Below are 72089 nucleotides of genomic sequence, written 5' to 3'. Positions count from 1 at the left end.
TTACGTCTTAACGCAGTAAGGTGATATTAAGGACCACTACCACCATTTAAAAGATACCAGGAGGCGTCTGTACCACCTAAATTGAACTGTTCCTACCTACCAGCGGAGGTTGGCATCCTACACTTGCGCAATGGCGCCCCCGATCACCATGGACTGTCCCTCCTACCCCTATCCAGCCCTATGGGATGAGGAAAGAAATAGGAGGAGAGATAATGAAATGAGTTTGTTTGGACAGTATACCACAATTATAGGGGGATTGATGTATTACTTTTTTATTATTACTGCCAAAATTTTAATGTGGTGTAGTAAACCACGTGAGCGAAAATATATTTAGATTTTCAAGTACCCAAGAAGGGGGTTGTGAAAGATAATATAGACTTGGTGAGGGGCGAAAATGAATTGAAGGGACTTTACCCTTATCTATCTCCTGCCTATCAGCGGAGGTTGGCACCTTATATGATATTTACGATTTTGTTGGTGCCCCCGGTCCAGACGGCTGTCCCTCCTAACCCTAAGACCATAAGGTAATTTCCATATCAGGGGCAGTGAAGGGGTGAAGTCTAACAATGATGGCAATGATATGTTAGGCTCAACAGTTTACTATTAAAAATTAACATACAAGTGAGCTCAAACTAATAAATGATCAATATAGTTCCACTTCCTCTTATAGAGCAAATAGTTATACGGTCTGAGTAGGAACTAAACAGATAGCCATTGTCATATATAAATATCATAGAGCCTGCATAAATATTGCACGATCCCAGAGCATTCACCCCTTAACCCCAAGGGTGGTTTGCATGTTAATGACCGGGCCAATTTTTACAATTGTGACCACTGTCCATTTATGAGGTTATTAGGGCCCCTTTCCACTTGCGAGGAAAACGGACGAGTGCAATCCGATAAAAAATCGGATTGCACTCGGACCAATGTTAATCAATAGGTGACATTCCATTTGCGATTTTTTTTTTTTTTTCTCAGCCGAAATCGGACAGAGAAAAAAATCGCAGCATGCTGCGTATTGCTGCGATTCTCGGACGAGACTCGCCAATGCAAGTCAATGGGTGCGAGAAAAAAAACACACAGCACTCGCACCATGTGAGTGCTGTCCGATTTTTACGCATCGGTGTCCTTAGAAAAGCCAGCAATTCAGCGCAGAGTACAGTAACATCACACTGACAGGTTAGATTAGAGTAGATATATACACATAGAATAGGTATATATACATATATATATGTCAGGGAGACATATATATATATATATATATATATATATATATATATATACAGCGTGAGATAGCTTTAAAGCTGGTAATTCAATTACCGGCTTTTGCTTTCTCCTTCACAAACCCGACATGATATGAGACATGGTTTACATACAGTAAACCATCTCATATCACCATTTTTTTTGCATATTCCACACTACTAATGTTAGTAGTGTGTATATGCAAAATTTGGCCGTTCTAGCTATTATATTTAAGGGTTAAATGGCGGAAAAAAGTGGCGTGGGCTCCCGCGCAATTTTCTCCGCCAGAGTAGTAAAGCCAGTGACTGAGGGCAGATATTAATAGCCTGGAGAGGGTCCATGGTTATTGGACCCCCCCCCCCCCCCGGCTAAAAATATCTGCCCCCAGCCACCCCAGAAAAGGCACATCTGGAAGATGCGCCTATTCTGGCACTTGGCCACTCTCTTCCCATTCCCGTGTAGCGGTGGGATATGGGGTAATGAAGGGTTAATGCCACCTTGCTATTTTAAGGTGACATTAAGCCTAATTAATAATGGAGAGGCGTCAATTATGACACCTATCCATTATTAATCCAATACTAGTAAAGGGTTAAAAAAATACACAAACACATTATTAAAAATTATTTTAATGAAATAAAAACAAAGGTTGTTGTAATATTTTATTTAACGCCCAATCCAATCACTGAAGACCCTTGATCTGTAACTAAAAAAACATAATAAACCAACAATATCCTTACCTTCCGCAGATCTGTAAAGTCCAACGATGTAAATCCTTCTGAAGGGGTTAAAATATTTTGCAGACACGAGCTTTGCTAATGCAACGTTGCTCATGTCTGCAAAACCCCGGGGAATGAAGGTAAAGTAGGGCAATGACCTATATTTACCTGCATTTGCGGTGAGGCGCCCTCTGCTGGCTGTTCCTAGATCGTGGGAACTTTCCTTGAAAGCTCCCTGGCTCGAGTTCATATGAGAACAACCAGCAGAGGGCGCCTCTTATGATCTCGAGCCTGGGAGGTTTCTAGGAAAGTTCCCACGATCTAGGAACAGCCAGCAGAGGGCGCCTCACCGCAAATGCAGGTAAATATAGGTCATTGACCTACTTTACCTACATTCTCCGGGGTTTTGCAGACATGAGCAACGTTGCATTAGCAAAATATTTTAACCCCTTCAGATGGATTTACATCGTTGGACTTTACAGATCTGTGGAAGGTAAGGATATTGTTGGTTTATTATGTCTTTTTAGTTACAGATCGAGGGTCTTCAGTGAGTGGATTGAGAGTAGAATAAATTAATACAACAACCTTTGTGATTTTTTTTTCATTAAATTAATTTTTAATAATGTGTTTTTTGTTTTTTTTAACCCTTTACTAGTATTGGATTAATAATGGATAGGTGTCATAATTGACGCCTCTCCATTATTAAATAGGCTTAATGTCACCTTACAATAGCAAGGTGGCATTAACCCTTCATTACCCCATATCCCACCGCTACACGGGAATGGGAAGAGAGTGGCCAAGTGCCAGAATAGGCGCATCTTCCAGATTTGCCTTTTCTGGGGTGGCTGGGGGCAGGTGTTTTTAGCCGGGGGGGGGGGGGGGCAATAACCGTGGACCCTCTCCAGGCTATTAATATCTGCCCTCAGTCACTGGCTTTACTACTCTGGCGGAGAAAATTGCGCGGGAGCCCACGCCAATTTTTTCCGCCATTTAACCCTTTATTTTAATAGCTAGAACGGCCAAATTTTGCATATACACACTACTAACATTAGTAGTGTGGAATATGAAAAAAAAATGGGGATATGAGATGGTTTACTGTATGTAAACCAGGTCTCATATCATGTTGGGTTTAGGAAGGAGAAAGCAAAAGCCGGTAATTGAATTACCGGCTTTTCAAAGGAGACCCGTGCGTAAAAATCGGACAGCAATACGGATGTCACACGGATGTTGCGATAAAAAAATCGCATGACACTCGCAGACGTTACATCAGTTTTTTCGGTCCGTAAATCGGACCGTTTTTTTTTCTCACAAGTGGAAAGGGGCCCTTACTCTGGAACGCTTCAACAGATCCCGGTGATTCTGACAGTGTTTTCTCGCGACATATTGTACTTCATGTTAGTGGTAAAATTTCCTCAACATTACTTGCGTTTATCTGTGAAAAAAACGGAACATTTTGAAAATTTTGCAATTTTTTTCTTTGAATTTTCATGCCCTTAAATCATAGAGATATCTCTCACACAAAATACTTAATAAGTAACATCTCCCACATGTCTACTTTACATCCGCACAATTTTGGAACCAAAATTTTTTGTTGTTAGGGAGTTATAAGGGTTAAAAGTTGACCAGAAATTTCTCATTTTTACAACACCATTTTTTTTTTTAGGGACCACATTACATTTGAAGTCACTTTGAGGGGTCTATATGATAGAAAATACCCAAGTGTGACACGATTCTAAAAACTACACCCCTCAAGATGTTCAAAACCACATCCAAGAAATTTATTAACCCTTCAAGTGTTTCACAGGAATTTTTGGAATGTTTAAAAAAATAGAATGAACTTGTCACTTTTTTTCACAAAATTTTTTACTTCAGATCCAATTTGTTTTATTTTACCATGGGTAACAGCAGAAATTGGATCCAAAAAGTTGTTGTACAATTTGTCCTGAGTACGCTGATACCCCATGTGTGGGGGTAAACTACTGTTTGGGCGCATGGCAGAGCTCGGAAGGGAAGGAGCGCCGTTTGGAATGCAGACTTTGATGGCATGGTCTGCGGGCGTCGCATTGCGTTTGCAGAGCCCCTGATGTACCTAAACAGTAGAAACCCCCCCACAAGTAACCCCATATTGGAAACTAGACCCCCCAAGGAACTTATCTAGATGTGTTGTGAAAACTTTGAACCCCCAAGTTTTTCACTACAGTTTATAATGCAAAACCGTGAAAATAAAAAATCTTTTTTGCCACAAAAATGATTTTTAGCCCCCAAATATTTATTTTCTTAAGGGTAGCAAGAGAAATTGGACCACAATAGTTATTGTCCAATTTGTCCTGAGTATGCTGCTACCCCATATGTTGGGATAAACCCCTGTTTGGGCGCACCGAAGAGCTCGGAAGGGAAGGAGCATTGTTTTACTTTTTCAATGCAGAATTGGCTGGAATTGAGATCGGATGCCATGTTGCGTTTGGAGAGCCCCCTGATGTCTCTAAACAGAGGAAGCCTCCCAATGCTAACTACAACTCTAACCCGAACACACCCCTAACCCTAATCCCAATCCTAACCACACCCCTAACCCCAACACACCCTTAACCCCAACAAACCCCTAACCCTAATCCCAGCCCTAATTTTAGCCCCAACCCTAATGGAAAATAAATAAATTTTTTCTTAATTTTATTATTTTTCCCTAACTAAGGCGGTGATAAAGGGGGTTTGATTAACTATTTATAGCGGGTTTTTATATTTGGCAGCTGTCACACACTAAAAGACGCTTTTTATTGCAAAAAAAAATAGTTTTTGCGTCACCACATTTTGGAAGCTATAATTTTTCCAAATTTTGATCCACAGAGTCACGTGAGGTCTTGTTTTTTGCTGGACGAGTTGATGTTTTTATTGGTACGGTTTTCAGGCATGTGACATTTTTTGATCGCTTTTTATTCCTATTTTTTGAGTTGGCATGAACAAAAACCAGGAATTCATGAATTTCTTTTTTGGGGGGCGTTTATACCGTTCTGCGTTTGGTAAAATTGATAAAGCAGTTTTATTCTTCAGGTCAGTACGATTACAGCGATGTCTCATTTTAGATCCTTTTTTTATGTTTTGGCGCTTTTATACAATAAAAACTTTTATATAAAAAATAATTTTTGCATTGCTTTATTCTGAGGGCTATAACTTTTTATTTTTTTCGCTAATGACGCTGTATGACTCTTTTTGCGGGACAAGATGACGTTTTCAGCGGTACTATGTTTATTTATATCTGTAATTTTGATTGCGTGTTATTCCACTTTTTGTTCGGCGGTATGATGATAAAGCATTGTGCTTTGCCTCGTGTGTTTTTTTTTTTTTTTTTTTTTACGGTGTTCACAGAAGGGGTTAACTAGTGGGACAGTTTTATAGGTCGGGTTGTTACAAAAGCGGCGATAATAAATGTGTACTTTTTTTTATTTACATAAAGAAATGTATTTATTGGAACAAAGAAAAAAAATATTATTTAGGATTTTTAAAAAAAAAATGTTTTACACAGTGTAATTTTTTTTTTTTTTACTTTTTTTTTTTTACTTTGCTCCAGGGGGGGGACATCACTATATATTATCAGATCACATCACATCGCATTCCGAAGGTCTCAGGGAAGCACCCAGGGAGCCCCCTCCCTGCGCGATGCTTCCCTATGCCACCAGAATGCTGCAATCATGTTTGATCGCAGTGTTTCGGGGGTTAAAGTGTCAGGAGCAGTCACAGTGCCAGATGTCAGCTGTGATAATCGGCTGACACTTAGCTGCGCTTCTCCGGTGAGCGCGGCTGATCGGGTATGACGTACTATCCCGTCCAGGTCGCATGGACGGGACAGGACCTCCGATGGCAGAAAGGGGTTCAGCAATAAGCCCAAAAATATTCAAAACCAGATAAGGCTCAGCTGCATGTTAAAGAACAGGTACACAGGTACATGTCATCAAATCAAGAACTTATAAAAAAAAAAAAAAAACAAACCTAAGAGCTCTGAAACACACTCAACGCATTTCCCCTTTCAAGGTTCATCAGGAGTGAATACAGTATACATAGTATAAAGAGACTACTTAGCTGCTGGAGAAATTGCTATGACCGGCACAATAGCAGGGTTTAGAGTTCAAGCACATAAGGAAACGATGCCCCTTCATAGTGTGCTACATGATACGGTGCATGTTGATCCATGTTGCTATTGTGCCTGTCTTAGCAATTTCTTCAATCACTATAATTGTGGTATACTGTCCAAACAAACTCTCAATATCTCTCCTCCTATTCCTTTCCCCATCCCACAGGGCTGGATAGGGGTAGGAGGGACAGTCGACAGTGATCGGGGGCGCCATTGCGCAGGTGTAGGGTGCCAGCCTCCGCTGGTAGGTATGAACAGTTCAGTTTAGTGATCGGTACAGGCACCTCCTGGTATCTTTTAAATGGTGGTAGTGGTCCTTGTTATCACCTTACTGCGTTAAGACGTAATTAAAGGTAATTGTTTCAGTACAGTTTTTACACGGTGAATTTCTTTGTTCAATTTTTCTTATTCTAGCTGTGATTTCCTCATGGGTTGTGCTCACAGCCCAACACCGTGCAGGACACTTGTCATTTGCCACAGAACACCAGGATTGGCAAATTCGCCACTGGCGCCCTGTGCTCTTCACAGATGAAAGCAGGTTCACACTGAGCACATGTGACAGACGTGACGGAGTCTGGAGATGCCATGGAGAGCGATCTGCTGCCTGCAACATCCTTCAGCATGACCGGTTTGGCAGGGGGTCAGTAATGGTGTGGGGGGGGGCATTTCTTTGGAGGGCCACATAGCCCTCCATGTGCTCGCCAGAGGTAGCCTGACTGTCATTAGGTACCGAGATGAGATCCTCAGACCACTTGTAAGACCATATGCTGGTGCGGTTGGCCCTGGGTTCCTCCTAGTGCAGGACAATGTCAGACCTCATGTGGCTGGAGTGTGTCAGCAGTTCTTGCAAGATGAAGGCATTGAAGCTATGGACTGGCCCACCCATTCCCCAGACCTGAATCCGATTGAACACATCTGAGACATCAAGTCTCGCATGATCCATTAACGTCACGTTGCACCACAGACTGTCCAGGAGTTGGCGGATGCTTTAGTCCAGGTCTAGGAGGAGATCCCTCAGTAGACCATCCGCCGCCTCATCAGGAGCATGCCCAGGCTTGTAGGGAGGTCATACAGGCACATAGAGGCAACACACACACAACTGAACATCATTTCCTTGTCTTGAGGCATTTCCACTGAAGTTGGATCAGCCTGTAATTTGATTTTCCACTTTGATTTTGAGTATCATTCCAAATCCAGACCTCCATGGGATATTCATTTTGATTTACATTGATAATTATGTTTTATTATTCTCAACACATTCCACTATGCAATGAATAAAAATTTGCAACTGAAATATTTCATTCCGTGATATCTAGGATATGGTATTTTAGTGTTCCCTTTATATTTTTGAGCAGTGTATATAGGTTTTATTAATAGATGTAAAGAAGAAAACTAAATACTGTAAAATCATTCATATGTTTCCCTTATTTCCAGTAATTGCATTATTACACGGGATTTTTATGATGTTACATCGGCTCATCTTCTCATTCAGTTCTCTACAATATCAGATCCTCTCAGTGAAGATCTTCTATATAAGAGAATTTTCCTGATTTACCCATCAAAGATGGATATGGACAGAGACAAGATGGCGGAGAGGATGTTACACCTCACCCTAGAGATCCTATTCCAGCTTACTGGAGAGGTGAGAGATTCTGATGTCACATTACATCATTCTTATCTATGGGAATAACAGATGGACAGAAGTGGAGAGGTGAGGACTCTGGAAATGTCTGTAGTGAGATTTATTAATGTCTCTCCGTAACCAGGATTACACAGTAGTGAAGAAGACCTCTAGTGAGGGCTGTCAGGACCCTGTGTCTGAGGAATGGAGAAGACCCCTGAGCCCAATCACGGGGCCTCCACCTCACCTGATACATGAGAACATCTATGACCAGAAGATCCTAGAACTCGCCTACAAGATGATTGAGCTGCTGACTGGAGAGGTGACACTGCTGGGACATTATACAGTAATGCTATGAAGGGATCTGGGGGATGACGGTATCATTGTATGTGCCAGGTTCCTATTAGGTGTCAGGATGTCGCCGTCTATTTCTCCATGGAGGAGTGGGAGTATTTAGCAGGACACAAAGATGTGTACAAGGAGGTCATGATGGAGGTTCCCCAGCCCCTCACATCACCAGGTAATAGACAGGACTAAACACATACGGCCTATAATTATCTGTATGTAAAGAATGAATTCAGTCCCTGTATGTGTTTCCTCCAGTTCTATCCAGTAGGAGGACAACACCAGAGAAGTGTCCCCAGGACTGTAAACAAGAAGATCCCAATGTTCCTCAGGATCATCAGGTAGATGGAGAGAAGGTGTCATGAGATTCCTCTATGATGAGTAGATGGCTGTGAAGGTCTTGTTCTCAGTCTTGTTTTATTCTCCTGTATTATATGTTTTATACTTGTGTAATGAGAACGGTGCAGATGGCAGGCAGGGCTGCCACCAGGAATTTTGGTGTCCTATACTGGCAAAACTTTTGGGCCCCCTTGGGACTCCGCCCAGGCTACTGCCCCAGCTCCGCCTCCAACTCTCGTACCTTCCACAGTCCCACTGCCCACTCATAGAAAAACTCCACATCTGTATCTGTATAATGCAAGCCATAGTCATATATAATGGAATAATGCCCTATATCAGTATAATGCATCCCCTTAGGAGTATAATGCACCTCCATAGTAGTAAAATGTGCCTCCATAGTAGTATAATGCACCTCTATAGTAGGATAATGCACCCCCATAGTAGTATAATGCGTCTCCATAGTAGTATAATGCACCTCGTAGTATAATGCACCCCCATAGAAGTATAATGCACCCCCTAGTATAATGCCCTCCCATAGTGGTATAATGCACCCCCTTAGTAGTATAATGCAGCCCCATAATAGTATAATGCACCCCCTATTATAATGCACCCCCATAGTAGTATAATGCAGCCCCATAATAGTACAATGCACCCCCATAGTAGTATAATTCAGTGTCATTCTGCAGCTTTACAAAAAAAAGGTTTATCCTTATCTGGCTGAGGTCCAGCGGTGTCCTCCACCTGATACATCTGAGGCGTGTACCATCTGTAAGGATTTCACTCACTCAGCTGCGACGGCTGACACTCAGGAGACGTGTTCCTTTAAAGTTCACTGGGTTTATTGCTTCATAAACCATGTGGCAAATAACAGAAAGCAAAATGGGCCTTTGGTTCAGGCAAAGAAAAGCAAGTGTCCAGTTCATCCGGCTCAGTCCTGAAGCCGTAACACACTCAGGAGGGTTTCACCTCCACACATAACTGCTGTGTAAAGGATTAGCCAGTCTTATAAAGAGCTAACCCCACCCAGTAACCCATCACATGATTAGCCATGTGGTCTGACATTACCACAGGTCCTGAAACACATATACAAGATTATGTGCAAGAAAGGAATACTCCGGGCTACATTACAGCAATCAGGCACTTATGTGGCACATACCTCCCATCGACCACAAACCCTTTAGCCATGCTATATACCTCCCCCCTCTGCCTAAAGCCGTGGGGCTTGGCACTTTCCCCCACTAAACAAGGGATTCTCGATAGGGCATCCGCATTACCGTGCAGCTTTCCGGCCCTATGTTCCACATGGAAACTGAAGTCCTGCAGGGCTAAGAACCAACGGGTGACTCTAGCATTTCTTCCTTTCGTTTCTCTCATCCACCTAAGCGGGGCATGGTCAGATACCAGTCTAAATTTACGTCCCAGCAGATAGTACCGCAATGTGTCCACTGCCCATTTTATGGCCAAGCACTCCTTCTCAACGACTGAGTAGTTCTTTTCAGATGAGGACAGCTTCCTACTCAGATAGAGAACAGGATGCTCCTCCCCATGTAGTTCTTGGGAAAGGACTGCTCCCACCCCAACATCTGAGGCATCTGTCTGAAGAATAAACTCTTTCTTGAAGTTTGGGGCCATCAGAACGGGTTGCTTACACAAAGCGTTTTTCATTTCTTGGAAGGCTGACTCTGTTTCTTCGGACCACTTAACCATTACTGATTTTGTCCCTTTTAGCAGGTCAGTCAGAGGCGCAGCCATCGTGGCGAAGTTTGGGATGAACCTCCTGTAATATCCCACGATTCCCAGGAAGGCTTTAACTTGTTTCTTGGAAACTGGTTTTGGCCATGTTTGGATTGCCTCCACTTTATTGATTTGGGGTTTTATTTCTCCATGACCCACTATGTATCCAAGGTACTTAGCTTCTTCTTTACCCAAGGCGCACTTCTTCGGGTTTATAGTAAATCCGGCCTCTCTTATAGCATCCAACACCGCTTGGACTTTCTCCAGATGACTCTCCCAGTCCGGGCTAAAGATGACGATATCATCTAGGTACGCAGCAGCGTAGGCCTTATGGGGTGCAAGGACTCTATCCATAGCCCTCTGGAAGGTCGCCGGAGCTCCCTGTAGGCCAAACGGCATCCGGGCATATTGGAAGCATCCATCAGGTGTCGAAAAGGCCGTCTTCTCCTTGGCTTCCTGTGCCATGGGGATCTGCCAATACCCCTTTGTCAAATCCAAGGTGGATATATATCTGGCGTGCCCAAGCCTTTCGATGAGCTCATCAATACGGGGCATGGGATAAGCGTCGAACTTGGAGACTTCATTCAACTTCCGATAGTCGTTGCAAAACCTCCACTCTCCATCAGGTTTTGGGACCAGGACAATTGGGCTCGACCAACCGCTCTTGGATTCCTCAATGACCCCAAGCCTCAACATACGCTCCACTTCCTTGGAGATAACTTCTCGACGAGCCTCAGGAATACGATAAGGTTTCACATTCACCCGCACATGTGGCTCTGTTAGGACCTCGTGCTCTATGACCTTCGTGTATCCTGGCAATTCTGAAAACAGGTCCCTGTTTTTCTGGAGTAACTCCCGGCACTGCTGTTTCTGGGTCTTTGATAGCGTCTCTGCTATAGTAACCGCTCCAACCTCACCTTCTGGGTTGCTTAACAACGATGGAGTTGCTGTCGGCTCTCTATCTTGCCATGGCTTGATGAGGTTGACATGGTAAACTTGGAATGGTTTCCGTCTTCCTGGTTGGTGAATTTTATAATTTACCTCACCAAGTTTCTCGACAACCTCATATGGCCCTTGCCATTTGGCCAAGAACTTGCTTTCCACCGTTGGAACTAACACAAGAACTCGGTCTCCCGGATTGAACTGCCTCACTCTTGCAGACCGGTTGTAGACCCTGGCTTGAGCTTCTTGTGCTTGGAGAAGGTGTTCTTTCACGATAGGCATCACCTTTGCAATCCTCTGCTGCATCAGGGCCACATGCTCAATGACGCTTCTGTGGGGTGTGACTTCGGCCTCCCAGGTTTCCTTGGCTATATCCAGGAGTCCTCGTGGATGTCGGCCATATAGAAGCTCAAACGGTGAGAACCCTGTGGAGGCCTGTGGAACTTCACGAATGGAAAACATCAGATAGGGTAAGAGACAATCCCAGTCTCTACCGTCTTTCTCTATAGCTTTTCTCAGCATGCTCTTTAGGGTCTTGTTAAACCTCTCAACAAGGCCATCTGACTGGGGATGGTACACCGAGGTCCTCAACTGGGAGATCTTCAGGGCTTTGCATAACTCCCTCATCACCTTGCTCATGAAAGGTGTACCCTGGTCAGTCAGGATCTCCTTTGGCAGACCTGTCCGGGAAAAGACATGGACCAACTCGCGGGCTATGCTTTTTGAGGAAGAATTTCTCAAGGGAATTGCCTCAGGATAGCGTGTGGCATAGTCCAGGATGACTAATTAAACACCAGAGCACCGCATAGGAAAACCACCAGAAGAGCACATCAACCAGGAGAAATTAAAGAATAAAGCCTTTATTATAAACAAAAATGGCAATTGATTACAGCAAAAAATGCTACAAATATTTGATCATACATAAAAATATTAAAATACAAAAATAGCGCAACAACAGGATAAAAATATAATTATTCCCAGCAAAAAAACATATATATAATATAATTAACCCCAGATATAATTTGATCAGAATCTTAGTTTAAGCTGAGCCAAAATATAAATGAAACCAAAATTAGTGCTAAAAAATGTGTAAAATAAATATATATAGGGAAAAATCTATAAAAATGAGAAAAGTGCAGCCGTGCAATGTTACATATAAATAGGAATATAAAGTGCTGGCGTGCTGTGACCACAAGAAGCGGTCAGAACCTGTGTACTTCACAAAAATAAGGTGCAAATGAGTGAAAAAAGCTCCAATGGCACAGCAATAAATTGTACTAAGATACCTGTGGGGGGCTGGGTCCCGTATCAGCGCACACCCGACGCGCGTTTCGGAGCACTGTCCTTCGTCAGGGGGGTGACTTATGTAGGTGATTATGGGGGTTTATATAGCGTGTCCATTCCAAACGCCGTGGCCCGGACAGAGGCGGCGCATGCGCGCTCAGGAGGTCCCGGAAGTCCCGGCCTCCGCGTCACATGACCGGCCGTACGGGGACGGAGTACCCGACGTAACCAAGGAGACATGGACGCGGAGAGCCGGGACTCCAGGACACAGACCGGGCATGCGCACAGCCCGAGACACAGAGTGGGAAAATAAACATTACGCAGCAATTTGTATGTAAGTAAAGAAACAGGTAAAGGTGAAATGGGAGCACAACTATATAGCTACGAAGATGGACATAAACTATATGGACAATGGAAGGATTGTGGGCATTAGAAAAAATATATAAAGATAAAAACATAGAACATGTATATCATTATAATGGACATATGGCCATATATTTAGCAAAATTATACCCGCAAAAGAAAACATACCATATATTTTGAAAGAGAGAATCCTAGTGACATGTGGGGATATATGCGTGCGAATATGAGCAGACTGTGGCCATATAAAATAACATACCAATTACGGCTAAGTTGTGCATACAGAGATATATAAGAAATTGCAGGTAATATAGACCACATATGAAGACGTGCTGATATGCAATAATGTTGCATATACAGTGGGGCAAAAAAGTATTTAGTCAGTCAGCAATAGTGCAAGTTCCACCACTTAAAAAGATGAGAGGCGTCTGTAATTTACATCATAGGTAGACCTCAACTATGGGAGACAAACTGAGAAAAAAAAATCCAGAAAATCACATTGTCTGTTTTTTTTATCATTTTATTTGCATATTATGGTGGAAAATAAGTATTTGGTCAGAAACAAACAATCAAGACTTCTGGCTCTCACAGACCTGTAACTTCTTCTTTAAGAGTCTCCTCTTTCCTCCACTCATTACCTGTAGTAATGGCACCTGTTTAAACTTGTTATCAGTATAAAAAGACACCTGTGCACACCCTCAAACAGTCTGACTCCAAACTCCACTATGGTGAAGACCAAAGAGCTGTCAAAGGACACCAGAAACAAAATTGTAGCCCTGCACCAGGCTGGGAAGACTGAATCTGCAATAGCCAACCAGCTTGGAATGAAGAAATAAACAGTGGGAGCAATAATTAGAAAATGGAAGACATACAAGACCACTGATAATCTCCCTCGATCTGGGGCTCCACGCAAAATCCCACCCCGTGGGGTCAGAATGATCACAAGAACGGTGAGCAAAAATCCCAGAACCACGCGGGGGGACCTAGTGAAAGAACTGCAGAGAGCTGGGACCAATGTAACAAGGCCTACCATAAGTAACACACTACGCCACCATGGACTCAGATCCTGCAGTGCCAGACGTGTCCCACTGCTTAAGCCAGTACATGTCTGGGCCGGTCTGAAGTTTGCTAGAGAGCATTTGGATGATCCAGAGGAGTTTTGGGAGAATGTCCTATGGTCTGATGAAACCAAACTGGAACTGTTTGGTAGAAACACAACTTGTCGTGTTTGGAGGAAAAAGAATACTGAGTTGCATCCATCAAACACCATACCTACTGTAAAGCATGGTGGTGGAAACATCATGCTTTGGGGCTGTTTCTCTGCAAAGGGGCCAGGACGACTGATCCGGGTACATGAAAGAATGAATGGGGCCATGTATCGTGAGATTTTGAGTGCAAACCTCCTTCCATCAGCAAGGGCATTGAAGATGAAACGTGGCTGGGTCTTTCAACATGACAATGATCCAAAGCACACCGCCAGGGCAACGAAGGAGTGGCTTCGTAAGAAGCATTTCAAGGTCCTGGAGTGGCCTAGCCAGTCTCCAGATCTCAACCCTATAGAAAACCTTTGGAGGGAGTTGAAAGTCCGTGTTGCCAAGCGAAAAGCCAAAAACATCACTGCTCTAGAGGAGATCTGCATGGAGGAATGGGCCAACATACCAACAACAGTGTGTGGCAACCTTGTGAAGACTTACAGAAAATGTTTGACCTCTGTCATTGCCAACAAAGGATATATTACAAAGTATTGAGATGAAATTTTGTTTCTGACCAAATACTTATTTTCCACCATAATATGCAAATAAAATGATAAAAAAACAGACAATGTGATTTTCTGGATTTTTTTTTCTCAGTTTGTCTCCCATAGTTGAGGTCTACCTATGATGTAAATTACAGACGCCTCTCATCTTTTTAAGTGGTGGAACTTGCACTATTGCTGACTGACTAAATACTTTTTTGCCCCACTGTATGCCAATGGTACTAACATGTGAAACAAAAATAATAATAAGTGATCGAATAATAAATAAAAAATAAAAAATAAAGAATAGAAAAAATAAAAAAATAAAAAATAAAAATAAAAATAAAAAATAAAAAATAGAAAAAATAATAAAGAAAATAAAAATGAAAATTAAGAAATATGAAATAATGAAATAAAAAACAAAAATATAATTTATTTGCTATATATAGTAATAATGTACATAGAAGATATATTATTCTTGATATTAATCATCATTCATTTGTTCCACAGGGTTTTCCAATTTCTGGTCCACGACGTGTTCCTATCCATCATCAGATGTCCCACACGATTGGCGGAAAAGAGGATATCCAAGAAGATAAAGTCCACATAGGGTAAGATAAAAACTAAAATACACAAATAAAATAAAATCACTTAAAAAGCCTAAAACCAAATAAAATTACAATAAAAAAGGGGGGAATAAAAGCGATGGTTTACAGGAGAAAGTTACAAAAATGGTACAAAACTCAAATTTTCGTTAAGACCTTTTGGCGACACCGTTTCAAGAGTCCATATCCATTTTGTTTCTTTTTTGGCCAAAGCTACACTTATTTCACCACCTCTCTCATTCGCTTTGATCAAGTCAATGCCAGTAACTTTCAGTAAAGATGCGTCACAGTCATGATATAGTTTAAAATGTTTCGGGATTGTTTTTAATAAGGATACATCATTCACCTCTTTTGCAGCTAGAATACCCAAAATATGTTCCCTTGTGCGGACCTTGAGCTGTCTGGTTGTCATACCCACATATATGAGAGAACATGGGCATGTGGCATGATATATCACAGCTTTTGACGTACATGTTATATTTTGTTTAATCTTGTACATAACTGTTCCATCATGGTTGCAGAAAGTATTTGTTCTTACAATATTGGGACATGCAACACATTGTCCGCATGGTTTACAACCAGGGACCACCTTTATATCAGTAAGAAAAGAGGGGATGGTAGAATTGTAAGTATAGTGGCTTTTGACTAGATGATCTTTTAAGTTCCTTGATCTGCGATAGGTAATGTTTGGTGTTTCACCAATATATTGAGACAAAACTGGATCGGATTTCAAGATAGCCCAAGATTTAATTAAATATGACCGCATAAGTTCGGTCTGGCCATGATATTGAGTAATATATCTCACTATCCGATTTGATTTGGATGGTTTATTCTCATATAAGGCTTGATGTCTTGTTGTATGCTTAGCACGATTATAGCCTTTTTTTATTGAGCGCTTGCTGTATCCACGTTCCAAAAATCTCGCTTTAAGTTCAGTAGCTTGCCTTTCAAAATCCATATCATTCGAACAAATCCTACGCAAGCGTAGAAACTGACCTATAGGAATGGATTTAATCATCGCAGGGGGGTGTGATGATGAAGCGTGAAGGAGGGAGTTTACAGCCGTAGATTTTCTAAAAATATCGGTGTACAGACAACCATCCTCATTCTTATGCACACCCACATCCAAAAATTCCATAAATCTAGCATCACATTTATATGTTAGGTGGATGTTCAAATTGTTGGAATTTAATTGTTCCATAAATGCATGGAGAGATTCACCAGATCCTTGCCAGATAAAAAATATGTCATCAATGAACCGCACCCAAATAAGGATGCGGTCCATTGACGACACTGGCTCAGAATGAAAGAGATCCCTCTCCCACAGCCCCAAGAATAAATTTGCATACGATGGCGCAAATGAAGCGCCCATCGCAGTACCTTGGAGCTGTAGGTAGAGGGATCCCTTAAAAAGAAAAAAAATTTTTGTCAAAGAAAATTCTAATAGCTGTAAAACAAATTGTCTCATGGATGTGGGTATATATGATGATTCTAAAAAATACCTGGCTGCCTGCACACCACTACTATGGCGAATATTGGTATATAAGCTCTCGACGTCACACGACACCAACAGCGTATCACCCCCAACATGAAGGCCATCTATTTTTTTCAAAAGGATGACTAATATATACTGATGGCCCCGAGCTGATTTAACTAAGGGACCGACCAAGTCCATGGCAATTCTCTCGAACGGTACCTCAATAATGGGCAGTGGCACAAGGGGGTTCCGGAAATGAGGAGTAGGAGCAGTTAGCTGACATGTAGGGCAGGACCTGCAATAGTTCACTATTTCCCGGTGACACCCAGGCCAATAGAACCTCTGCACAACCCGTTCCTGCGTTTTTTCCACCCCCAGGTGTCCACCCAAGATGTGTGAATGGGCCATGTCCAACACTTTCCGTCTACACGGACCCGGCACTATCAACTGCTCTACCAACTCCTCCCGTATTTTCGTGACACGGTACAACAACTCCCACCTCAACAGAAAATGGGGAAATCTTGTGTCTGCCCCCGGCTCCTGTACCACCCCGTCAATAACTGTGACATTATTAAAGGCTTCCCTCAGAGTGGGGTCCCTATGTTGGGCAGTCCCAAAATTTTCACCGGTAACTTCTAACTCCAGAATGTCAGATGTAGGGGATACTTCCTCCTCATCCCCAACCAGAACACAAAAAGGAAAACTGTCTGCCTCTGGGTGTGGCGATACCCTTCCAGGGTTCACTGGTTCCCTGCCAGGGAGCTCAGAACCATTTCCCCACAAATCCCAAAACAAACAGAAATCCCGGCCTATAATTATAGGGTGCAACAAGTCCTGAACCACGCCGACTATGTGGGACTCAGTGCCACATGCCGTTTCAATGTCCACCCTGGCCATAGGGTAGTCCTTTGCATCACCATGTATGCACCGCACTCCGACCTTCTTTCCTGGGAGCAGGTGGAGAGGAAAAGTGGCCCTCACCAGGGTCACTAGGCTCCCCGAGTCTAACAGTGCCGTTACTGCTCGACCGTTCACCTTTACGGGACACGCTTGAGGTCCCTCGTTGGATGGAGAGTTCACACTACAGGCTGGATACGCATAGTATGAACAACGGCGTCCCATGCTGCAGTCCATCTGCTCAGTGGTTTGGGAACAACGGGCAGCTATATGTCCTGGCTTGTGGCACCTCCAACAAATAATATCACCCGTGGGGACCTTGGGCACCACCTCCCCCGCCCTTTGTGACCTTGGACGCACCACCCCTTTTTGGGACTCAGCTGCCTTCTGGGACCCCCAGTACGGCATGGGCTGCCTCCCGAAGGAGCCTTCCAACCCTTGGTATCTCTCAACCAGTCCGATCAGCTCGTCGGCATTCTGGGGATTACCCTGGGCAACCCAAGACTGTATAGGCCTCGGGAGGGAATGGACAAACCGATCCATCATCACCCGTTCTACCATCTGTGCAGGCGCAGAGGATTCTGGCTGCAGCCATTTCTGGACCAGGTGCAACAGATCGAACATTTGGGAACGAGGTGGTTTGTCCCGGTGATAGCCCCAGGAGTGAACTCGCTGTGCCCTGACAGTCAGTGTCACCCCCAAACGTGCGAGAATCTCGGCTTTCAATTTGTGATACTCTTTGGCATCCTGCAAGGTCAAATCATAGTACGCCTTCTGGGGTTCTCCCGTCAGGTATGGCGCAAGTACCTCTGCCCACTGCTCTGGCGGAAGTTTTTCCCTCTCAGCGACCCTCTCAAACACCGTCAGGAAGGCCTCAACATCATCCCCGGGAGTCATTTTCTGCAATGCGCGTCTTACCGTCTTCCGGACGTGGGTGTCATCAGCCAAACCTGGGGTTGGGGCACTCGCCTTGCCCTGGATGGCGGTTGCCAGAAGCTGCATCTGCTGCTGATGCTCCTGCTGGCTCTGCTGCATCTGCTGCCGTTGCTCCTGCTGACTCTGCCGTTGCTCCTGCTGACTCTGCCGTTGCTCCTGCTGGCTCTGTTGTATCTGCTGCATCAACAGCCTGTTGGTCTCTTGCTGCCTTTTCTCCTGCTGTGACTGCATCTGGACCAAGTGTTTCAGCAGGTCCTCCATTTTCTCCGGCAATGCTTGCTGGCTTGCAACAGCCTTGACCCAGGACATTCAAAAATAAACTCACGTCTCCGCTGGGAACGCTGCCCGCATTCTCCACCAATTGTAAGGATTTCACTCACTCAGCTGCGACGGCTGACACTCAGGAGACGTGTTCCTTTAAAGTTCACTGGGTTTATTGCTTCATAAACCATGTGGCAAATAACAGAAAGCAAAATGGGCCTTTGGTTCAGGCAAAGAAAAGCAAGTGTCCAGTTCATCCGGCTCAGTCCTGAAGCCGTAACACACTCAGGAGGGTTTCACCTCCACACATAACTGCTGTGTAAAGGATTAGCCAGTCTTATAAAGAGCTAACCCCACCCAGTAACCCATCACATGATTAGCCATGTGGTCTGACATTACCACAGGTCCTGAAACACATATACAAGATTATGTGCAAGAAAGGAATACTCCGGGCTACATTACAGCAATCAGGCACTTATGTGGCACATACCTCCCATCGACCACAAACCCTTTAGCCATGCTACACATCATATGTGAGTGTCATTATTCGCCGGCAATGTGCCCTCTGACATCAGCTGCCAGCTTGTGATCTCCCGCAAGGCAACAGATTTTACCTTGCCGTGCGTCTGACGATGCATGATCAGTTAAGTCGCTGGGGCCCGTAGATGAGAGGCGGCCTGCTGCGGGCTCTCTCTGCTCATCAGGCCCTATTCGCCAGTAAGGACTGTAATGCTCTGATGGCGGAACTGATGGCAGGATTAGAGCTGATTATAGATGTGACTATCTTTTCTCTTCATCTGTCTGTGACTATTACAATGTGTTTCAGGGTGAAGATCTGACCCATATTAATACTACAGAGACATATGTGAGGGGTGATGAGCGGTGTAAAGAGGAGATTCCTACATATGGCTACCCAGGTGAGTAGTGACCACTAAATGCAGAGAAGTCACAGATTCTTCTCAGTCATCGGCTGTGGCTGCTTTATTGGTTGTATAGCCCGGTCGTATGACAATCGGGTGTTCACCATTTTGCCTCTAGACCTCAACATTCTCCTCCATCTTACTTTGACACATCAGCGTTAAACTGTTAAAAAATAATGTATTTGAATGTCTAATATTTCTTCTTGAAACTGATCTGACATCTGCCATTGGCCCTTATAATAGTTTAGCTTGAAAGAGCCACTGAGCCCCATACTCTAATTACCCCAGAGAGGTTTCTCCACTAGTTACTCATTTATTACTGATGAAGACTGTTGAGTTTGATTATTTAAGTAGATGTGTTATTGTCTATATTCAGTGTTTTACTACAGTAGTTACTGCTCAAATCCTCTGATTTAACCACTTCCCGCTGTCCTTTTTTGTTCCTAATCAGGACCCAATTTTTTGAACCTGATGTGTGTCACTTTGTGGTGATCACTTTGGAATTCTTCACAAAGGATAATAGGAAACAAATGGACCTTACAAATTATTTTCCAACTTCTCTTGAATCTGACAATACTCTATATACAGTTGTACACTACTGTCTGGGCACATGGCAGGGTTAAGAAGCTATTTAGCTATTTTACTGCAGATCTTGCAGAAATAGTTTGCAGACACGATGCATTGAGGTCACTGTTCGTGGTCACCTGGCAGCTCAAAAGATGGCCACCATGAACAGACTTGGTGCTATCTACTCCATTTTACAGATCCCAGGGATTGCCTTGTTCATCATACTTTAACCCTTCTACATGGGTCTGTACATAGACAGAGACCCCTAGGCTTTGGCCATGGTGTTACCTTCTGTTATGTGATGTGAGATGTAGCAAGAATAGTCAGGTAACCGGGTCAGTACCAGGAGAGCAGAGAAAATACAAAATCAGAAGACCCAAGAGTAGCCAGTAAGCGAGCCGAGGTCACAACAGGAAACAAATAAACAAGCCGGGAGCTGAGCACAGAGGAATTAACCAGAGGAGAAGGCTGTATCTGACAGCTTCCAGCAATATGCTTCGAGCTTTAGTAGGGTGTGGTGCTTTCCAACTGGCTGGAGCAGGGAGCTGGACAACACACACCCATACTGCCAGACTGGATGGTACTACAAATCCCAGGCACCCTAATCTTAGTGGCAGGACAGAGCCTGCATCGCCCAGAGCTTCTGGTTTCTATGTCTCCTCCATTACCAGTGCCGCATGTAGAATAAATAAGGTTGTGCCTGGTAACAGAACCAGACATCACAGGAGCAGATCTCCGATAGGACATACCATATGCAGAAGCCATAATATGAGAAAATGTCAGAAAACCAGAGCAGTAGAAATCCCCATAAATTGGCTTAATTTTGGAAATTATAACCCTCAGGGGATTAATGTATTGGAGTAGTGACTATGTTCTTCCCAGAGCCACTTTCCAGAAATTAGCACGCAGTGGATATTGGAGAGTGAAAATTGCAAATATGCCATTTTATTACCCAACACACAGTGCCCAGATTGTGCTCCAGGAGACACACACATTGAAAATTAAGTGGGTTCTTATCACTATAGTAATGCCAAATACATTATTATTTATCATTATTCATTTTTATAGCGCCATTTATTCCATGGTGCTTTACACGTGCTTTATACATGGATGCTAAATGTGGTTTGGGCACACTGCAAGGCTCAGAAGCGAGGGGAAGGTTTGACTTTGGGAGAGCGGAGATTGCTGGATTGGTGTATGGAAGCCATGGTGCTTTTCAAGAGCCTTTGAGCCACTTGTAATGTAGAAACCTGTTTTTCACTGACAGATGATGGACCTGAGTGGGGATTTGTTTTTTTGTGAGATGAGTAGAAGGTTTATTGGTATAATTTTCCTCAACATAACATTGTTTGGTGACTTTTTACTCTATATTTTGAAGGCAGAATGGACAAACAGTTGAACACCACGCTCTACTGGTTCTTCCTATGAGGTTTTCTATTAGACTGTGAGCTGTCTTGTCTTAGTGAATAATTACGTATTCAACATAACTTGTCATGTTGTGTATAGTTTACATAGAAATGTTAAAATATTTAAAATTCAAGGATTTTTTAATGAAAACTAACTGGTTTTATTTTTAACAGATGACTGCACCAGGCGATCAGAGGGGCAGCTGACATCTTCAGTTTTTAAATCAGATAATCTTGAGATCCAACAGGATACAATTGAAGTGAATGCCATTACTCCAGATATACCATCATCTCTTCACAGCAAAGATCTATCGTCTGATCTTTTGAAACAGGTCCTGTCTTCTGATTCATTACCGACTACTAAGGAAAATCAAAGTCACAAAATAAGCATTAAAAAACAAATTGGTCCTGAAGTAAAGAACCCATTTTTACTTTTAGAATATGGAAATAGTTTTCCCCTCAAAGAATTGTTTCTTAAGCATCAAAAAATTCACACAGCAGAGAATAGATTTTCTTGTTCCAAGTGTGGGAGATGTTTTAACCGGAAGTGGAATCTTGTTGTACACCAAAGAACTCACACGGGGGAGAAGCCTTTTTCATGTTCAGAATGTAGGAAATGTTTTAACCAGAAATCGGCTTTGGTTACGCATCAGAGAACCCACACAGGTGAGCAGCCTTTTTCATGTTCAGAATGTGGGAAATGTTTTAACTGGAAAGCGCATCTTGATCGCCACCAGAGAATCCACACAGGGGAGAAGCCTTTTTCCTGTTCAGAATGTGGGAAATGTTTTAACCAGAAATCAGATTTGGTTAAGCACCAGAGATCTCACACAGGTGAGAAGCCTTTTTCATGTTCAGAATGTGGGAAATGTTTTATCTGGAAAGCGCATCTTGATAGCCACCAGAGAATCCACACAGGGGAGAAGCCTTTTTCATGTTCAGAATGTGGGAAATATTTTAACCACAAATCAAATCTTGTTAGTCATCAGAAAAGTCACACAGGGGAGAAGCCTTTTTCATGTTCAGAATGTGGGAAATATTTTAATCGGAAATCAGATCTTGTTAGACACCAAAGAATTCACACAGGGGAGAAGCCTTTTTCCTGTTCCTAATGTGGGAAATGTTTTAGATGGAATTCAACTCTTTAATAAACATCAGAGAAGTTGCACAGGGGAGAAGCCTTTTTCATGTTCAGAATGTTGTAAATATTTAACCAAAAATTGTAACTTCTTAAAACAGTTGTCTTACTACTACGACAATACCTTGTCAAGCCTTATATTTGGCCTCCTTAAAACAAAAATACTCATACACAGCTCCTTTGCCAGTGCCAATTCAGCGGTGTCAGGATTCATGTGAGGTTGTTACAGTACACAAGCCCTGCGCCCAGTTAGTGCCGGCTTCACTGTCCCCGCCTTTGGAAGTATTGAATATAAACAGGAAACCAGAGCTGCGGCTGCTCTCTACTTCCTCCTATTGTTTGATTTGAAGTTGGGGACAGTGACATCAGCGCTGACTGGCCGCAGGGCTCACATGACGTGACAAACTCACATGATCTTTATGACTGCAAGTGCTGACACTGCTGGAACTGCATCGGCATGGAAGGTTTGAATAATTATTTTTATTTTAACAGGATGAAACATAAGGCGGAAGAAGGGATTGTCCAAGTAGAGAACAACCCTTTTAAACATAAAAAAAAATCCCACACAGCGAGAAGTCATTATCATACCTAGAGTGTAAAGAATGAATTACTTAAATTGTATTTTGTTGACTTTTAAAAATAACTCTGACCTGGAGAAAATTATATACAATGGGGAAAATAACTATTGGATACTATACCGATTTTGCAAGTTTTTCCAGATACAAAGAATGAATAATTTTTATTTGTAGGTACACTTCAACTGTAAGAGACAGAATCTAAAAATAAAAGCTAGGAAATAACATTGTATGATTTTTGCATAATTAAATTTCATTTTATTGCATGAAATACCGTATTTTTTGGACTATACGACGCACCGGACCATAAGACTCACCTAGGTTTTAAAGGTGGAAATTAGGGAAATAAAAGCTGAAGCAAAAAATGTGGTAAAATTGTACTTAATCCTGATACACATTGTCACGATAATGTGAATATGCCATGTTTGAGTCTGCCTAGCTTTACAAGACACAAGCTGTGGGCAATTCTGACCCCCCCCTTCTTTTCCCTGCTGGTTGCCTGTGTGTGTGTGTGTGTGTGTGTGTGAAGAATTTTTATTGCACCCTGCAAATAGCAGTTTCTGCGAAAGCTGCTCACTCCTCCCATCTAGCACTAGTTGAAACTGGTGTAAGACATGAGTTTCTTTGTTCTATTAAAGTTAAATATCACGGCACGGATTTTGGCTGGAACTATACAAATTACATATTCCAGATGTCCATCGGTAGACCTATCGGCCACTGAAAGCGCGAGCAGCTAGGTGCAACGAGTGCAAAGTGCGGATTTCTCCTTAAGCAGATCATGTAATGGCTCCGTATTTCCACTTAACAGAACACCCCTGATGTGGGGAACATCATGAGCATTGTGTCGTACTTATGTGAGGTTCACATAGCAAACTATGCATAAAAAATAGTTTTCATATTGTAAGAAAAGGGGAGGTTTCAGCCCCTAAGTGATGTCACCACAGGGGGAGTGCCTGGGCTTGAGGCAGGGAATATCTGTGTAAAGCAGGATTCTTGCAGTGCCTTTTGCTGGGGATTCGGCTATGACAGGCTGTGCAATCTGACCTGAGAATAAGTGGGAAAGGTCCCCTCCCCCAGCCAGCATACGGCGTACAATTGAATGATATGAAAGAATCGTAAGTCAATTTTCACGTTAATCCCTTTTTATTTGTAATTGCAATACACACATGATTCGTCGTCTTTATAATATCTTTTTAATATTTTTGTAAATACTGCCTATCTTTTATGGAGTGAAATATATAATTTTACTAGCATGTCTCTTCATGCTCTATATGACTGTGCGTCCTCTGAGGTGAATAATGCTACTGATTTGGGTGGGCTCCGGACCCGTTAACCTTTGGTGAAAATCGGAGCTGGATGCAGTGACCTTGTTCTGAGCAATTGGGCGTCTTTGCAGCGACCAGCGGCCTTGATAATTATTGTTCCTGCCAGAGTGGGAGTAGTTATATCGTCCTCGCTGAAGTGTGCCCAATAGCCAGTACATAGCAGGCAGCCTTTCTGGCGACTAATTACCCTAGGTGCAGTACCTGATCTGATCTGAGGGTAAAGGGGGCGCCCGAGAGCTGCAAGTTCCAAACTGGGAAGTGGAATGTAGATAAATCCCCTTCAGAAGGAACCAGGGGAAATCAAGCAGCCCCCTTGTTATCAAGGTATCAGGCATGCCTGACATATTGTTGGGATCCGTGACATATTGTTGGCAGCACGGTGAGAACCGTGACACACATAGTCCCCTCATCCCTACTCTGGTATGCATGGCCCTCTCATCCCTATCTTAGTATGCATGGATCCCTCATCCCTATCCGGGCAGGAATAATCATCCTCATTTCTATCATGGTATGCAGGGCCCCAAACTCATCCTAGTATGCATGGCCTAATCCCTATCCTGATATTCAGGGCCCCTTTCTTGTCCTAGTATGCATGGCCCCACCCCCTATTCTGGTATGCAGGGCCCCCATCTCATCCTAGTATGCATGTCCCCGACCTTATTCTGGTATGATTGGCCCCCTTCCGGTCCTGATATGCATGGTCCCAGTCTATCCTTAATGCAGCAGCCAGGGTTGTCCATCTAGCTAATCGGTATTCAGACGTGTCCGCTCTTCACCAGTCATTACACTGGCTTCCCATTTATTATAGAATCCAACTCAAAGTACTTGTTCTCACCCACAAAGCTCTCCACAGTGCAGCGCTCCCTTACATCTCCCTCATTTCGGTCTATCGGCCTAACCGACCACTGTGCTCTGCAAACGAATTTCGACTAACCTCTGCAGTAATCCGTACCTCCGACTCCAAGACTTCTCCCGTGCTGCGCCAATCCTCTGGAATGCTCTACCTCTAGATATTAGGACCTTCTACAATTTGCATAGTTTTAGGCGCTCCCTCAAAATACATTTGTTGAGAGCAATTTATCACATTCACTAATCAGTCATTTTATGTGTGTGTGTGTGTGTGTGTGTGTGTAGCCCATTCACTACTTCCATCTATCACCCACCCCCTGAAGATTGCTGGACCATCATTGTAAGTACACACCTGTACTTTGTATCTCCCCCACCTCATTGTAGATTGTAAGCTCTCAAGAGCAGGGTTGTCTTATTTTGCTTTAATTATTGTATCGTTAACATTGTTACTTATGACTGTTGTGTTTGAAACTGTTAAACTGTAAAGCGCTGCGGAATATGTTGGAGCTATATAAATAAAGATTATTATGATTGGCCCCACCCCCATCCTGGTATGAATGGCCCCATCAGAAAACATAAAAAAAATAAATCATTTCACTTACCTTTCCTGCGCCCCCACGCAGCATCTTGTTCCGGTGCCATCAGCTGCATTATGCTTGTAAGCAGCGCATGGCAGGGAGGTCATAAACAGAGCACAGCTGCCAGAATACTCAATGCTCTGCACGCCGAGACTGTGTGCGCAAAGAGCAGTGAGTATTTATTGTTCTTCAGTAGCGCAGTGTCAGCCAGAGCCTTCCTGCTGCTGCCCGTGGTCACGTGTGCAGCTGCTTAAGATAAATGAACATTCATTTCTCTGGGCGTGGAGAGGTGAATATTCATTTAAGAAGTGGCACATGTGGCTGCCCGGCAGCAGCAGGAAGCCAGCAGCTAACACTGTGCGCGCTACTAAAGAGCAATGAATACTCACTGACCAACACACACACAGTCCCGGTGTGCAGAGCAATGAGTATTACGGCAGCTGCCCTTCGGCTTGCAAGCAGCGCATGATGTCCCTGCCATGCGCTGCTTACAAGCATAAAGCAACCTGGGGTTGGGGGCCAATCCATACCAAGACGCTATCATAGAGAAATATTCATTGCTCTCCATGGGCGTGGAATGCAGTGAATATTTATTTCTCTTTAGCAACCCGCACAGGAGTTAGCCACAGCAGCCGGCTCCAGCCTCCTGTGACCCGCTGCTCCCCGATGCCACTCACCTACCTCCCCAACACAACCAGAGCTGGTACATCCAGACTATAATACGCACTCCCCGTTTTCCTCCACGTTTTTGGAGGAAAAAGTGCATCTTATAGTCTGAAAAATATGGTAAGTATTTGATCACTTACCAATCAGCAAGAATTCTGTTTCACAGACCTATTAGTTTTTCATTAAGAAGCTCTCCTACTCGGCACTCATTACCTGTATTAATTGCACCTGTTTGATATCATTACCTGTATAGAAGACCATTGTCCCCACACTCAATCACACTCCAAGCTCTCCACCGTGGCTAAGAACAAAAAACTGTCTAAGGACACCAGGGACAAAATTGTAGACCTGCACAAGACTGGGATGGGTTCCAGGGTAGACTTGCACAAGACTTGCATGGGTTCCAGGACAATAGGCAAGCTGCTTGGTGAGAAGGCAACAACCCTTGGTGCAATTATTAGAGAATAGAATCTTCCTCGATTTGGGGCTCCCTGCAAGATCTCGTCTCAAGGGGTAAGTATGATTCTAAGAAAAGTCAGGAATCAGCCCAGAACTAAATGGCAGGACCTGGTCAAACACCTGAAAACAGCTGGGACCACAGTCTCAAACTTACTGTCAGTAACATACTACACTGTCATAGATTAAAATCCTGCAGGGCACCCAAGTTCCCCCTGCTCACTCCGGCACAAGTCCAGGCCCACTGGAAATCTGTCAGTGACCATGTGGATGATCCAGAGGAAGCATGGGAGAACGTCATGTGGTCAGATGAGAAACAAAATATAACTTTTTGGTATAAACTCCACTCCGTGTTTTGAGTAAGAAGGATGAGTACATCCCAACCATGAAGCATGATAGGGGACACCTCATAATTGGTGCTTTTCTGCGAAAGAAATCAGATGACTGCACCATATTGAAGGGAAGATGAATGGGGTCATGTATGATAAGATTATGGCCAACAACCTCTTTTCCTCAGTAAGAGTATTGTAGGTGGGTCATTGGTGGGTCTTTCAGAACGACATTAACCCCAAACACACAGCCTTGGCAACTAAAAAGTGGCTCCGTAAGAAGCATTTCAAAGTCCTAGAGTGGCCTGGCCAGTCTCCAGAAAAACTTTGAAGGTAGCTGAAACTTAATGTTGCCCAGCGACAGCCCTAAAACCTGAACTAACTGGAGATCTGTATGGAGGAGTGGGCCAAAATCCCTGCTGCAGTGTGTGTAAACTTGGTCAATAACTATGGGAAACGTCTGACCTCTGTAATTGCAAACCAAGGTTTCTGTACTAAATATTAAGTTCTGTTTGACATGAAATCTACTATTGATATGAAATCCTCACCAGAATGTCACACAAAAAAAAAATCTCATGATGGGTAAAACCAGTGAGCTGTCTCAAGACCTTTGCAATGTTATTGTTGCAAAATATACTCATGGGATTGGTTACAGAAACATTTATAAACTACTGAAGGTTCTAGTGAGTACTGTTGTGGCAGTAGTCTGGTAATTGAAAGAACATTATTTTACCATAAACCGGTCATGACCAGGTTTTAGACAAAAAATTTTCCAAGAGCCAAGGATTACCTGAGGAGAGCTACAGAAAGACCTGGAATCAGCAGCTACAATTGTTATAAAGAAAACTGTAAGGCATGCACTCAACCTCCATGGTCTGTATGCAGGCTCGCCACTCAAGGTTCTATTGCTGAACAAAAAGCAATTTTTTTTTTACAATTGCTTTTTATTCATTTTTAACATCTATAATTAAATAATAAAATTATAGAAACTTAGTTTACAAACTCTCAGATGTAATTTCCTTCCATTTTCAAAATGAAAAGCTCCCAAACGGAGTAATTGAAAAATAAAATAAACAAACATATAATTCCCTAACTTCCTCCCTCCACCCAGACATACAGGCTATACTATTTATATTTCCAGTGGTGGCTTCTATCCTATCGTTCTCTTGACCACAGTAACCCCTCGGATGTTGCACTTCCTTATTTAATCTCTATGTAATGTTCTGTTAGCCGGTATCTCTCCCCCCTTGTCCCTCCACATTTGGAACAATTATATTTAAGTTCCCCAATGTGCCACAAAAGTCTTTCAGTAAATACGAACTGGTCTGGTCAATGGGCCTCATGATTTTATGAAGTTCCTCCTTTTTATAATAATGGAGTACAAAGTATTTCCAATTTTATCATAAGTAATTTTCCATATCTCTCCTTATCACGTTCTGCTTTCATCCTTTCCAGATGGAATATGGCCGTCACTTGGCCGATTGTCTCTTTCCAATTTGGAATAGATTCAGAAAACCAATATTGTAAGAAGCCTCTTTTGGCAATTACACAGATTGTATGGAATATTGGGGTTAGTTTTTCCTTCTCCAGTAATGGAAAAGAAATGGTAACAGATATTATTATTATTATTATACATTTTTATAGCGCCATTTATTCCATGGCACTTTACATGTGAATACGAGGCAAATATAGACAAATACATTAAACATGAGCAGATAACAAGGCACACGGGTACATAAGGAGGGAGGACCCTGCCCGCGAGGACTCACAGTCTGCAGGGGATGGGTGATGAAACACTAGGAGAGGGTAGGGCAGGTTGCGCGGCGGTTCAGTAACAGATATAGAGGAACACTCGTATTTTCCAATATACGCTTTGTCTTTCCAGAGTTCTTGTACTTAAGGGCAACTCCACAATCCATGTAGTAAGTCGGAATCTTTAAGTTTGCATTTTGGACAATGTGTCAGAAGATTTCTCATATTTTTGGATATTGGTATATTAAAGGCCAAGATTGCTCTATGCATGATCCTAAACTATGCGTCCCTCCAAGCCTCACTGAAAATGTTCTTCTGTGCTACCTTCCACCCTACTAGGATTTTTTTCCCCAATTTCCTCTCCCTCTATTTGCCTATCATATGACCTAAATGCAGTAGTGTTGAAAATAATAGCAGTGTGTTCAAAAACATGAGTTAATCACAAAATCTTCATACTAGTTTTGATTTCCAGCATTGGGAACTTTGCTCACAGTTTTCTAATTCAAAACCTGAAGAGAAATGTATATAATTATTAACTACTTTACAGAAAATAACAAAAATGAACATTGCGAAAGATCGCTCATGTGATCGCTCATGTGATCTTACTATACTTGTGCTTTCCCTCTGGTCTCTCACTAGTATGATACCTAAGGGCGATACTCACCATTGTTTAGGTCACCATTGATGATATAGACACGCTAATAATATGTGAACAAACAGATATAACAGCAGGAAGTGTTACTTGTTCCTCACCAATATGGCGCCCAGTGGCGACATCTGTCATCATTCACGTCACTTCCAGTGACATACACATGACGGCATCATGTGACTGGACAAAGCCGGAACACTCAGCGCCCTTTCACAAGCATGGCTGTGCTTCTTCCTCAGCGCGGTTTGCTCTCTGCACAGGACTATATTGGTGAATGGCTGTTTGATTCCACCTGTTTACCGAGCATTGAGCTTTGGTTTGGACAGATTCGACCTGGGCTGTGTGACCCATAGCAATCATTATTATCTTTCAGCTTTTTCAGCAACTGTACAGCATTGACCCACTATCTGGTAAAGTTTTGTTCTCACCGTCTTTAATTCTTTTGACTCTTTATGCCCTTCTTTAGTTTTGGCTAAATCCTCTATGTATTTACAATGTTGACGATCGATCTGGAGTTGCACTCATGATCTATTTTGCCTGCTACTTTCTGCTATGTACTATATAATTATCTCCTAGGCTCTCCGATTTTTCTACCTCATTAGTATATCGCATATGAGATCAGTTTCCATGTATTATCAACTATTGTAGGCACCCTTATGACTATATATATATATATATATATATATATATATATAAATATTATCCAAAACAATAGCCTAAAAATAAGGCACTTCCAAATTTCAACAAATCTCATAGAGACTATCCCCCTGGACGAAGCTTAAACGCAAAACACGTGTCGGGGTCCATCTACTGGTCTGCTGCTATAGGTAAATACATTCCTACCTCCATTTATGCCTTTGCACTTTAGCACAGCATGCATTTTTTGGCTACTATGTGAATAGATATAGCTGTATCATTCAGGGATCCTTTAGGTTCATATACCTTATGTGTTAGGCTAGCTTTGTCTGCCAACATACACTTGATTTAACCCTTGGTATCTGTGACACTCTTCAGTAGCCATTGCTCTCTTAGGCATATTAATTCAGCCCATATCCCCTTAGACATTTCTTTTTCTTTTTCTATGGCACACTTATGGTCCTTATAATATAGATGTACTGTGTAACACTCATGCCTTATTGACCCCTGTGGATATATATTTGCACTTTAGCACAGCATGCACTTTTTGGCTACTATGTGAATAGATACAGCCGTATCATTCAGGGATCTTTTAGGTTCATATACCTTATGTGTTAGGCTAGCTTTGTCTGCCAACATACATTTGATTTAACCCTTGGTATCCGTGACATTTGTTAGCAGCCATTGCTCTCGTAGGCATATTAATCCAGCTCATATTCCTTAGGCATTTCTCCTTTTATGGCACACTTATGGCCTTTATATATAGATGTACTGTGTAACACTCATGCCTTATTGATTCTTGTGGGTTTTATATGTATTTATTTGGGATCATATGATTTATATTAGGTATTATATGTATTTTCCTCAGCAGACAGTATAATTCTGTCTCATGTATTTCCACTGACTGTAATTGGACTCTAATAGAATTTTTAATTGTACTATTAATAAAATTTAGTTTTTTATTGGCATCTAAGCTTCCGCTGTGGTTCTATTGTTTGATATATATATAAATAATTGTATCTGTTGTATTTTAGTTCTGAAGAAGGCCAGTATAGGGCGAAACATAAATGGATTATTTTTTACGTGCAATAAATTTATATGATTTCAGCATCTCATGCCGGAGTGCCAAATTCCCTTTTTTCTATTAATGAAGTTGAACCCTATTTGAGCAGCCTACAAGAGTGCCACACAGCCTTCTAGCACTCATTTCTATTTTTTTCAGACAATTGTAGAACTTTCTAAATTTTCTTTTATTGAAGGTGAAGCCTGAAAATCGAACAAAAATTTCTAAGAGATCTAATACTTCTGACAAATCTCTCCACATCTGCCATGTAAAGTATAATGTCATCCGCAAAATATGAGGCTTTGATCCTCCTGACCCCTACTTTTATCCCTTTAAATTCCCTCTGTTGTGCCAAGTAGTTTGCCAAGGGTTCAAGTGCTAAATCAAATATAAACGTTCACAAAGGACACTCCGAGAGGTTCAGAGGTTTTAATTTTTACCGTGGGATTTGTATACAAGACTCTTACAAAGTTTCTGAAATTACTCGTCATACCTACTTTGTCTAGTACCCGTCTTATCCAGTTCCACTTTACCTTATCAAACTGCTTCTCTGCGTCTAATGCAACTATCACTCTTATTCTCTCCACTTTTTATTACATCTAAGGGTAAGTTCACACAGGGCGTTTTTGCTGCATTTTTTTCTGCAGCAAAACCTGATCATCTTGGCAGGAAAGAAGCTGCCCCAAAAACGCAGGTTTAGGTACATTTTTTTCATGTTTTTTTTTTCTCTTTGCGCATGCCAATAAAGTTGAGTGCACACAAAGAAAAAAAAACAACTTCCTGTAGATAGAATGAATAGATAAATTGATTGAATAGATAGAATGAAAAAATAGATTGATAGAATAGATAGAATGAGTAGATAGAATAGATAGATTGATAGAACAGAATAGATAAATTACCTGCGGCTTCCTCTTCCCCGGCATTTTCCCAAGGTGCAGAGATTACCTCCGGTCAGGCAATGAGGGAGCGCAGGCTCGGTGACGTCACCGCTAGTTACTGAGCCTGCGCCCGCTCTGTCTCATTCATTCCCCAGTCGCTTACACCCGGGAGTGGTCACATTAGAAGTGCTCCTGGTTGTAAGCTTTATCACCCCCAGATTCTGGGTGGGACACTCGTTGTATCGGTCTACGATGGATCAGGGAGTATACTTTTGCTTTTTTATTTTATTTTTATTACAGAAGATCGAGGGCTTCGCTTTGGAATAGCAGAACAATAAAAATATGGTCAAAACTGTGTGTTGTTTTATTTCATTAAAATACTTCTACTACATAATTGTCTAAGGGTCACTTCCATCTTTCTGTCTGTCTTTCTTTCTGTAACGGATATTCATTGGTCGTGGCCTCTGTCTGTCATGGAATCCAAGTCGCTGATTGATCGTTGCAAGACACCCACGACCATTGCCACGACCAATCAGCGACGGGCGCAGTCCAGCGGCAACAAGGCTGCTCCTTCCTCCCCGCAATCAGTACCTGCTCCGTACTCCCCTCCAGTCAGCGCTCACACAGGGTTAATGGCATGAATACCCTCCCCCCAATCCCTAGTTTAAACACTCCTCCAACCTTCTAGTCATTTTCCTCCCCATTGAGGTGCAGCCCATCCAGAGGCGTAGCTAGGGTTTTGGTTTGGGGGGGGGGGGGGGGAAAGGTGCGAAAATGCTGAGCGGGCCCCTAACCAGGTAACCTTGATTACAACTGGGTGACGCGCCCTAATAGTAGAGGAGAACCTCAGCAGATGACCGCGCTAGTACTGAAGATAATCTCTATATAAAGGCCAACATGGATATTACCGCCATATGGTCAGTGGTAGATACCAGCCCTACAGAACATATAAGAGATCACAGCACAGGCACAGATAATGACTTACCGCTGACGTTCTTTCTGATGGAATTGTTCATTTTTCCCATCTTTTCTATCTGGCCCAGATTGACATGACAACTTCTTCCAGCCACGAGTCGGCTGCAGAGAATACAACAAAGACACATTTCACTTCTCATATTCCAGCCTCATCACCATCTATCTCCAACCTGCACAAACTCCTCATCCTGCTGATACCCCAATTCTGAGCCGCTGCTGCCATATGTGACCCTATTACTGCATCTGCTGTGTGGTTCTCTGTGCCTTCTAAATAATAAAGCACCCCTCCATAATAGAGTAATGCCAGGTGCAAGTGCCCTAGAAAACAGTGCCCACATTTTGCCCCCTAGAAAGAAATAATGCCCTGTATGCCCCTTTGCTAGTCACAGTAACCTGAGTTCCCCTATAAAAATAAGTACCCACTTTACATTTAATAATGTCTTGAGACTCCTCCCTGTACAGCTTCCTTATACACAGTATGATGCTCTCTTATACACCGTATAATACCCCCTCACTGTATAGTACCAACTACACAGTATACTGACCCCTTAGTTACCCCCAAACTGTTTGATGGCTCCAACACTGTATGATGGCCCTTTCACTGTAATCCCCACACTGTACAATGGCCCCCTAGATAGCCTCCATATAGTATAATGAACCAGATTGTCCTATAGTATAATGCACTCCGCATAAGCAGACTATATTGTATAATGCACCCCCATAGGCAGACTCTATAGCACAAGGCAGCCCCTATAAGCAGACTCTATAGCACAAGGCAGCACCCATAGGCAGATTATGTAGTATAAGGCTGCACCCCATAGGCAGACCCTGTAGTAAAAGGCAGCACCCCATAGGCAGACCCTGTAGTATAAGGCAGCACTCCCATAGGCAGACCCTGTAGTATAAGGCATCACCCCATAGGCAGACCCTGTAGTATAAGGCAGTACCCCATAGACAGACCCTGTAGCACAAGGTAGCACCTCATATGCAAACCCTGTAGTATAAAGTAGCACCCCATAGGCAGACGCTGTAGTAAAAGGCAGCACCCCATAGGCAGACCCTGTATTATAAGGCAGCACCCCCATAGGCAGACCCTGTAGTATAAAGCAGCACCCACATAGGCAGACCCTGTAGAATAAGGCAGCACCCCATAGGCAGACCCTGTAGTATAAGGCAGACTCCCATAGGCAGACCCTGTAGTATAAGGCAGCCCCCATAAAAAAAAACTGTAAATACTAACCTCTCTTCCTCCTTGTTCCTGCGGTGCTCCGATCTCCCACGCATCTGACAGTGGGCGCCGGGTAGTGACATCATCGCGCCCGCTGTTAGTGTCGGCAATGTCAGACACTGACAGGGAGATGATGGGACAAGGAGCGCAGCTCTCCTTCCCTCATCAATGCGGTCAGTTGTATTGGCTAAATGCCGAAACAACTGAGCTTGCGGTGATGGGCAGGGGGCCCACTGCTGGCAACGGACTCCTCCCTGCCTGCTCAGGGGCCCCATAGTGGCAGAGCAGGGAGATTGATTCTGCCTGCTCGCCGCAGAACGTAATTGTTTCGATGCATGGTGACAGTAGCGTAGCTCCAGGTGGGCCCCCTCTGAGCACCGGGCCCGGGGCGATGGTCCCCTCTGCCCCCTGGTAGCTACGCCACTGAGCCCATCCCTAGCATAGAACCTGTAGTAAACTGAGAAATTGGCCCAGTTCACATGGAACCCAAACCCCTCCTTCCTACACTAATTCCTGAGTCACTTATTTATCTCCTTAATTTCCCTTTGCCTCTGGCGTGGCACGTGGTACAGTCAGTATTTCCAAGAATACCACCTTGGAGGTCCTTGCTTTAAGGACCTTCCACCTACCTCTAACTTTGCCATTTGTGTCAATGTGCACTGTGACCACTGGGTCCTCACCAGCCCCTCCCAGTAATCGGTCAACCCGATCAGCGATGTGTCAGACTCGAGCGCCAGGTAGGCAGCACACCGTTCGCCAATCCCTGTCTTTGTGACAGATTGCCCTATATGTTCCCCTTATAATTGAGTCCCCCACTACCAGCACCTGTCTGGCCTGCCCTGCTCTCCTATTTCCCTCCTTACTGGAGCAGTCACTCCTCCGGCTTTCAGAGGACATGCCTGGCTGCAGCAGTGCTACCCCTGTACTGGCACCACCCTCATCTGCCAACGTAGCAAACATATTGGGGTGTGCCAGATCAGGACTAGCCTCCCTGGCACTCTTCCCTCTACCCGGCCTTCTAACGGTCACCCAGCTTGCTACCTCACTATCCTGCAGCTCCATCCTACCATCCCCCCTCATCTATCCCATTGAGCTTAGTGAGCAGAAGACTCCTTTCCATAGTGTCTATGGATCTCAGTGTTGCCAGCTGCTCATTTAGATTCAGAATCTGGGCTTCCAAATGCACAACGTGCTCACATCTCGCACAGCAGTATGCACCCTCGATCGGCTGATCAAGGACTGCATACATGTGGCAAGACGTGCACTGGATGGCATTAACAATAGTGGAGCACATTTCCTAATGGGGATTGCACCAGACAGAAACGTTAAATAAAAAATATGTGCAAAGTATTAATAAAATACAGACAGCAATTCAGTAATTCCTCCCTTGGAAACTCCCTGAATCCAAAGTCACTAAATCACAAGTCACACACTTAGCTCAGTTCGCACTTATGCTCCGGACACACTCGCTAAGAAAGAAGATTTAAAGAGATTTTTTCCCCTTTAGCAGCAATCCAACCTCCAGCTCAATGACTTCTGTACACCTTGTACACACACAGCTCCGCTCCATACACCTTGTACACACGCGGCTCCACTCCATACACCTTGTACACACACGGCTCCGCTCCATACACCTTGTACACACACGGCTCCGCTCCATACACCTTGTACACACGCGGCTCCACTCCATACACCTTGTACACACGCGGCTCCGCTCCATACACCTTGTACACACACGGCTCCGCTCCATCCACCTTGTACACACACGGCTCCGCTCCATCCACCTTGTACACACACAGCTCCGCTCCATACACCTTGTACACACGCGGCTCCACTCCATACACCTTGTACACACACGGCTCCGCTCCATACACCTTGTACACACACGGCTCCGCTCCATACACCTTGTACACACGCGGCTCCACTCCATACACCTTGTACACACGCGGCTCCGCTCCATACACCTTGTACACACACGGCTCCGCTCCATCCACCTTGTACACACACGGCTCCGCTCCATCCACCTTGTACACACAAGGCTCCGCTCCGTACACCTCGTACACAAACGGCTCCGCTCCATACACCTTATACACACAAGGCTCCGCTCCATACACCTTGTACACACACGGCTCCGCTCCATACACCTTGTACACACGCGGCTCCGCTCCATACACCTTGTACACACGCGGCTCCGCTCCATACACCTCGTACACACGCGGCTTTGCTCCATACACCTCGTACACACGGCTCCGCTCCATACACCTCGTACACACGGCTCCGCTCAGTACACCTCGTACACACACGGCTCCACTCCGTACACCTCGCACACACACGGCTTTGCTACATCACTGTAAACCCCTCCTGACCCAAACACAAATATCCCCTCATCCAGCACCATGACAACCAGCACAGCAGAGTCCTGCATACACTGAGGCCCCTGATCATGTGACCCTGACTCCTCCCCTCCTGTGACCTCATCACAGGTCCTGTGCGCACAGAACAGCCATATATGTGGAGTGCGGCTCTGCGGGTGGAGGTCGGTGCTGGAGGCTCCATTATTCTCTATGTGGAGTGCGGCTCTGCGGGTGGAGGTCGGTGCTGGAGGCTCCATTATTCTCTATGTGGAGTGCGGCTCTTCGGGTGGAGGTCGGTGCTGGAGGCTCCATTATTCTCTATGTGGAGTGCGGCTCTGCGGGTGGAGGTCGGTGCTGGAGGCTCCATTATTCTCTATGTGGAGTGCGGCTCTGCGGGTGGAGGTCGGTACTGGAGGCTCCATTATTCTCTATGTGGAGTGCGGCTCTTCGGGTGGAGGTCGGTGCTGGAGGCTCCATTATTCTCTATGTGGAGTGCGGCTCTTCGGGTCGAGGTCGGTGCTGGAGGCTCCATTATTCTCTATGTGGAGTGCGGCTCTTCGGGTCGAGGTCGGTGCTGGAGGCTCCATTATTCTCTATGTAGAGTGCGGCTCTGCGGGTGGAGGTCGGTGCTGGAGGCTCCATTATTCTCTATGTGGAGTGCGGCTCTTCGGGTGGAGGTCGGTGCTGGAGGCTCCATTATTCTCTATGTAGAGTGCGGCTCTGCGGGTGGAGGTCAGTGCTGGAGGCTCCATTATTCTCTATGTGGAGTGCGGCTCTGCGGGTGAAGGTCGTTGCTGGAGGCTCCATTATTCTCTATGTGGAGTGCGGCTCTGCGGGTGGAGGTCGGTGCTGGAGGCCCCATTATTCTCTATGTGGAGTGCGGCTCTTCGGGTCGAGGTCGGTGCTGGAGGCTCCATTATTCTCTATGTGGAGTGCGGCTCTTCGGGTCGAGGTCGGTGCTGGAGGCTCCATTATTCTCTATGTGGAGTGCGGCTCTGCGGGTGGAGGTCAGTGCTGGAGGCTCCATTATTCTCTATGTGGAGTGCGGCTCTGCGGGTGAAGGTCGGTGCTGGAGGCTCCATTATTCTCTATGTGGAGTGCGGCTCTGCGGTGGAGGTAGGTGCTGGAGGCTCCATTATTCTCTATGTGGAGTGCGGCTCTGCGGGTGGAGGGCGGTGCTGGAGGCTCCATTATTCTCTATGTGGAGTGCGGCTCTGTGGGTGGAGGTCGGTGCTGGAGGCTCCATTATTCTCTATGTGGAGTGCGGCTCTGCGGGTGGAGGTCGGTGCTGGAGGCTCCATTATTCTCTATGTGGAGTGCGGCTCTGCAGGTGGAGGTCGGTGCTGGAGGCTCCATTATTCTCTATGTGGAGTGCGGGTGAAGGTCGGTGCTGGAGGCTCCATTATTCTCTATGTGGAGTGCGGCTCTGCGGGTGGAGGTCGGTGCTGGAGGCTCCATTATTCTCTATGTGGAGTGTGGCTCTGTGGGTGGAGGTCGGTGCTGGAGGCTCCATTATTCTCTATGTGGAGTGCGGCTCTGCGGGTGGAGGTCGGTGCTGGAGGCTCCATTATTCTCTATGTGGAGTGCGGCTCTGCGGGTGGAGGTCGGTGCTGGAGGCTCCATTATTCTCTATGTGGAGTGCGGCTCTGTGGGTGGAGGTCGGTGCTGGAGGCTCCATTATTCTCTATGTGGAGTGCGGCTCTGTGGGTGGAGGTCGGTGCTGGAGGCTCCATTATTCTCTATGTGGAGTGCGGCTCTGTGGGTGGAGGTCGGTGCTGGAGGCTCCATTATTCTCTATGTGGAGTGCGGCTCTTCGGGTGGAGGTCGGTGCTGGAGGCTCCATTATTCTCTGAGAGCTCGGAAGGGAAGGAGCACTGTTTAACTTTTTCAACGTAGAATTGGCTGGAATTGAGATCGGACGCCATGTTGCGTTTGGAGAGCCCCTGATGTGTCTAAACAGAGGAAACCTCCCAATTCTAACTCCAACCCTAACCCGAACACACCCCTAACCCTAATCCCATAATCCTAAGCACACCTAACCCTGACACAAACCTAACCCTAATCCCAACCCTAATTTTAGCCCCAACCCTAATGAAAAATAAATACATTTTTTTTATTCTATTATTTTTCCCTAACTAAGGCGGTGATAAAGGGGGTTTGACTTCCTATGTATAGCGGGTTTTTATATTTGGCAGCTGTCACACACTAAAAGACGCTTTTTATTGCAAAAAATAGTTTTTGCGTCACCACATTTTGGAAGCTATAATTTTTCCAAATTTTGGTCCACAGGGTCACGTGAGGTCTTGTTTTTTGCTGGACGAGTTGATGTTTATATTGGTAACATTTTCGGGCACGTGACATATTTTGATCGCTTTTTATTCCGTTTTTTGTGAGGCAGCATGAGCAAAAACCAGCAATTCATTAATTTCTTTTTTGGGGGGGGGGGCGTTTATACCGTTCTGCGTTTGGTAAAATTGATAAAGCAGTTTTATTCTTCGGGTCAGTATGATTACAGCGATGTCTCATATCATTTTTTTTTTTTTATGTTTTGGCGCTTTTATGCAATAAAAACTATTTTATATAAAAAATAATTTTTGCATCGCTTTATTTTGAGGGTTTTTACTTTTTATTTTTTCACTAATGACACTATGGCAGATCTCTTTTTGCGGGACAAGATGATGTTTTCAGCGGTACCATGGTTATTTATATCCGTCTTTTTGATCGCGTGTTATTCCACTTTTTGTTCAGCGGTATGATGATAAAGCATTGTGCTTTGCCTCGTGTTTTTTGTTTTTTTTACGGTGTTCACAGAAGGGGTTAACTAGTGGGACGGTTTTATAGGTCGGGTCGTTACAAAAGCGGCGATACTAGATATGTTTTTTTTTTTTTTTGTTTTTTTTTTTATTTACATAAAGAAATGTATTTATTGGAACAATATTTTTTTTTCCTTTATTTAGGATTTAAAATATATATATATATATATATTTATCAGATAGCTGATCTGACACTTTGCTCGCAAGCCAACCTCCCTGCAGGACCCGGAAGGGCCCCCGTGGCCATCTTGGATCCAGGGTCTGCAGGGAGGAGAACGAAGGAGACCCTTGGAACAACGCGATCACATCGCATTCCGAGGGTCTTAGGGAAGCACGCAGGGAGCCCCCTCCTTGCGCGATGCTTCCCTATGCCACCGGAACGCTGCAATCATGTTTGATCGCAGTGTTTCCGGGGTTGAAGTGTCAGGATCGGTCACAGTGTCGGATGTCAGCTGTGATAATCGGCTGACACTCGGCTGCGATCGTATGACGTACTATCCCGTCCATGTGAATTAAGTCCCAGGTCACATGGACAGGACAGTACGTCCGATGGCAAAAGGGGTTCAGCAATAAGCCCAAATATATTCAAAACCAGATAAGGCTCAGCTGCATGTTAAAGAACAGGTACATGTCATCAAATCAAGAACTTATAAAAAAAAAAAAAAAAAAACCTAAGAGCTCTGAAACACACTCAATGCATTTCCCCTTTCAAGGTTCATCAGGAGTGAATACAGTATACATAGTATAAAGAGACTACTTAGCTGCTGAAGAAATTGCTATGACCTGACAATAGCAGGGTTTAGAGTTCAAGCACATAAGGAAACGATGCCCCTTCATAGTGTGCTACATGATACGGTGCATGTTGATCCATGTTGCTATTGTGCCGGTCTTAGCAATTTATTCAGTCACTATAATTGTGGTATACTGTCCAAACAAACTCTCATTTCAATATCTCTCCTCCTATTCCTTTCCCCATCCCACAGAGCTGGATAGGGGTAGGAGGGACAGTCGCAGGCGTAGGGTGCCAACCTGCACTGATAGGTAGCAACAGTTCAGTTTAGTGATAGGTACAGGCACCTCCTGCTATCTTTTAAATGGTGGTAGTGGTCCTTGTTATCACCTTACTGCGTTAAGACGTAATTAAAGGTAATTTTTTAAGTACAGTATTTACACAGTGAATTTCTTTGCTCAAATTTTTCTGTACAGGAACAATCTTATTCTTGCTGTGATTTCCTCATGGGTTGTGCTCACAGCCCAACACCGTGCAGGACGATTGGCATTTGCCACAGAACATCGGGATTGGCAAATTCGCCACTGGCGCCCTGTGCTCTTCACAGATGAAAGCAGGTTCACACTCAGCACATGTGACAGACGTGACAGAGTCTGGAGACGCCGTGGAGAGCGATCTGCTGCCTGCAACATCCTTCAGCATGACCGGTTTGGCAGGGCGTCAGTAATGGTGTGGGGTGGCATTTCTTTAGAGGGCCACATAGCCCTCCATGTGCTCGCCAGAGGTAGCCTGACTGCCATTAGGTACCGAGATGAAATCCTCAGACCCCTTGTGAGACCATATGCTGGTGCGGTTGGCCCTGGGTTCCTCCTAATGCAGGACCATGCCAGACCTCATGTGGCTGGAGTGTGTCAGCAGTTCTTGCAAGATGAAGGCATTGAAGCTATGGACTGGCCCGCCCATTCCTCAGACCTGAATCCGATTGAACACATCTGGGACATCATGTCTCGCACGATTCACCAACGTCACGTTGCACCACAGACTGTTCAGGAGTTGGCGGATGCTTTAGTCCAGGTCTGGGAGGAGATCCCTCAGGAGACCATCCGACGTCTCATCAGGAGCCTGCCCAAGCTTGTAGGGAGATCATACAGGCACATGAAGGCAACACACACACAACTGAACATCATTTCCTTGTCTTGAGGCATTTCCACTGAAGTTGGATAAGCCTGCCATTTGATTTTCCATTTTGATTTTGAGTATCATTCCAAATCCAGACCTCCGTGGGATATTTATTCTGATTTACATTGATCATTTTTATGTTTTATTGTTTTCAACACATTCCACTATGTAATGAATAAAGATTTGCAACTGAAATATTTCATTCCGTGAAATCTAGGATATGGTATTTTAGTGTTTCCTTTATTTTTTTTTGAGCAGTGTATATAGGTTTTATTAGTAGATGTAAAGAAGAAAACTAAATACTGTAAAATAATAAATCTCATATGTTTCCCCTTATTATGTCCAGTAATTGTATTATTACACGGGATTTTTATGATGTTACATCGGCTCATCTTCTCATTCAGGTCTCTACAATATCGGATGCTCTCAGTGAAGATCTTCTGTATAAGAGAATTTTCCTGATTTACCCATCAAAGATTGATATGGACAGAGACAAGATGGCGGAGAGGATATTACACCTCACCCTAGAGATACTCTTCCGGCTTACTGGAGAGGTGAGAGATTCTGATGACGTCACATTACATCATTCTTATCTATGGGAATAACAGATGGACAGAACTGGAGAGGTGAGGAGTCTTGGAAATGTCTGTAGTGAGACTTATTAATGTGTCTCTCCATAACCAGGATTACACAGTAGTGAAGAAGACCTCTAGTGAGCGCTGTCAGGACCCTGTGTCTGAGGGATGGGGAAGACCCCTGAGCCCAGTCACGGGGCCTCCACCTTACCCCCTGATACATGAGGACATCAATGACCAGAAGATCCTAGAACTCGCCTACAAAATTATTGAGCTGCTGACTGGAGAGGTGACACTGCTGGGAATGCTGGGACATTATACAGTAACGCTATGAAGGGATCAGGGGATGACGGTATCATTGTATGTGTCAGGTTCCTATAAGGTGTCAGGATGTCGCCGTCTATTTCTCCATGGAGGAGTGGGAGTATTTAGATGGACACAGAGATCTGTACAAGGAGGTCATGATGGAAGTTCCCCAGCCCCTCACATCACCAGGTAATAGACAGGACTAAATACACACGGCCCATAATTATCTGTATGTAAAGAATGAGTTCAGTCCCTGTATGTGTCTCCTCCAGTTCTATCCAGTAAGAGGACAACACCAGAGAGATGTCCCCGTCCTCTTCTTCCACAGGACTGTAAACAAGAAGATCCCAATGTTCCTCAGGATCATCAGGTAGATGGAGAGAAGGTGTCATGAGATCTCCCCTATGAAGTGTAGACGGCTATGAAGATCTAGTGCTCAGTCTTGTTTTATTCTCCAGTATGATATGTTTTATGCTTGTGTAATGAGAACGGTGCAGATGGCAGGCAGGGCTGCGACCAGGAATTTCGGTGTCCTATACTGGCAAAACTTTTGGGCCCCCTTGGGACTTCGCCCAGACTACCGCCACAGCTCCGCCTCCAACTCTCATACATTCCACAGTCTCACTGCCCACTATATATAATTGAGTAATGCAGCCCCATAGCAGTATAATGCATCCCCTTAGGAGTATAATGCACCTCTATAGTAGGATAATGCACCCCCTTAGTAGTATAATGCACCCCCATAGTAGTAAAATGTACCTCCATAGTAGAATAATGCACCTCATAGTATATTGCACCCCCATAGTAGTATAATGCACCCCCTAGTATAATGCCCTTCCATAGTGGTATAATGCACCCCATAGTAGTATAATGCAGCCCCATAGTAGTATAATTCAGTGTCATTCTGCAGCTTTACAAAAAAAAGGTTTATCCTTACGTGGCTGAGGTCCAGCGGTGTAGTCCACCTGATACATCTGAGGCGTGTACCATCATATGTGAGTGTCATTATACGCCGGCAATGTGCCCACTGACATCAGCTGCCAGCTTGTGATGTCCCGCAAGGCAACAGATTTTAACTTGCCGTGTGTCTGACGATGCATGATCAGTTGAGCCGCTGGGGCCCGTAGAGAAGAAGCGGCCTGCTGCGGGCCCCCTCTGCTCGTCAGGCCCTGTTAGCCAGTAAGGACTGTAATGCTCTGATGGTGGAACTGATGGCAGGATTAGAGCTGATTATAGATGTGACTATCTTTTCTCTTCATCTGTCTGTGACTATTACGATGTGTTTCAGGGTGAAGATCTGACCCATATTAATACTACAGAGACATATGTGAGGGGTGATGAGCGGTGTAAAGAGGAGATTCCTACATATGACTACCCAGGTGAGTAGTGACCACTAAATGCAGAGAAGACACAGATTCTTCTCAGTCACCGGCTGTGGCTGCTTTATTGGTTGTATAGCCCGGTCGTATCACAATCGGGTGTTCACCATTTTGCCTCTAGACCTCAACATTCTCCTCCATCTTACTTTGACACATCAGCTGTAAACTGTTATAAAATAATGTATTTGAATGTCTAATATTTCTTCTTGAAACTGATCTGACATCTACCATTGGCCCTTATAATCGTTTAGCTTGAAAGAGCCACTGAGCCCCATACTCTAATTACCCCAGATAGGTTTCTCCACTAACTCCATTTATTACTGATGGAGACTGTTGAGTTTGATAATTTCAGTAGATATGTTTTTGTCTTTAGTCACAGTTTTTTACTACAGTAGTTACTGCTCAAATCCTCTGATTTAACCACTTCCCGCAGTCCTTTTTTGTTCCTAATCAGGACCCAATTTTTCGAACCTGATGTGTGTCACTTTGTGGTGATCACTTTGGAATTCTTCACAAAGGATAATAGGAAACAAATGGACCTTGCAAATTATTTTCCAACTTCTCTTGAATCTGACAATACTCTATATACAGTTGTGCACTACTGTCTGGGCACATGGCAGGGTTAAGAAGCTATTTAGCTATTTGACTGCAGATCTTGCAGAAATAGTTTGCAGACACGATGCATTGATGGCACTGTTCGTGGTCACCTTGCAGCTCAAAAGATGGCCACCATGAACAGACTTGGCGCTATCTACTCCATTTTACAGATCCCAGGGATTGCCTTGTTCATCATACTTTAACCCTTCTACATGGGTCTGTACATAGACAGAGACCCCTAGGCTTTGGCCATGGTGTTACCCTCTGTTATGTGATGCGAGCTGTAGCAAGAATAGTCAGGTAACCGGGTCAGTACCAGGAGAGCAGAGAAAATACAAAATCAGGAGACACAAGAGTAGTCAGTAAGCGAGCCGAGGTCACAACAGGAAACAAATAAACAAGCCGGGAGCTGAGCACAGAGGAATTAACCAGAGGAGAAGGCTGTATCTGACAGATTTCAGCAATATGCTTCGAGCTTTAGTAGGGTGTGGTGCTTTCCAACTGGCTGGAGCAGGGAGCTGGACAACACAAACCCATACTGCCAGACTGGATGGTACTACAAATCCCAGGCACCCTAAACTTAGTGGCAGGACAGAGCCTGCATCGCTCAGAGCTTCTGGTTTTGATGTCTCCTCCATTACCAATGCCGCCTGTAGAATAAATAAGGTTGTGCCTGGTAACAGAACCAGACATCACCGGAGCAGATCTCAGATAGGACATACCATATGCAGAAGCCCTAATATGAGAAAATGGCAGAAAACCAGAGCAGTAGAAATCCCTATAAATTGGCTTAATTTTGGAAATTATAACCCTCAGGGGATTAATGTATTGGAGTAGTGACTATGTTCTTCCCAGAGCCACTTTCCAGAAATTAGCACGCAGTGGATATTGGAGAGTGAAAATTGCAAATATGCCATTTTATTACCCAACACACAGTGCCCAGATTGTGCTCCAGGAGACACACACATTGAAAATTAAGTGGGTTCTTATCACTATAGTAATGCCAAATTCATTATTATTTTTCATTATTCATTTTTATAGCGCCATTTATTCCATGGTGCTTTACACGTGCTTTATACATGGATGCTAAATGTGGTTTGGGCACACTGCAAGGCTCAGAAGCGAGGGGAAGATTTGACTTTGGGAGAACGGATATTGCTGAAAATTGGTGTATGGAAGCCATGGTGCTTTTTAAGAGCCTTTGAGCCACTTCCAATGTAGAAACCTGAGTGGGGATTTGTTTTTTTGTGAGATGAATAGAAGGTTTATTGGTATAATTTTCCTCAACATAACATTGTTTGGTGACTTTTTACTCTATATTTCAAAGGCAGAATGGACAAACAGTTGAACACCATGGTCTACTGGTTCTTCCTATGAGGTTTTCTATTAGACTGTGAGCTGTCTTGTCTTGGTGAATAATTACGTATTCAACATAACTTGTCATGTTGTGGACAGTTTACGTACAAATGTTAAAATATGTAAAATTCAAGGATTTTTTTTTTTTTTTAATTTAAATAGATTTTTATTAAGAATAAACATTACATTTTATCCATCTTCCAGTTTGTTACATACAAAGTTTCCCCATTTTCGAATCCCCCAACGATCCCAACAAATCCCCCTCCCCCCTCCCCCCCCCCCCCCATGACAGCTCCTCTCCAATGGAACTTCTATAACCAGTATTGATGACTCTATGAACCACTTAACTCCCTTATGGCCGCTTAAAGGATTTTTTTTTTAATGAAAACTAATTGGTTTTATTTTTAACAGATGACTGCACCAGGCGATCAGAGGGGCAGCTGACATCTTCAGTTTTTAAATCAGATAATCTTATGATCCCACAGGATACAATTGAAGTGAATGCCATTACTCCAGATATACCATCATCTCTTCACAGCAAAGATCTATCGTCTGATCTTTTGAAACAGGCCCTGTCTTCTGATTCATTACCGACTACTAAGGAAAATCAAAGTCACAAAATAAGCATTAAAAAACAAATTGGTCCTGAAGTAAAGAAGCCATTTTTACTTTTAGAATATGGAAATAGTTTTCCCCTCAAAGAATCGTTTCTTAAGCATCAAAAAATTCACACAGCAGAGAATAGATTTTCTTGTTCCAAGTGTGGGAGATGTTTTAACCGGAAGTGGAATCTTGTTCTACACCAAAGAACTCACACAGGGGAGAAGCCTTTTTCATGTTCAGAATGTGGGAAATGTTTTAACCAGAAATCGGCTTTGGTTACGCATCAGAGAACCCACACAGGGGAGAAGCCTTTTTCATGTTCAGAATGTGAAAAATGTTTTAGCCAGAAATCAAGTTTGTTTGAGCACCAGACAACTCACACAGGGGAGAAGCCTTTTTCCTGTTCAGAATGTGGGAAATGTTTTAACCAGAAATCGGCTTTGGTTACGCATCAGAGAACCCACACAGGGGAGAAGCCTTTTTCATGTTCAGAATGTGAGAAATGTTTTAATCAGAAAGCGAATCTTGATAGCCACCAGAGAATCCACACAGGGGAGAAGCCTTTTTCCTGTTCAGAATGTGGGAAATGTTTTAACCAGAAATCAGGTTTGGTTGAGCACCAGACAACTCACACAGGTGAGAAGCCTTTTTCATGTTCAGAATGTGAGAAATGTTTTAACCAGAAATCGGCTTTGGTTACGCATCAGAGAACCCACACAGGGGAGAAGCCTTTTTCATGTTCAGAATGTGAAAAATGTTTTAGCCACAAATCAAGTTTGGTTGAGCACCAGACAACTCACACAGGGGAGAAGCCTTTTTCATGTTCAGAATGTGGGAAATATTTTAGCCACAAATCAAATCTTGTTAGACACCAAAGAATTCACACAGGGGAGAAGCCTTTTTCCTGCTCCTAATGTGGGAAATGTTTTAGATGGAATTCAACTCTTTAATAAACATCAGAGAAGTTGCACAGGGGAGAAGCCTTTTTCATGTTCAGAATGTTGGAAATATTTAACCAAAAATTTTAACTTCTTAAAACAGTTGTCTTACTACTAGGACAACACCTTGTCATTCCTTATATTTGACCTCCTTAAAACAAAAAAACTCATACACCGCTCCCTTGCCAGTGCCAATTCAGCGGTGTCAGAATTCATGTGAGGTTGTTACAGTACACAAGCCCTGCGCCCAATCGTGCCGGCTTCACTGTCCCCGCCTTCGGAATATTTAACATAAACAGGAAACCAGAGCTGCGGCTGCTCTCTACTTCCTCCTATTGTTTGATTTGAAGTTGGGGACAGTGACATCAGCGCTGACTGGCCGCAGGGCTCACATGACGTGACAAACTCACATGATCTTTATGACTGCAAGTGCTGACACTGCTGGAGCTGCATCGGCATGGAAGGTTTGAATAATTATTTTTATTTTAACAGGATCAAACATAAGGCTGGAGAAGGGATTGTCCAAGTAGAGAACAACCCTTTTAAACATAAAAAAATCCCACACAGCGAGAAGTCATTATCATACCTAGAGTGTAAAGAATGAATTACTTAAATTGTATTTTGTTGACTTTTAAAAATAGCTCTGACCTGGAGAAAATTATATACAATGGGTAAAATAAATATTGGATACTATACCGATTTTGCAAGTTTTTCCAGATACAAAGAATGAATAATTTTTTTTTTTTGTAGGTTCACTTCAACTGTAAGAAACAGAATCTAAAAATAAAAGCCAGGAAATAACATTGTATGATTTTTGCATAATTAAATTGCATTTTATTGCATGAAATACCGTATTTTTCGGACTATAAGACGCACCAGACCATAAAACTCACCTAGGTTTTAAAGGTGGAAATTAGGGAAATAAAAGCTGAAGCAAAAAATGTGGTAAAATTGTATTTAATATCGCCTACATCCTGATACATTGTCACGATAATGTGAATATGCCATGTTTGAGTCTGCCTAGCATTACAAGACACAACCTGTGGGCAATTCCGACCCCCCCCCCCCCCCTCTTTTCTCTGCTGGTTGTGTGTGTGAGAAGAATTTTTATTGCCCCCTGCATATAGCAGTTTCTGTGAAGGCTGCTCACTCCTCCCATCTAGCACTAGTTGAAACTGGTGTAAGACATGAGTTTCTTTGTTCTATTAAAGTTAAATATCATGGCACGAATTTGGGCTGGAACTATACGAATTACATATTCGGTAGACCTATCGGCCACTGAAAGCACGAGTAGCTAGGTGCAACAAGTGCAAAGTGCGGATTTCTCCTTAAGCAGATCATGTAATGGCTCCGTATTTACACTTAACAGAACACCCCTGATGTGGGGAACATCATGAGCATCGTGTCGTACTTATGTGAGGTTCACATAGCAAACTATGCATAAAAAATAGTTTTCATATTGTAAGTAAAGGGGAGGTTTCAGCCCTCAAGTGATGTCACCACAGTGGGAGTGCCTGGGCTTTAGGCAGGGAATTGTTGTGAATTCTGCTTTTGGGCTCCCTCCGGTGGTTGTTGGTGGTAATGCAGTTGTCCCTGTGTTGCAGTCTTCGACCGGTGTATCTGCTAATTGCAGTTCTGACTGGGGTATTTAGGTTTGCAGGACTCTTTAGTCCTTGCCAGTTGTCAATGTTTCTTGGGAGGTGTTGGATCTCTGTCTGGCTTCTCCTGCTTAGCTGCCAATTCAGCAAAGATAAGTGTCTGTTTCTTTTTTTCTATGGCACACAAGCTGTGTGCTTGTTTTTTGATTGTATTCCTGCTCTGAATTTAGGATTCTCTGGAGTTGCAGATATACATTCCACGTCTTTAGTTAGATGGAGGAACTTTTTGTACAATCTGCTGTGGATATTTTTGGAAGGGTTTTAATACTGACCGCACAGAACTCTGTCCTATCCGTTCCTATTTTAGTTAGTGTGGCCTCTTGTGCTAAATCCTGTTTTTCTGCCTGTGTATGTTTTTCCTCTCCTACTCACAGCCAATATTTATGGGGGGCTGCCTATCCTTTAGGGTTCTGCTCTGAGGCAAGATAGTATTTCTATCTATAGGAGTATTTAGTCCTCCGGCTGTGACGGTGTCTAAGATTTGTTGGGTACATCCCACGGCTACTTCTAGTTGCGGTGTTAAGATCAGGATTTGCGGTCAGTATAGTTACCACCTACTCCAGTGAAAGTGTTCATGCTGCTCCAAGGTCACCGGATCATAACGGGGAATATCTGTGTAAAGCAGGATTCTTGCAGTGCCTTTTGCTAGGGATTCGGCTACGACAGGCTGTGCAATCTGACCTGAGAATAAGTGGGGAAGGTCCCCTCCCCCAGCCAGCATACGGCGTACAATTGAATGATATGAAAGAATCGTAAGTCAATTTTCACGTTAATCCCTTTTTATTTGTAATTGCAATATACACATGATTCGTTTTCTTTATAATATCTTTTTAATATTTTTGTAAATACTGCTGTTAGAGAAGGGATTTCCAACCTACTCAGGTGTTCTGTCTTTAGGTACCTACGCAATGAAGCAATAATCAGAGAGACACACGCTTGTTGTCTGTCAGAATAGTCTCTGCCCCTTTATTTTTAGGGCTGGGCTTATAAAGGCCCAAGATCAAAAGAAAATGTAGAGTTACATAATAAATTGGCATAAATGAATGTCTTATACAATAAGTTGAAAAAACATCCTGGGATATAAGATGGATGAGGTGAAAGGATGCAGGGAGTTGTTGTGCATATTTGCGGTTTTATTGGATTTTGGCTGAACATTCTGGATTTTGAGAAACTCTGGCCGCTACTATGTGGAATGTTCCGGGAAACTGTTCACAAGGAGAGACAGAGGATAACATCTTATGCAAGACATTGTGCAAGACTTTGTTTTTCGGCTATTTTCTGATATTTAAAAAAATGAAGATTAACCATTTCTTTAACACTGCCTATCTTTTATGGAGTGAAATATATAATTTTACTAGCTTGTCTCTTCATGCTCTATATGACTGTGCATCCTCTGAGGTGAATAACGCTACTGATTTGGGTTGGCTCAAGGCCCGTTACCTTTGGTGAAAATCGGAGCTGGATGCAGCGACCTTGTTCTGTGCAATTGGGTGTCTTTGCAGCGACCGGTGGCCTTGATAATTATTGTTCCTGCCAGAGTGGGAGTAGTTATATCGTCCTCGCTGAAGTGTGCCCAATAGCCAGTACATAGCAGGCAGCCTTTCTGGCGACTAATTACCCTAGGTGCAGTACCTGATCTGACCTGAGGGTAAAGGGGGCGCCCGAGAGCTGCAAGTTCCAAACTGGGAAGTGGAATGTAGATAAATCCCCTTCAGAAGGAACCAGGGGAAATCAAGCAACCCCCCTTGTTATCAAAGTATCAGGGATGTCTGACATATTGTTGGGATCCATGACATATTGTTGGCAGCACGGTGGGAACCGTAACACACATGGTCCCCTCATCCCTACTCTGGTATGCATGGCCCTCTCATCCCTATCTTGGTATGCATGGATACCTCATCCCTATCCAGGCAGGAATAATCATCCTCATTTCTATCATGGTATGCAGGGCCCCAAACTCATCCTAGTATGCATGGCCTAATCCCTATCCTGATATTCAGGGCCCCTATCTTGTCCTAGTATGCATGGCACCAATCCCTATCCAGGTATGCAGAGCCCCAATCTCGTCCTATTATGTATGGCCCCACCCCTATTCTGGTATGCAGGGCCCTCATCTCATCCTAGTATGCATGTCCCCGACCTTATTCTGGTATGATTGGCCCCCTTCCGGTCCTGGTATGCATGGTCCCAGTCTATCCTTAATGCAGCAGCCAGGGTTGTCCATCTAGCTAATCGGTATTCAGACGTGTCCGCACTTCACCAGTCATTACACTGGCTTCCCATTTATTATAGTATCCAACTCAAAGTACTTGTTCTCACCCACAAAGCTCTCCACAGTGCAGCGCCCCCTTACATCTCCCTCCTTTCGGTCTATCGGCCTAACCGACCACTGTGCTCTGCAAACAAATTTCGACTAACCTCTGCAGTAATCCGTACCTCCCACTCCGACTCAAAGACTTCTCCCATGCTGCGCCAATCCTCTGGAATGCCAATGAAATTTAAAGAGGCGGAGGGCACCACTGGGTTTATAAATAAATATTGGGGCTCACCATGGACTCGAAAAACTACGATAAGACCAAGGAAAAGAAAAGATCATGTCCACAAAAATGGGAGCACCTCAAACAAATGTCAAAAAATACAAAGTTTTTATTGATAAACATAACAACAATATACCACACAAAAAACAAGGCTAAAAACATTTAAAAGTGCAAAATATAACACAGAAGAACACAGCAGTCATATCCTAATATAGGGAAAATGACGACCCACAACCCTATCCCCTCCCAAAAGACAGAGATATATATAAAGCGTAGTGACCTAAAACACGGTCATGTACCCATATATAATGTAAACAATACAGAAAAACATTGTCCATGTAATACTCTCAAACCTCAGCTGAAAAAGTGCAGTGCATACATACGCATAGATCTACTGATATCACAGTACCATATAGTCCTAAAAAAATTATTTTATAAATCAAGAAAAAATGCTAACCGGCATGTAACAATCCATGCCCAGGCGGCTGCTGAAAAAGGCTTATTACACACATTGAAAACATGCTAGACATGGTAATCTCATGCATGTCAGAATTGAGCATATACCTACGCCTAAAGAGATCCATATACGCATGAAAAACCAGGGTCATTGCAGGCTAATGAGGGAGAGCAATAAGAGAGAGGGCTGTGGGGTGCAACCCACGCGTATCGCCGCAGCTGTGGCGGCTTCCTCAGGGAAAAAAATCCTCTGGAATGCTCTACCCCTAGATATTAGGACCATCTACAATTTGCATAGTTTTAGATGCTCCCTCAAAACACATTTGTTGAGAGCGGCCTATCACGTTTACTGATCAGTCATTGTGTGTGTGTGTGTGTGTGTGTGTGTGTAGCCCATTTACTACTTCCATCTATCACCCACCCCCTGAAGATGGCTGGACCATCATTGTAAGTACAGACCTGTACTTTGTATCTCCCCCACCTTATTGTAGATTGTAAGCTCTCAAGAGCAGGGTTGACTTATTTTGCTTTAATTATTGTATCGTTAACATTGTTACTTACGACTGTTGTGTTTGAAACTGTTAAACTGTAAAGCGCTGCGGAATATGTTGGAGCTATATAAATAAAGATTATTATGATTGGCCCCATCAGAAAACATGAAAAAAATAAATCTTTTCACTTACCTTCCCTGCGCACCCACGCAGCATCTTGTTCCGCTGCCATCAGCTGCATTATGCTTGTAAGCAGCGCATGGCAGGGAGGTCATAAACAGAGCACAGCTGCCAGAATACGCAATGCTCTGCACGCCGAGACTGTGTGCGCAAAGAGCAGTGAGTATTTATTGTTCTTCAGTAGCGCAGTGTCAGCCAGACAAAGGAGGGACAAAAAGTCCTGCCACCCTCTATGCTGTCCTGCAGAGAGTGGTCACGGCCAGGGCCATTCTTAAATAGAAACCAAAGTGTGAAAAAAAAAAAAAAAAAACTTTGGTTCCTATTTAAGAATGGTCCTTTACCAGCACATAGCAACATCTCCTTATACAAGCAAGTCCCCTGATGACTTGAGCTTGGAAGAAATGCGTCGGGCCGACAAGAAAGGGAGCGTGCAGGGCATGTGTATACAGGGATAGCTGTGGACTGCCCTAGTAAGGGCAGGAGTCTTGGGGATAGCTTAGGCTACGTTCACACTAGCGTTCTGCTAGTGTGCGTCGCCTTAGCGTCGGGCGACGCAGCGGCGACGCACGCGTCATGCGCCCCTATGTTTAACATGGGGGGACGCATGCGTTTTTGTGTGTTGCGTTTTGCAACACTTGCGTCTTTTTTGCCGCTAGCGTCGGACCAAGAAAACGCAACAAGTTGCATTTTTCTTGCGTCCGATTTTCGGCAAAAAACGACGCACGCGTCGCAAAACGCACACGTTTTTGCGTGCGTTTTGCCGCATTTTTGTGTGCGTCGTGCGTTGCGCCGACGCAGCGGCGCGCAACGCTAGTCTGAACGTAGCCTTACTGTTAGCCTCATAGCGATTGACATAGGGATTGTCATCTCTGCTTTACCCGGTTGTTCATCGAACATGGGAACATCTGGTGCTCCTATACCTGCCTGATGGAATTGGTGAGACCGTTCCTTTTATTCTGTTTAAAAGTTACAATAAGCATCTCTTACAGTACATGCTAAGCAATTGTTTGTTGTCTATATATGCGCCTGAGTATATAGGGATTGTTGCTGTCTCTTATTTATCTGGGTACGGCCTCTTTGAACCCTGTCTCAGTAATAGTAGTTCCGTAATTACGATTGGAATTTTATTAATCCTATTTTGGGCTCATCTGCCTCTTAAATCCATTATATATGATTGAGACTTGGCCCTTCTGTTTTTTATATTCACTTGGGTGACTTGGTTTTAATGACTTTAGTGTATTAAAAGTTATGTTTTATTTTCCACTTTTTTGCTTTATGTCCTACCTTCCACCTGTTGAGTCCTTTTCCGTCCCTGGCTTCCTGGATGTAGGGATCCAAGTAAATGACACGCAGCACAAAGGTTGTGTGGTCATAAACAGGGGTAGCCCCGGAGCACGCCTGCCTCACTGGGCGCTGCCCCTTCTTTATATAGTAAGAAGTTAGGCATTTACAGACATGCGCACAAGCGCTCATATTTCATAATCACTTACAAAGCAAATCTATACTAGTGAAAAGTTACAATATCTGGTATGTGGGTGAAAGGCTACAATATCAAGGAGAAATGCGCGCGTGATTACTTCTATAAAAGGAAATGTCAAGTTTGCTGTGCAGAAGCAGATTTCATCTGGGAGACAAAATGGATCCTTTGGTTCAGTCTGGTCTCCACAATTCCCCCCTTTGACATATTCTTTTATAATTTGTCATAAATTTTTGCATGAAGCTTGTGCATTTTCTTCTTTATGCGGCAGTATACTAAAATATAAAAGAAAATTAGTACGGCAATAATAAACTTTATACTCTTGCATCTATTACACAAAATGTATTTGTGCATACTGAGATACCCTTGAGTACAATCTTGAATAACACATATATGATTACAATAATCATAACTATATGTATTATGCTCTGCATAATTCCGGTAACCCACCCACCGATCCCTCTGAACCAATTGGCCGGGTTAAGAAAAGAAAAGGTATCTGACCACCAGCTATCCTTATTTTGGTCATTGTCTTTGTCATACTGATCCCTGAGTCGTTGTACGTCCTTTAATTTGAATGTCATACTCATAGTACTATTCGGGTCTATATAATGACAGCAGGTGGGTCCAATGATTTGACACATACCCCCTTGTGAGGCAGTTAGGTAATCCAATACCAGGGTATGTTGGTTGACGACTATTATAAGCTGATTCTGTACAGCTACACTAGTGTTTAGTATATCCAATATATCCCAGATCTGATCATCTAGATAATCCGTGGCTCTAACTAATTTATCCCACATTTGTGTTAACATAGGATAAATAAAAATGGTACTACCAATTTTGTTGGGAATTCCCATTTGTACTATATGCGGCCTCCCCGAGGGACGTGGTGAGTTATCTGCAGCTCTTTTATACAGTGTGTGCTTGGGCACGGCTTGCATATTTACTTGTGTATTTGAAATTATGAAAGTAGCTGGGGTTAGGCGTCCTAATGTACAAGTACCCTTTATACCTACGGGAAGCCATTTATATGCTCCTTCTCCGCATATCCAAAATGTACCTTCAGGCAGATCCCATAGAGCTGAGTGCTGCAATACCAATCTGTGAGCCAAATCCACAAAACTAGATACATTTTGAAGCATACACCAAGAGGGTTTTTGTCCCAAGGGGCTACAGTACCCGGCTGCGGGATTCCCACACACATGCATTCCGTTGACATACTCATCAGATTCATTACAAACCAGGTTCCCCGGCTTACTTGTACAACTGTTATCATCACCTTGGGGGAACAACTCAGAATGTTCCCATTTTCTATTATGTATGTATCTTTCCAATACTACAGGTTTGAAAGCATCAGAGGGAGGGGCGGTTGTACTGAAACTGAGCTGTAGATTTTCTGTGGGGACCTGTCCTAAATTAGTTAATCCAGTCTTATTCCTAGGGACCCAGGCTCCACCCTTATAGGCCAAATATTGTAGATGTGTACTATTCCCTGAGAGATTACCCTGCCACCAAGGAAATTCTACCCATCCCACAATCGGTATGGCGATTGTAGTATTCCATAGCCTAGTATTACCAGTTTGGTTGTTGGCCAGGTTGTCTGAACAATTAGGCCAAGCGAATATTTCTTCTGCTGATACGGGAACTGCTAGAAAAGGTATACTTGTGGCTGATACCGGCGAATGGGTACAGATCCAACAATCTGTCAGGGTTTGTGTATTGTTTAACAAGTCGTGCACTAATTTTCTATGATGTTGTACGAATCTATTGTTCAAAGGGGCTAAAGAATTTAGTCTTTCCCATGCCTTCGTTGTGGTTAACATTATTAACATCAATATCATGAGTTTTATACTGTTTTTTTTGCAATGGCTTGCATGTATCCATGATGCCTTTCCTTCAAGCTTGACTGATGTAGGTGTTGTCAACAGGACTTGGAAGGGTCCGTCAAATCTTGGTTCAAGAGCCTTTCTGGTGTGTCTTTTTACATAGACTTGATCACCTGGTTCCAACTTGTGACTTCCTTCAGTGTTGTCAGGATCTGGAAGGGAAGCAAAAACTTGTGCATGCACCTTAGTTAAATGTTTCTGAAGATTTTGCACATAAGAAGTCAATGACTCAATATTTAACACAAGTTGCTGTGGAAAATAACATCCTAAATTGGCAGTCCTGCCAAACAAAATTTCATATGGAGACAGTTTAGTCTTACCCCTTGGGGTATTGCGTATTGAGTAAAGGGCCAGTGGAAGGCATTCTGTCCAAGGCTTTCCTGTTTCAGCCATGGCTTTCTGTATTTTTAATTTTAAAGTTCCATTCATGCGTTCCACCTTACCAGAACTTTGAGGATGATACGGAGTGTGTAACTGACTTTCAACACCCAACATTTTCAGTACATTTTGAAATATTTCTCCAGTGAAATGAGTACCCCTATCTGACTCGATCAATTCAGGGAGACCATAACGGGGCACCAGTTCGGCAACTAGCTTTACAGCAGTGTTTTTAGCTGAAGCCTTCCGAACTGGATAGGCCTCTGGCCACCCCGAGAACATGTCCACACACACCAACACATACTCATACCCATTACTCTTTGGCAGCTGGATAAAGTCTATCTGCAACCGTTGAAACGGGTAGAGAGGTCGGACGTGGTGCTTCATAGGGGTCTTTGCTGTCTGTCCGGGATTATGTGTCAGGCATATAGCGCATGCAGCACAATAGTCTCTTGCGTAGTTGCCAAAACCTGGAGCCAACCAGACTTGCTTTGCCAGTAGTGTCATTGCATTTGCAGACACATGCGTAGGGTGATGTAATCCACCAACTACTATCGGGTACCAGGCTCTAGGTAGACATATTAGTCCATTTTTCTTCCAAATTCCCTCTTGTTCTTCTGCCCCTTCCTTTTTCCACCTGTCCCTCTCCTCTTCTCCTGCATCTTCCTGTGCTTGTCTCAGTCTATCTTCAGTATTTTCTGTGAGGTTTACAGTATGGACCTGTTGTAAGGGTTTGACTGCTGCTGCTTTGGCTGCTTTATCAGCCCTATCATTTCCCCTAGATTCCCTAGTGTCGAGTCTCACATGTGCAGCTACCTTGATTACTGCTACTTCTTTTGTTTCTTGTGCAGCCTCTAAGATCTGTTTGATCAGAGAAGCATGTTTTACAGGTTGTCCTGACGCTGTCATGTAACCTCTAGCTCTCCAGATTACTCCAAAATCAAACACAATACCATGTGCATACCTAGAATCAGTGTATATATTAGCTGTCTGATTCTCAGCTATTTTTAGAGCTTCAATCAATGCTGTAAGTTCTGCTTCTTGTGCAGATTGTTTCGGTGGAAGTGGTTCTGCTTTGAGAGTTTCAGATTCTGACACAACTGCATACCCTGTATGGAAGTTACCTGTGTCATCTGCAAACCTACTACCATCTATAAACAGCTCTAAATCTGGATTTTGAAGTGGTGTTTCGGATACATTGGGTAAGCCTACCGTTTCTTGTAAAATGAGCTCTGTACAATCATGTGTGTCTGTAGGGAAAAAATTTGCGTATGGATCAGTGTCCTTATTCCCCCCTTCAGACTCGAGAGGTAGCAGTGTAGCTAAATTGAGAGTCTGAAGCCTAGCAAATGTGATAGTAGAGGGGAGCAGCAAAGAACACTGCAGCCGCAAATGTCTGGCCATGGAAATGTGTTTTGGTTGGACCTGGTTTAATATCCCATAAACATCATGTGTAGTTTGAACTGTGAGTGGATGCTCTAGGACAATTTCTGATGCTTTGTCCAACAATAGTGAGACAGCAACAACTACACGTACACAGGTTGGCGCTGCTCTAGCTACGGGATCTAACCTTGCTGAAAGATATGCAATTGGTCTTTGTTTCCCTGCATGCTTCTGGGTAAGAACTCCTGTAGCATGGGAATCAACTTCTGCAGCCATAAGCTGAAATGGTTTGGTGTAGTCTGGTAGCCCTAACGCTGGAGCTGAAACAAGGGCATCTTTTAATTGTTGGAACGAAATCTGACCTTCTTTTGTCAACATGTAAGGTTCACTTTTTACACAGTCATACAGTGGTTGCATTAGTTGACTGGCATGTATAATCCATTGTCTACAATGAGACACTATTCCTAAAAATGCTCGTAGCTGTTTATGATTTCTAGGCTCATTCATCTGTCTTATTGCTTCAGTTCTTTGAGGTGTAAGATGCTTTTTACCTTGAGAAATGCAATGACCTAAAAAGACCACTTTGGTCTGACAAACTTGTAGCTTTTGTCTATTCACTTTACACCCTTCTTTTTCTAGAAAACATAGTAAACTCACAGTGGACCTTTCTGCAGTTTCTAGATCTGGGCAGCAAAGTAGTAGGTCATCCACATACTGCAAAATTACTACCTGTGGTTCGGGTTCAAACCTCTGAAGAACTGTTTGTAGGGCATTTGAATAAAGAGTAGGGGAGTGTATCATTCCCTGTGGAAGGCGTGTCCACGCCAACTGTTTGCCCTTAAATGTAAATGCAAACAAATGCCAACTGTCTTGGTGTAAAGGAACCGAGAAAAATGCATTTGAAAGATCTATTACAGTAAACACTTGAGAACTGGCTGGTATCTGTGATAGTAACGTATGAGGATTGGGTACAACTGGGGTGATTGGATCTAGAACTTTGTTTATTTCTCTTAGATCATGTACCATACGATATTTGGGCATAGAACCCTTATCAAGAGATCTCTTCTTGACTGGATACATAGGAGTGTTAGCAGGTGATTGTATCTCTACCAAAACTCCTTTCTCTCTATATCCCTCTATCTGTTTTGTAATCGCTAGTTCCTGCTGGGCACTCACAGGGTATTGTCTGAGCTGTGGGAGAACAGTTCCTGGTTGCACAGATAGTTTTACAGGAGAGATATGCAATAATCCCACATCAGTGTCACCCTGTGCCCACAGTGTTTCTGGGACCGTTGAGAGGTCTAGATCTGTGCTGTACTCTTTTTCTTCAGTATAATCCTCAAAAGCCTGAATTCTGACATATTGTTCTAATATTTCTGCATCATCAGGGATAGTCAGCATAACTGTGCCATCTTCCCTAAAATTGATGTTAGCTTCTAATTTCTTTAGGACATCAGTTCCCAACAAACATGTTGGGGCACCTCTGGCATACAAAAATCTGGATGCAAAACATTTAGGTCCTAATGAGACCTCTAGGGGCACAGTATATTGCAGTGTTCGAATTATTTGCTCTATATAACTAGCAAATCTATTTGGGTATCGAGTTGGATCTGGTGCATTCATAAGAAGAGACATACCCTCAGCTGGTGTCCATGGAAAATACTGCTGTGTTTCAATTTGCCTAGTAATTCTTTGATTAGGATTCTCGGGATCAGCTTCTCTCACTCCCTTTGTTATTATCCTAACAGGTGCTAATAACTGATGGCCTTTAGGGGCCCCACAGGCGGAACACTCAGTTCTCCAATCCGGATTCTGCTGGCCACAATTTTGGCATACCCATCCTTCCACCCCGCTTAACCCAGGATATAAATTTGGTATGGGTTTCCCTCCCTCTGTACCTCCTGATGGTACAAATGGTTGAACATTCGGATCTAGATAAGGAGGAGGAACTGAATGAGTCGTAGCACAACATTTTCTCGTACCCATACTCCATTTGGAAGTGTCTGGATCATACTTCCAATTCTCTTCTTTAGCTGTTTTTGAGACCTTTATCATACAGTGTATGATTTCTTCCCACCCATTGTCTTTGATAATTCCACCTCGTTCTTTACTCAGTCTTTCCCATTCAGTGCTAAACATAAGTGCTTCTGAAATTCCCAATTTTTCTCTTACCCTTCTGATCTGCCTTCTGACTGTCTTTCCACATCTTTCCTGTATGATATCTTTTGCTTCTACTTGTCCTAAGACGGATTTTGTCTGTTTATTTCCCATTTTTCTTTTCAATACTAGCTACACTTATCCTAGGTGACGTTTGGACAATCACCTCACTAGAGTGATGTCTCGTTGTCTTCTTTCCTAGGGAGCTAAGATATTGAAGGGCTGATTTGCTCCGTTCTTTCTAATGTGCAGAATAAACTTGATTCCTACAATGCACGCAAACAGGATCAGCAACACCAAACAGATCACCAAACTCTCCGTCTCTGTTATCATACTTGTCCCAGGCTCATGGACTCGTGTCCTGGGCTCATTCTATCAAACTCTTATCCAAAAATGAAGGAACATGTTTCTCAAAGAGAGTCAAGCATGGGCGGAGGTCTCCCCGAAAGGACGCAACCACATGACCCAGTTAGGCTGACTTCACTAATAAGACTTGTCCTAACAATCGGCTTATTGTTCTACGTACTTTTATCCTTCTTTCATAACATGCCACAACCTTCACACTGTTCACACACTGTTCACACACTGCCAGGGACAGGACTCATAAATCTATACAATATGGTAACCCGAGTTTTATAGGTATCTACTCACTACTAGACTAACCCAGCGTGACACGGCTCGTAGAGATCTTTCGGATAATACAGGGCAGATAAAAGAGAACTAATAATGTCTCTTACCTGGCCAGGTTTTTCAGTTCATTTGCCGTCCATTATCCCAGATCTCCGTTGTCCGTATCCGCAGGTGAATCTCGAGCAGATACTCTCGCCTCGGGTCCCTGTTTCGGGCGCCAAGAAATGTTGAGTCCTTTTCCGTCCCTGGCTTCCTGGATGTAGGGATCCAAGTAAATGACACGCAGCACAAAGGTTGTGTGGTCATAAACAGGGGTAGCCCCGGAGCACGCCTGCCTCACTGGGCGCTGCCCCTTCTTTATATAGTAAGAAGTTAGGCATTTACAGACATGCGCACAAGCGCTCATATTTCATAATCACTTACAAAGCAAATCTATACTAGTGAAAAGTTACAGCTAGTGTGCGTCGCCTTAGCGTCGGGCGACGCAGCGGCGACGCACGCGTCATGCGCCCCTATGTTTAACATGGGGGACGCATGCGTTTTTGTGTGTTGCGTTTTGCAACACTTGCGTCTTTTTTGCCGCTAGCTTCGGACCAAGAAAACGCAACAAGTTGCATTTTTCTTGCGTCCGATTTTCGGCAAAAAACGACGCACGCGTCGCAAAACGCTCACGTTTTTGCGTGCGTTTTGCCGCATTTTTGTGTGCGTCGTGCGTTGCGCCGACGCAGCGGCGCGCAACGCTAGTCTGAACGTAGCCTTACTGTTAGCCTCATAGCGATTGACATAGGGATTGTCATCTCTGCTTTACCCGGTTGTTCATCGAACATGGGAACATCTGGTGCTCCTATACCTGCCTGATGGAATTGGTGAGACCGTTCCTTTTATTCTGTTTAAAAGTTACAATAAGCATCTCTTACAGTACATGCTAAGCAATTGTTTGTTGTCTATATATGCGCCTGAGTATATAGGGATTGTTGCTGTCTCTTATTTATCTGGGTACGGCCTCTTTGAACCCTGTCTCAGTAATAGTAGTTCCGTAATTACGATTGGAATTTTATTAATCCTATTTTGGGCTCATCTGCCTCTTAAATCCATTATATATGATTGAGACTTGGCCCTTCTGTTTTTTATATTCACTTGGGTGACTTGGTTTTAATGACTTTAGTGTATTAAAAGTTATGTTTTATTTTCCACTTTTTTGCTTTATGTCCTACCTTCCACCTGTTGAGTCCTTTTCCGTCCCTGGCTTCCTGGATGTAGGGATCCAAGTAAATGACACGCAGCACAAAGGTTGTGTGGTCATAAACAGGGGTAGCCCCGGAGCACGCCTGCCTCACTGGGCGCTGCCCCTTCTTTATATAGTAAGAAGTTAGGCATTTACAGACATGCGCACAAGCGCTCATATTTCATAATCACTTACAAAGCAAATCTATACTAGTGAAAAGTTACAATATCTGGTATGTGGGTGAAAGGCTACAATATCAAGGAGAAATGCGCGCGTGATTACTTCTATAAAAGGAAATGTCAAGTTTGCTGTGCAGAAGCAGATTTCATCTGGGAGACAAAATGGATCCTTTGGTTCAGTCTGGTCTCCACACACCCTACTAGGATTTTTTCCCCAATTTCCTCTTCCTCTATTTGCCTATCATATGACCTAAATACAGTAGTCTTCAAAATAATAGCAGTGTGTTCAAAAACATGAGTTAATCACAAAATCTTCATACTAGTTTTGATTTCCAGCATTGGGTACATTGCACACTGTTTTCTAATTCAAAACAAATGTATATCATTATTAACTACTTTACAGGAAATAACAAAAATGAACATTGTGAAAGATCGCTCATGTGATCGCTCATGTGATCTTACTATACTTGTGCTTTCCCTCTGGTCTCTTACTAGTATGATACCTAAGGGCGATACTCACCATTGTTTCGGTCACCATTGATGATATAGACACGCTAATAATATGTGAACAAACATAGATATGATATAACAGCAGGAAGTGTTACTTGTTCCTCACCAATATGGCTCCCAGTGGCGACATCTGTCATCATTCACGTCACTTCCGGTGACATACACATGCCCGCATCATGTGACTGGACAAAACCGGAAGACTCAGCGCCCTTTCACAAGCATGGCTGTGCTTCTTCCTCAGCGCGGTTTGCTCTCTGCACAGGACTATGTTGGTGAATGGCTGTTTGATTCCACCTGTTTACCAAGCATTGAGCTTTGGTTTGGACAGATTCGACCTGGGCTGTGTGACTCATAGCAATCATTATTATCTTTCAGCTTTTTCAGCAACTGTTACCTGCATTGACCCACTATCTGGTAAAGTTTTGTTCTCACTTCTTTAGTTTTGGCTATATCCTCTATGTATTTACAATGTTGACGATCGATCTGGAGTTGCACTCATAATCTATTTTGCCTGCTACTTTCTGCTATGTACTATATAATTATCTCCTAGGCTCTCCAATTTTTCTACCTCTATAGTATATCGCATATGAGATTAGTTTCTATGTATTATGAACTATTGTATGCACCCTTATGACAATCTACATATATATATATATATATATATATATATATATATATATATATATATATATATATATTAGTACAGACCAAAAGATTGGACATACCTTCTCATTTAAAGATTTTTCTGTATTTTGATGACTATGAAAACTGTACATTCACACTGAAGGCATCAAAACTGTGAGTTAACACATGTGGAATTATATACTTAACAAAAAAGTGTGAAACAACTAGAATTATGTCTTATATTCTAGGTTTTTCAAAGTAGCCACCTTTTGCTTTGCTGACCACTTTGCACACTCTTGGCATTCTCTTGATGAGCTTCAAGAGGTAGGCACCAGGAATGGTCTTCCAAGAATCTTGAAGGAGGTCCCAGAGATGCTTGGCACTTGTTGGCCCTTTTACCTTCACTGTGTGGTCCAGCTCACCCCAAACCATGTCGATTGGGTTCAGGGCTGGTGACTGTGGAGGCCAGATCATGTGGTGCAGCACCTCATCACTCTCCTTCTTGGTCAAATAGCCCTTACACAGCCTGGAGGTGTGTTTGGGGTCATTGTCCTGTTGAAAAATAAATAATGGTCAAACTAAACGCAAACCGGATGGAATAGCATGCCGCTGCAAGATGCTGTGGTTGCCATGCTGGTTCAGTATGCCTTCAAATTTGAATAAATCCCCAACAGTGTCATCAGCAAAGCACCCCCACACCATCACACCTCCTCCATGCTTCACGGTGGGAGCCAGGCATGTAGAGTCCAACCGTTCATCTTTTCTGCGTCACACAGCACGGTGGTTGGAACCAAAGATCTCAAATTTGGACTCATCAGACCAAAGCACAGATTTGCACTGGTCAAATGTCCATTCCTTGTGTTCTTTAGCCCAAAAAGTCTCTTGCTTGTTTCCTGTTCTTAGCAGTGCTTTCCTAGCAGCTATTTTACCATGAAGGCCTGCTGCACAAAGTCTCCTCTTAACAGTTGTTGTAGAGATGTGTCTGCTGCTAGAACTCTGTGTGGCATTGACTTGGTCTCTAATCTGAGCTGCTGTTTACCTGCGATTTTTGAGGCTGATGACTCGGATAATCGTATCCTCAGAAGCAGAGGTGACTCTTGGTCTTCCTTTCCTGAGGCGGTCCTCATGTGAGCCAGTTTCTTTGTAGCGCTTGATGGTTTTTGTCACTGCACTTGGGGACACTTTCAAAGTTTTCCCAATTTTTAGGACTGATGGACCTTCATTTCTTAAACTAATGAGGGCCACTCGTTTTTCTTTACTTAGCTGCTTTTTTCTTGCCATAATACAAATTCTAACAGTCTATTCAGTAGGACTATCAGCTGTCTATCCACCAGACTTAAAATAGACAAATAGGCGGGCACCATCTACTAACAATACTAAATGATATGGTTCTAATATATATCCTGGGGATCACCTAATGCATGTCAGGAAACACGAACCAGAAAACATGAAGAAAAAGTACATGCATATAGCAGGGATCACCCAAACCGCTAAGAGTGTCAAAAAAGCTTTATTATAGAACAACAAGGAGCACACATAAAAACAATTAAAAATCCTCAAAGGATAATACACATGAATGCAGATCCATAGATAAAGGGTAAAGTACCCAAAAGAAGGGGTAAGCCTGAGCTGGAAGTGACAAATCTAACAATTTCACAGATTACAGCGAGAAAGCATACATAAATGCCAACAAATACTACTGAATGCCGAATCACAGCATAAAGGCCGCAGCAATCTAAACTTAATGTGTGTAAACAATGAGTAGATGCTGTCACTCCTAAGCCTGTGTGTGTGAACACTGAAACATCTTCAATGGCTTAAGTAGAGTGACAGACAATGCGGGAAGTCCCCCACACACATGCCCTGGCTGTGAACACCCAAGGATAAGTTTGGGTGAGGCGATAAACAATACTTAAACCTGGCTCAAATACAGTCAGAGAGTCGCCCCAGTCAGAAGTCCAGCCTCTAGGATACCCGGACCCACGCGTTCCGATACTCGTGGTGTCTTTCTCAAAGCAAATGTGCTCTAGTCCCCTATACAGCGCTTTAAATAAAGGTCCTAAATGATGTTAGAACATACCAGCTGTGTCCTGGCGAAGCGGAAGCTGCATTGTGGAAAAGACAGCGGCGTTACACGTGGTGCGCAGTGAGCAGTGACCCGGAAGCAAGTGAGAGTTTACTGAGCGACTGCGCATATGCTGGTCATGGAGAGAACAGAGGTAAACAGTGTTACCCGGCAATGAACAGCAGAAAGAGCTCAGGGGCATGTGTATCACTGTCCAGCAGGTGTTCCTGATTGCCCATGCGAGAAGTACAATTAAGGCTACGTTCACATTAGCGTCATGCGACGCTGCGTCGTCGACGCACGACAACGCATGCGTCATGCGCCCCTATCTTTATCATTGGGGACGCATGCGTTGCGTTGTCATGCGTTTTCGGTAAAACGCACGACGCATGCTTCGTTTCACCGCACCTGGGTGGCGTCGGAGACGCTACATGTTGCATTTTTGTAGTGTCAAAAAAACGCACGCGTTGCACTTGCGTCGCTCGTGCGTCGTCAATGCGTTACAATTTCCCATTGAAACCTATTGACTACGCACTTGCGTCGCGTGTGTGCGTCGTGCGTGCGTTGTGCGACGCATGCGTCGTTAGATAAAATTAAACAAAAAAGTGTCTAGACAGTGCAAACAGTGATAAAAACATCCCCCACATATAAAGAAAATGTTTGGATTGTTTGTCACTTCTGCTGCAGGCTACACATGAGACTAGACACACTACTAGACACACTACAAGACTGTCTTTTCATCCGCTGTCCAGAGATGTAAGTATAGAATGATTCTGTGCATTTTCTACATGTTTTTTAAAATTGTTTTTGCAAGTTGTGTATTATATTCTGCACTGTGGTTAAAGATATTGTGGTATTTTTAGTCTGGTTGTGATGTATGGCGTTGTATAGGATGGCGTTTCATTGTCTGCGGCCTTGATGATTGTTCTTTCCAGGATAGATTTTTCTTTTCCATTTATTGGTTTGGTGGTGTTTTTTGTATTCAGTTGTGATGTTTTATTCTTGCGTTATATGATGGCGTTTAATAGTCTCCGGCCCTGTCGGTTTTATTGCAAAGTATGGTAGTATAGAATGATTCTGAGCCCTTTTATTACATTTATTAATTTTTTATTGCAAGTTGTGTATTATGTTCAGCACTGTGGTTGTGTAAAGACATCGTTGTATGTTTCTGGTTGCGATGTATGGCGTTGTATGGTCTTTTATTGTCTCCGGCCCTGTCGGTTTTATTGTAAAGTATGGTGTGTTATTAATGTTTCGGCCCTTAATTTTTGGGGGTTGTTAATTTTTTCCTTTCAAAAATCTATTGTGTTTTTTGGATTGCTCCGTGCATACTGTACTTTTTAAAAAAAACAAAACACTCTTTTGGGATTACTACATAGGGTCTGTTGTAGATTAGTTTTCTTATCTTTAGGCTTTTGTACTCTGGCATTGGGTTGTATCTGCCATTGTTTCTTTAATTTAATCAATGTGGCAGTGTTGTTTGCTCAGCGTTAGTTCAGTTGGAGTGCAATGTTCTTTGTGGTTGAAATGAAAATGTTTTTTTTTTTTTTATATTGCTGGATTGTGCATAGGAGCATAGGATCAATGTTATTTTGTTCTTTTTTTCAGAATCAGAATTGCATTATGGCCAGCGATTCCAGCAACACCCCACCGCTGAGGAGTCCGGTGAGTACATGATCTACTATTACTATATTCGCTGTCATTTGTAGATGACTTTTTGGTAAACTATTTTGCAGGCTTCTTCAAGTGAGGAGGAGAACCAGGAGGAACAGAGGGAGCAGGAGCAGAGACCACGGGGCCAAGCTGTGGTTGCAGGACAGAGAGTAAGTTTTTATTTCAAACCTATTCATTTTTTTTCTTTAATTTTTTTATTTTTGCGGGTATGGGGGGTGGTGGGAGGGGGTGGTGGTGTGTGTGGTAGGTGGCGGTGGAGGAGGTAGGGACAACTTTTTTTTATCTTGCAAACATTAATATTTTCCATTTATTCTAGGTTTCACAACGGGCCCTGGATGACCCACTGGATATCGACATGATGGTGGCATCCATAGAAGCACGGGGCCCGTTGTGGGACAGCCGTGACCCCCGGCACGCGGACCAGGGCATATTGCGGCGTCTGTGGTTAGAGGTGGCACAATCGCTGTGGGATGACTTCGACAGCGCTTCCCCCAAGGCCAAAGCTAGTTTCCATAAGTATTTCCAAAATGCTGCTGTGACCCATCATGCCAGGATTACACAACCGTCTGTGATGTCTTCTATTGGGATTGCACACGGTTGCGTAATCGTTTTCAATATATTCTCTAAAACCTTTTTTATTTTTTAAATTTATACACCGTTAAACAATTGAGGACCAGATGGCGCTCCATGAAGGACCGTTTCAAGAGGGGCCTGAAAAAGGAGGGACAGACCCGTAGTGGTGCTGCAGCTTCAAGGACCTCTGTGTACAAGTACAACCGTATATTGCAGTTCTTGCGACCGGTCCTTGAAAGCAGAGAGTAAGTATAGTACCTATGCACACACCTAGTTTTTACAACATGCATATTCACATACTATATTCCAGCCACCTAGCTTATTGCCCAGCCATTTATTTTGGCAAGTACAAAGTATAGAAATGAAGAAAAAAAGGCAAGTTCACCGAGGCGTGAAAAGTAAAAAATACATACTTTTATCCTCTTCAATCATAAGCAGAGGATGAAACATCAGCACAATACAATAGACACTATCTACGCGTTTCAGGTGACAGGGAACATCAGACCTGAAACGCGTAGATAGTGTTTTTATTGTATTGTGCAGATGTTTCATCCTCTGCTTCTGATTGAAGTGAATAAAGTATTTTGTTTTTACTTTTCACGCCTCGTTGACCTCGAATTTTTTATTAATTTCTGGTCTTCTCACACTTGACACAGCGGCTCCCTTCTGGGATTACTACAATGGTGAGCTTGACTTACTAGTAATTTCCCTGAAATCAGAAGTATACAGAACACAGAAAGATAGTAGATTGGCCATGCCCAGGCAATATTTCATAGTGGAGTAGTATAGTGCCCATCCAGGTGTATCCCAGATTTTTTATACACAAAAAATTAAAATATAATAGATACGGCATACATTCCACTGCAAGGCAGGTTATGTTCCCATGGTTGCTCAGCTCGCAGGACCTGTGATGACGTCTCGGTCACATGACCGTGACGTCATGGCAGTTCCAACGTAAGCATAATTGTCTGGCGTTACAAACCGCAACCATGGGTGACTATTTAGAATTAAATAAATGCATTTTTTTTAAATATTGATGGTGCATATGCAGTGTCAATATTAAAAATAGGTTAATATTAATGGCGGCAATGGATACCTGGCGGTAAAGTTAATTAATGACGCATGTGAAATGTGATATTTAGTATACTAATGGTTTCCTTATGTTTTCACAGAACACACAGCAGCACCCGCGAGACTGTCCGACCCTCTGGAGCGGTCCTTTGTGAAGCGCCATCTGAACTGTCGCAGCCACCCCACAGCGAGAGCAGGTCTGCACCACCACAATCTGGCGAACCGGCAGCCGGTCCATCAGATGTTCCCCTGGCCGAGGCCTCTGTCGCTCCTTCCTTCGGGTCTTCCCGACAGCGTCAGCGGGCCTCGGACAGGGCGGTCATGCCCGAATTTTTACATTTGAGCACCGTATTTCAGAATGGTTTCAAGGCGCTGTGCGATAAAATGTCCAATATCGAACGGCGTCTTGAAAACATCGAAACGGATCTCTCGAGGCCGGCCAAACATTTTTTTAGTGCCATTCACAAGGGCATGGTTGAACATCTTACGCCGGAACTCCAGATTTCGGTCATGCAGGGCTGCAACAATGTATATGTCACTGCTCTGCAGCAGGCTCGGGTCATGCAGTCAGCGACAAATGTGCCCGCAGTACCATCGCTGGCTGCCATGACTCCGACTCCTGCTGCAGAGCACCACCACAGAGCTCCGCGTGCCGAGGGCCACCGCCACCGCCACCACAGAACAGAGCCCCAAAGTTCAGAGCATGACAGGCCTTCAAGGGCACACAGACGGGAAGCCGACCCACACCCAGAGGGAGAGAGGAGGAAAAAAAAGAAGAAGACGACGACAAGCACTACGACCTTGGCTATGGCTGCTCCCAAAACTACCACCAGAACACAGCCTGGGTCGACCCGGAGCACACCAAGTACCCAGGCTGGGTCTACACGGAGTACACCCAGTACCCAGCCTGGGTCTACAAGGAGTACACCTTCTACACAGCCTGGGTCTACCCGGAGCCAGAGTAGCCAGCCAAGGACACTGGTCGTCCCTCCTCCTCCCTCACCTCCTGCTTTGGCAGTCTCGCCACCATCAACTGGCTGGATTGATGTTGGCATCCCGTCTAGTGTCATAGACTATGCTGCTTCCTCCCCCTCGTCCTCCTCCTCGGTCTCCTCAACACCCCCAAAAAGTGGGGGATATCAATGCCCTTTAATTGCTGATGTTGATACCCCCTAATTACATTTCTCTTTTTTTTTTTTGTGTCCCTAAATAAAACTTATTTTTTTTTTAAAAATTAGTTTTTATTGTCTCAAATAAAGTTTGCACCAAATCACACTTTGCGCCGTATACACAAATCTTGTCTTTGTAACACCTGATGTGCAATGTCTGACAATATTTATAATCAATTTTTTTTTTCATTGTTTTATAGGGCTGTCGCTCATTGTACTATCAGATGTTACAAACACAAACAGCATTGCTCAATATGTCAAGTTTAAAATGTACCATCACACAACGATTTCAGTATCGATAAAGTTGGTTTTTGTGTGTAACCAACGTTATCTTTTCTGAAATCGTAAAACGATTAGGCCCCTGCTGTGAGATTTTTGGTGTCAGCGAATGATTTGGAATTTTTTTGGGTAACTGATCACACGCTGTCATTGTTGTATCGGCGAGTTAGACACCGATCCAGCAATGTCTTTGTTTTAAACAAGGGAATATTGGGTTACTAGCGCAGTGTTTTAAACACTCAAATAAAAAGTGAACAATACCCCACAAATATAAAAAGGTGTCAACCACGTCCCTCGCCGTCATCTTTCCGCACTGACTGACACTGTGATTCCCGCCAGTAAAGCTGAGCACACCGTTGACTTAATAATAAACGCTGTGCTGTGCTTTAGGGCTGGCACAGTACGGGAAGCTGTCGGCGATGGACGTGTCACACACCGGAATATAAGGGTTTTTTGTATTTTTTAAAATTACATTTACAATGGTAAACATCGTGAGTGCGGCCATGCGCTTCATAACATTACCCAGATTACACGGGGACTTGCTCTTTTTTGGTCGCTGGAGAGCTGTCTGTGTGACAGCTCTCCAGCAACCACGCGACAACTAAACAACGATCACGGTCCGGTCGTATCACTGGTCGGTATCGTTGGATAATAGTTTTATTAATGTACCTTAAGAATATTGGTCAGGTGAGGTGGAAGCAATGTTCACAGTGTCGCCACTATTTGACTCTGGACGAATTCTAGCATCCTGAGTACAATAGTGTTAACTCTGTAGAGTTTTGCAAACATGATCGTCTCCCTCCTTGTCAAGCCAGGTTCCATATGCAAATAGTCTGCAGGATTAAAAATGGTTGACAAGGTGGGAGCCGATCATGTTATACGTCAAAACTATGGAACACACGGCTGAAAAATTTTTTTGTTTTGTCACAGTCCATTTGGGTACTGGTGCTCACATAAATTTTGTGGGACACACATTACTTTCAATAAAATTGGATTTTACAATTCTATTACTATGGAAAAACGGATGGGAGATTTGTTTTGTGAAAACGGAATGGCACAAGAACTTTATTTCAAAACACAACGCATTAGACAATCGGGGGACATTATAACAATAACCTTACATAGGATGGTTAAATGACATGGACTCCACATTGTTTACATGACATCATAATAACAAGATGAATTAAACCATTTGATCTTGCCATGAAACACGGCCAACATCTGAAACAAAGTATGCAGCAAATTGGTCCCTCATATGAGCAATCTCCACAGTTGTCCGCAGAGGATGATCTTGATAATCAGGCAATGGATTTGGTATGCGTTCATCGAGTTCCATGTTAACTCTCTCTTTATCAATAATAAAATTGTGGAGAACCACACACGCCTTCACCACCTCATCCACTGTCTCAATTTTCAAATTTATAGCGGATCCTAAGATACGCCATTTGGAGACCAGGATGCCAAAGGCGCACTCCACAGTTCTTCTGGCCCTGGACAGTCTATAATTAAAAATACTTTTGGTGCGGTCCAACCCCCGACTGGAGTACGGTTTAAGTAGGTTGCCACTCATTTGAAAAGCCTCATCCCCAACCACAACAAATGGCGGGGCCGGTCCTTCGGTGTTGGGAAGAGGTCGTGGCTGGGGGAAATTAAAATTGTTCTCGTATAATCTTCGGCCCATGTCTGACTCCTTAAATGTCCGTGAATCATTTGCACGGCCAAACGCTCCTATGTCAACAGCGAGAAACCTGCAGTCCGCACCTGCAATTGCCATGAGCACGGTGGAAAAGTATTTTTTATAATTAAAAAAAAGAGATCCACTTCTTGAAGGCTTGGTAATCCTAATGTGCTTCCCATCCACGGCTCCAATACAGTTAGGGAAAGAACACACTTGTTCGAATTTTTGGGCGTTGGCCTGCCATATTTCTGTTGTAGGGATGGGTAAAAATTCCTCCCGGAGGTTGTCCCACAATGCGCGGCATGTGTCGGCAATAATACCAGACAGTGTGGAGACTCCAATACGAAACTGGAAATGCAGTGATCTCAA

General features: G+C 43.5%; 2 protein-coding genes and 1 pseudogene across 2 annotated transcripts; all 3 read left to right on the top strand.

Annotated features, from left to right (window-relative positions):
• The first annotated feature begins 7918 nt into the window (after positions 1 to 7918).
• Positions 7919 to 23429, top strand: LOC138663238 (zinc finger protein 773-like; annotated as a pseudogene).
• Positions 23430 to 37110: 13681 nt separating this feature from the next.
• LOC138663236 (zinc finger protein 436-like) lies at positions 37111 to 48238 on the top strand. Its single transcript, XM_069749401.1, has 7 exons — positions 37111 to 37198; positions 42088 to 42237; positions 42368 to 42547; positions 42630 to 42753; positions 42837 to 42934; positions 43853 to 43943; positions 46308 to 48238. Exons 1-7 carry the CDS (start codon positions 37172 to 37174, stop codon positions 47411 to 47413), a joined length of 1776 nt encoding a protein of 591 aa, XP_069605502.1. The 5' UTR covers positions 37111 to 37171; the 3' UTR covers positions 47414 to 48238.
• Positions 48239 to 66857: 18619 nt separating this feature from the next.
• LOC138663228 (uncharacterized) lies at positions 66858 to 69823 on the top strand. Its single transcript, XM_069749391.1, has 3 exons — positions 66858 to 67099; positions 67267 to 67768; positions 68696 to 69823. Exons 2-3 carry the CDS (start codon positions 67638 to 67640, stop codon positions 69768 to 69770), a joined length of 1206 nt encoding a protein of 401 aa, XP_069605492.1. The 5' UTR covers positions 66858 to 67099; positions 67267 to 67637; the 3' UTR covers positions 69771 to 69823.
• The last annotated feature ends 2266 nt before the right edge of the window (positions 69824 to 72089 follow it).

This window comes from Ranitomeya imitator, chromosome 2 (genome assembly GCF_032444005.1).
Source record: "Ranitomeya imitator isolate aRanImi1 chromosome 2, aRanImi1.pri, whole genome shotgun sequence".
Classification (NCBI taxonomy): domain Eukaryota; kingdom Metazoa; phylum Chordata; class Amphibia; order Anura; family Dendrobatidae; genus Ranitomeya; species Ranitomeya imitator.
This window is presented reverse-complemented; position numbering and strand designations above follow the sequence as displayed.

Coding starts and splice junctions, on each gene's coding strand:
- LOC138663236 (XM_069749401.1), top strand. CDS start 37,172: ATGTGGAGTGCGGCTCTGCGGGTGGAG. Junction 37,199..42,087: donor GTGCGGCTCTGCGGGTGGAG/GTCGGTGCTGGA, acceptor CTTCTCATTCAG/GTCTCTACAATATCGGATGC. Junction 42,548..42,629: donor TTGAGCTGCTGACTGGAGAG/GTGACACTGCTG, acceptor TGTATGTGTCAG/GTTCCTATAAGGTGTCAGGA.
- LOC138663228 (XM_069749391.1), top strand. CDS start 67,638: ATGAAGGACCGTTTCAAGAGGGGCCTGAAAAAGGAGGGACAGACCCGT. Junction 67,769..68,695: donor CCGGTCCTTGAAAGCAGAGA/GTAAGTATAGTA, acceptor ATGTTTTCACAG/AACACACAGCAGCACCCGCG.